General features: G+C 45.3%; 1 protein-coding gene and 1 pseudogene across 1 annotated transcript; both read right to left on the minus strand.

The window, feature by feature from the left end:
* Positions 1-499: 499 nt before the first annotated feature.
* LOC121838455 lies at positions 500-4065 on the minus strand (annotated as a pseudogene).
* Positions 4066-18477: 14412 nt separating this feature from the next.
* LOC120837779 lies at positions 18478-57023 on the minus strand. Its single transcript, XM_040207364.2, has 3 exons — positions 56902-57023; positions 45117-45364; positions 18478-18976 (listed from the first exon to the last, which is right to left on the minus strand). The coding sequence occupies exons 1-3, from the start codon at positions 56945-56947 to the stop codon at positions 18671-18673; spliced, it is 600 nt and encodes a 199-aa protein (XP_040063298.1). The 5' UTR covers positions 56948-57023; the 3' UTR covers positions 18478-18670.
* Between the last annotated feature and the right edge of the window lie 15066 nt (positions 57024-72089).

The raw sequence follows: 72089 nt of genomic DNA on the forward strand, positions 1-72089 counted from the left end.
GATACGCATAATTGACAATAAAGAGGACTGATTGGTTTTGGGAAAAGAAATATTTTATTTATATTAACAAAAGGCAGGTAATAATATAGAAAGTTGTGTTAGAGCTCAGATAGTCTTTATTATATTTCTCCCAAATTCCTGTTTAGGTGAGTTTTCAGCGAGATCCAATTTTGAGGAAACCTGTTTAGGGAGCACCACATCAGGCTTTACCCAAAAACGAAGAACCCTATATGTCCTCCGCTTCTTCGATGTCAGTATGTGAACAAGTCACATGGAAGCAAGTGACGAAACATATGCTAATATTTTCTTCTTTCTTTTTTTTATCTAAATGTGTGATAGTTGGTGTAACAGGTATGACCTGTGTCCCCATAGCGAATAGGTTTGTAAAGCTGCGTGTAGCATATTAAAATCTGGCGAAGGCAGAGAAGCAGGTTACTGGTATAAAACATAGTACAGTTAATGTTTACCTTCGAATGGAGCGCTCTTGTCCACCTTCGTTCTACAAAAACCCATCCACGGATAGCCGCTCCATCTCCTCAGCAAAAGCTTGCAAAGCAGTGTCATGTTCGGGTGTTTTGCATCGTACCAAAGAAGCGACACCATGACCTTGTCCCAACGAAGGTATGCGGGCAGTTCGTTGAGGACAAGGTGTTCTGGCCCATATCGAGTAGCTCGACGACTTAAACGCAGGTAGGGCTGCCATCTTTGCTCATGGTCACCGTTAGGTCCAGTTCTCCACAGCCAAGGCTTTGTCGCTGCTGCTCATAGAATAGTCCTTCAGTAATGCCCGACATCTCGTTGCGAGGCTCTGCTCTTTGCTTAAGTGTTTCAAGAAGATGGTCACTCACAGCGCGCTCCGCAATGATCGAAGAGAACTGCTTCTCCAAAGGTAAGCTGACAAAAAAGTTGCCATTGGGCGTGAGTTTCTGTCCGCTATACTGCTTTTCGCAGACTGTACACATTGTAGACACTCGATTGCGTGTCCAAGTTCCCTGTTGTCTTCGCTAATAGCTGTTCGCAGGTCCCCTAGTAAAAAAGTAATTTGTATGAGGAATTTCTTTTGTCCAATAAATACATATGAATCATACAAGATATATAAAAACATATAGAACCTTTCAGGCAACATTTCATGGGCGCCGCCATCTTGACGTCACGTGACCCTGCCGCCATAGCCAACCTTCAGTTTCTCGCCGTTCCTCCGGGTTGTGTGCTGCACAGGCCACTACCGGAGCTTTGTTTTCGTGTTCTTTTACGTTCCGCGTTGAAATTGTTTGTTTTCTTTAGGTCTGTTCGATATTTCGAGCTTTCATTTAATCATTTGATATCTATATTCCAACACAGCTCTTGTATTTTCGTATTTATGGAATGGAATCAGACAGCTAATGGATCGACGATACAAGATTATGGCTTCAGAGACCATATAAATTCATCCCATTCTAACTTTTTTTCTCGCTAATAAAGGGCAGTCTACACCATTGCGACATGGGCAAATTTCAACTGACGCAGTAAGGCTATCCAGTCGTGCTTCTCGCTGCATGTGCGCGCTCGTTTCCGTAAAGCCGACCCGCATGGAAGCGATTTAGCGTGTGACGAGACGAGCGGTAGCGACCACGACGAGAGTCAGCGACGGGCGACAAGATTTCTTACTGTCAACTGTCGCGTCGCTCGGTTTTTGGGTTTCTAGAAAACGTCGCTCACCGTCTTGATCGCTTGGTCCCGTCGCTACCATGCAGTTTGCCTCGTCGCACGACTGACCGAGCGACAGCGAAGCGGGTCACCATCGCTTGTCTCGTTGCTCGCCATATCGCTTGCATGCAGTTTATACTAAATATCGAGGCGCCAATGGTTCAATGTTGTGTGCTTGTAAATTAATTGAGTGTAAACCGCATGTAAGCGATTTGGCGAGCGACGAGATAAGCGACGGCGACCCGCTTCGCTGTCGCTCGGTCAGTCGCGCGACGAGGCAAACCGCATGGAAGCGACGGAGCAAGCGACCAAGACGGTGAGCGACGTTTTCTACAAATCTCAAAACCGAGCGATGCGACGGGCGACAGTGAGAAATCTCCGTCACTCGTCTCGTCGCACGCTAAATCGCTTACTTGCGGGTTGGCTTCACGGAAACGAGCGCGCACATGCAGTGCGAAGCACGACTACGATAGCCTTACTGCGTCAATTGAAATTTACATATGTCGCAATAGTGTTGACTGCCCTTTATTAGCGAGAAAAACGTAAGAATGGGATCAACTACATGATCATTGAAGCCTCATAATCTTGTATTGTCGATCCATTCGCTGTCCGATTCCATTCCACAAAAAAAGAAAATACAAGAGCTATGTCGAAATATAGATATCAAATGAATAAATGAAAATCCTAAATATCGAAAAGACCTAAAGAAAATACAAGATTTCAACGCGGAACGTAAAAGAAGACGAAAACGAAGCTCTGGCAGTGGCCTGCGCAGCACACAACGCTTAGCAACGGCGAGAAACTGAAGGTCGGCTATGGCGGCCCGGAAGGTGCGCGAAGGGCGCGGCGACTGGTGGCAGCTCGAGTTACTTACTCGCTGAAAGCGTCTATAAGGAACATATAAGAACCTTATAAGAACAATATAAGTTATAAAAGAACCATATAAGAAACTTCTGAGAAACTTCTCACAAGTCTGTTATATGACGCTTGTATGTTCTTATATATGTCATAAACTTCTGATATAGTTCTTATATGGTTCTTATGTGTTCTTATATATCTTGTATTATTCATATGTGTTTATTGAACACAAAAATTACTCATACAAATGAGAATTTTCAATAGGGTCGGGCAGTAAAAGTGAAAACGCATGTCCTCTGGCAGGGATGGGCAAAATACATGCAAATATGTATCGAAATACAAATACAAAATACATCGTCAAAAATGTATTTAATTACAAATCTAATTACATTTCCGAAAAAAGCATTTAAGTACAAGATAGAAATACAACCAAATGTATTTGGTCTGCTCCAAATACTTTTCCAAATACATTTCTCAAAATTTGCGTCAGCAACTTCAGGGCACCTGCAATGGGTTTCTGGGCATCTCATTTTAATTTTGCATCGCACACTCGGGAGTTAGTGTGCGAGGCTCTAGTGACGTAATATAAATATAATCACAAAAAATGTAATAAGCTAGGACGTAATAGGTGAAAAAAGTACAGAGCTTCAAGCAGCTTTTTTTGTCGATTGCATTTTGGTGTAGACCAACAAAGAACCGAGACGACCAAGACGCCCAGCACTAGCTAGAGAATTTTTTATTATTGCAACTCGAACCAGTTACGAAAATCTGGACGACCCGCGCATTTAGAATGTTCCAGGCAAAAATATGGATGGAAATCAGGCTGGAAAGCATCACAAGTTGTCACAGGCACTCATTTAGCCAGTCTGCCTGTTAACGTCGATTTCGTCACTATTCTTGCCCTGGACTAGCACCGTAATCACAAAGTCACTAAACGCTTGTGCTTGATTGAGGGGCACTGCATTCGGTGCAGAACGTAGTTTTCTTCCTGCTCTGGACACGTGTCAGGATGAGCAAAATGAGTCGTGACAATGAATTTGAGGGATGTATTTTCGCCCACAAAATTGTATTTAATTACAATTGTATTTGAAATACACCCTTTTTAGTATTTAAACACACGTCAAATACATTACCTAATTTGTAATTGAATACAACTGCAAAATACACAAAGTATTTAAAATACGTATTTCAAATACTTGTATTTGAAATACTGCCCATCCCTGTCCTGTGGTGATGCTCCGGCGAACTTCCGGAACAAATATTTGCTTTCTGGAAAGGCATCTCTTCCTAAGAAAAAGTTAGCGAACTTCAGAGATCCTCAATTGGTGTCCACGAAAAAACGTGTTTTATCGCAACGTTCCTGAGAAGAACAAGCGCATCTCCTACCATTACCGAGCTTCCGTCCCCAAGTAGAGTTGCAAACTTCAAGAGGAGCGCAAAATTATTTCGATCCGAGTTGTGGGCAGGCTCGTCCGGGGTTGGAGGCCGGTCTTCTTCAGCTGCCGGATGCAGGGCAGTCATCACAACTTGGAATTCCCACCAAGATCATCGTCAGGGCTGTCATTCCGCGCATCATTAGCAGATGTATCTAAGTGGACGCAGTAGGACCAGTAAGACCATTCGCATTGGCGCAGGCAGGATTCGCAGACACGAGCGCTGGTTTACGCAGGGCGTGTGCAGTTGAACGTGGCAAAGGTTCGTTCCAAGCGTCCGGTTTTAGGTACAGCTTTCGCGCTTTACTCTTGTTTGGGTACATAACTCTAGCACAGTACGACACGGTGCATGAAGTGAATAGCAAACACCTCATTTCACAGAAAAAACAAACGACCAGCAACAAACAGCAACAAAATGGCGGAGGGAAAAACAGACAAAAAAGCACGCCAACATAATGGTTATGACGATTGGCTAGCGAAGTGCATGTGTATGTTCCTTGTCTCCCACTATCTTGTATATGTCTTCCTTCGTTCAGCTGTCAAATCTCACAAGCATGAAAAACTAACCAGGTCAGCTCCAGGCAATCATAAAGTAGAAAGTTGAGCTAGCTGGTACTTAGAAGACATGTATCTAAAACAGCGCACAAGCACAGGAGGAAGAACATAGAACAAACAAAATAAAACAAATTAGTCGTTAGTTGTTTATACAGCAGGAGGTTAGTCTGCCAGAACATGGCGACATTGTTACCTATTGTAGATAAGCAATTTAGCCAGTGCAGTACGACTGCAAGACTGGGGTCTCTAACATGCACCACGCAGTAGTGATACACGACCGCACGCCGGTACGATACTCATCCAGGTTGAAACGGGCAGAATTGGGGATTAAACCCAGGATCCCTGGGTTCTGCAGCGCGATCCTTCGCTCCAGGTGCTCCGAGCTAGCGTGCGCTAGCCCACTCGGTCACCGTGTCTCCAAAATAAAACACAGGAAAGAGTACTGACTCCCAACTTATGCATTTTGAAAGTAAGATAAAATGGAAGCTTCAGACATGAAGCCCACGCGCACCTACAAGGTAAAAAGATGAAAAACAGATGCATTAATAAGTTGCGGTAAAAAAGGAGAAAACAAAGACATTTTAAGGTCCCGAGGAAGAAGAGACCAAAAAAGAAAGAAAAAATTTTGCATATAGTACCGGCGGGCCAAGTACAAGCCTGGCACATTCAAAAATCAGGCCAGCCGTGTGTGAGTCACCCTTCACTAACTTTGAGTGACAAGGAGGTATACTTCCCAGCCAGCGCATTTATTTATTTATTTATTTATTTATTTATTCCCTCAGGGCAGTGTTGTACACGTTCCTCAAAAAAAGGAACGAAAGCTCGTTCCTCGTTCCTTCTGATTTCTGGAACGCGTTCCCGTTACAAGTTCCATATGTGAAAAAGGAACTCGTTCCCATTACAGTTCGAAAAATGGAACGTATCGTTACATATACGTTACACTTTGCTTATTACTATATTTAAACGTGAAAACAGCGCAAAAAATTGAACAAAGGACAAGTGAAAGAAGTGCACGGACAAACCACTGTTTTCCGTGCCCTTCTTTCACTTGTCCTTTGTTCAATTTTTTGCGCTGTTTTCACGTTTGACGATGTTCAACCAACTAGCCCAACTTACCGCCTTGTTACTATATTTAGTTACATAGAACAAAGATTTTTTTTTTTTTTTTTTAAATCTATCCCATCAAATGGCAACATACGAATTTGAATGCCGTGATGGAAGGGCACCAGGAGAAGAAAGCAAGCAACGCAGGGTTTCATTTGTTAACGTATTCATATTAAAAAAAGTACTTAGCTTTCAACCGTATTCATGTTTGTGGTGGGCAGAATCAAACGAGCAAAATATACTGTTACCCTACATTGCGCTGCGAACTTTAAAACAGTTGCTTCTCGATGTTGATGTCCGCAAAACGATGAATGGAAGAAAAGGTTACGACTTCGGAAGGTCAGTCTTGAAAACTACCTCTCCTTCTTCATGAAGGTTGAATTAGTCGTTCAGTTTGAAGGTGTGGGACTAGGGGAACACGAATGAAAGTTATTTTTTTGTATCTTATAAATAAGTGATCATTGTTCGGGATTCAAGGGTGCGTTCGATGTCTGGTAACATGTTATTTTGTTGAAACTCTAGGTCTCTGTGAAACTTCCATGATGAATATAGTCTGCTTTATATTTCTAGGTATATGAGGAACCGTGGAAGCAAAGAAATTAGCCCAGTTTGAAACGTCTTTTTTTTGTCTTTTCTTTTGACTAAAAGTTTTGCTCTTTTGTACTGCAGTCTTTGGCATTGAAAAAAGAAGCATTATTCACTATAGTCGGATGCAACCTAAGAACAATCTTTTAGCTCCACCCACAAGCGCATTGCGCCCATCTGAAGTGCCTCCGCCGTCGAGAAAGTAGTTCGCTAGCAACCTTGCTTTTTCTTCCTCCAGGAAACCTGTCTTAAACTACTACAATACTTATTTAATTCATTCAGGACATTCAAATAAGTTAGAATACGTTTTTGTCAACGAAATAGCTGTTTAGTAAAGAAAGAAAGAAATTCATGTCCAATGTACCGTCTTCCCAACTCATTTTCTGTCCAAGATACTGTCTAACATACCGTCTAACATACCTCTCAGCAGTGCTAAGCCTCGCGCCCGCTTCGAAATTTTCGTTGGCGATAGCGTCGCTGGATTCTCACGTTGTCGCGCAAAAACTGCTGCAAACGCAAGCCGATACCATCAAGATTTCGTGGCGTAACCTCGGGCACGTAAAACACGGTGCAAAAAAGCAGAATAATTGTAACGAGAAACTATAGCATCGCGTTGCTAAGGCCAGCAGCCATGTTGAGCTTTTTTTTTTTCAAAAGGATCGCGATTGGTCCACAGAATCGTGACGTCATGAAAACAATTGGCTGGCGTTTCTCGGCGTAGGATTACACTTTCCTCTGAGAGGCATTTCCGGTTTTTTTTTTAGCTTGCAACCGACTATAGCTTCCCTGCACCCGACTGTTACTGAACGAGGATGACACAAAATAAACCCTAAGATAATTAACCAAGAAGTTGGCGAGATTCTGCTCTTGGTAAAGATATTGTTTTTATACTTTTGAAGCTTCCCTCGTAGAAATTAAAAAAAAAAAAAAAAAACACTGCACGAAAAAAAGGAACGCCGTTCCTTTTTCCGTTCCAGTAAAAATGTAACGCGTTCCCGTTCCAGTTCCAGTGATGCAAATTGGAACGGTGGCGTTCCTTCGTTCCTCCTAAAAGGAACGCGTTCTAGGAACGCCGTTCCTTGGAACGCCGTTCCGTACAACACTGCCTCAGGGCCCGAAGGCATTATAGAGGGGAGTGGACACACACACATCTAATTGCACACAAAGACAAACAGTAATTAGGCAGGTAAGCATAAAAAACAAAAACAAAACATTGTTAAAATAAAACACTGTCAACCAAAATTCAAAAAATAATCGCAGAGGGCAGCTTTGAATCCGACTTTTTCGGCTATGTTGGCAACAGGTGCGGTAAGGCGATTCCAGTCCAGTGATGTCATGGGTATGAAAGACTGATGAAAGCTTGAGGTGCGACACTGAGGGATGCCAACTTTATTTTGATGGTTGAGACGTGATGAGACGTATGATGCTTGTGTTAACAGATGCTGACGAAGATTTTCGATCATTATGGTGGTAAATTTTATGAAATAAACATAGACGAGATATTTTTCTACGTAGGGAGAGGTCAGGCAACCTTAGGGTATTTTTCATTGCTGTTACGCTAGATGTGCGATGATAGTTATGTGATGTAGTATGAATCGAACAGAACGGTTTTGAGCAGCTTCTAATGATAATGCAAGCGTTACACCGGGGTCCCAGATAGTGGAAGAAAACCCAAGTTTACTGCGGACGAATGATTTGTAAAGTAGTTTTAGGGACAGCGGGGCAAGAGAGAAGTTCCTTTTTAGAAAGCCCAGCATGCGGTTAGCGTTTTTAATTATATATTCAATATGAATTTCCATGAAAGGTTGCTAGTCATATGAACACCAAGATATTTATATGAGGACACGGATTCCAGCTCAACAGTTCTTATATGGCACGAGGGACAGGTATTATTTTGACGTGATACTCTCATGGATTTGCACTTGTTAATATTGAGTTCCATTTGCCATTCATCACACCAACGAGAAATACTGTCTAGGTCAGACTGGAGTGCGAGAACGTCAAAGTCGTTAGTTACTTCAGAATATATGACACAGTCGTCTGCGAAGAGATCAACTGAGGAGGAGATATGCGAAGGAAGGTCATTAATATATATTAAAAACAATATAGGGCCGAGTACTGAACCCTGGGGGACACCAGAAGTCACAAGAGAGGGGTGCGAGTTAATGCCATTAACATGAACAAATTGAAAACGGTTAGTTAAAAAAGCGTTGATCCAAGTCAGAACATCAGAGTTAATGTTCAGTTTACTGAGTTTATACAAAAGGAGCCTATGCGAAACCTTGTCAAATGCTTTAGAGAGATATAAAAAGATGCAGTCAACTTGAGAGGAACGATCGAGGGAAGCCTGAAGGTTATGCGTAAGTGTTAATAGGCCGAGTTTCGCACGAGAACAGTTTTCTAAAGCCGTGTTGAGCAGGAGAAAAGAATGTATGAGAGTTAAGAAAATTAACGAGATGCGAATAGATTATGTGCTCTAAAATTTTGCAAGGGACACTTGTTAAGGAAATAGGGCGATAATTACTTGGGCTGGATTTGTCACCACCTTTATGGATAGGAATCACCTTCCCTACCCATCAGTCCTCGGGAAGGCTTTCGAGTTCGAGTGATTGTCGAAATAGCTTTGTTAAGATAATAGAGGAATACATAGTAGCGTTTTTGAGAAACTTCGAGTTAATATTATCAATTTCACACGATGACGATAGCATAAGGTTGGCGATGACTTTCACTATACCGGCACGTTCTATATTAATGGAATTCATAGCACAAATATTGTATTCATAAACATCCGGATAAGAATAATTGGTTAAAATCGAAAATGATTTTGTGAATAATTCGTTTAGCACAGCTGCACTCTCATTCGTCGCTATCGTCTCTTCATCCTCGTTTAGCACTACGTCAAGCCCCTCAGAACGGTTTGCGACGTTCCAAAATTGTTGAGGGTTGTTGCGCAACATAGTGGGTAGGGTACATTCGAAAAAACTGAGCTTGGCTTCGGCAGAAGAACTTCTTATACACTGCTGCAGCAGAATAATGTGCTGCCCCACGATGCCCTGCGTTGGGAAACACGGATAACTTTGCAGCACGCAATATCCTTTTTTTTTCCCCTACAAGTGATATTGGCCGGCCTGTAAATGTTTCTTTTTTCTCTTCTTTTTTCTCCTCTTTTTCGTAGTTAGCTTATATTGTCGTTGTTTTCTCCTTTTCTACCGCAGCTTAGTAACGTATCCGTTTTTCTTCTTTTTATCTTGTGGGTGTGCGTGGGCTCCATGTTTGAAGCTTCATCTATCTTTCTTTCACAATACATTAGTTTGGAGTCAGCGCTCTTTCCTGTCCTCTATTTTCTTCCTCCTGTGTTTGTTCGCTGTTTTAGGTATGTCTGCTTGAGCCGCTTGATTTGTTTCGTAACCGTTCACTGTAAAAACTAACTGTGTAAAAAAACAGAAAAAGCTTGGCACGTTTCTTGCCACGAATTTTTTTGTTTTCATCTGTTTCCTTGTTTTCATACTTTCCGTTAAAACAATAGCATTTCCTATTGGATTTTTTGTAAAAAAATAGACTTTCTGTTGTCAAATTTTGCGAAAAAACGGTTTTTGTTAAAACAAAGAGTGTCTCTTCTGGAACTTTGTAAAAAGATCGGCTTTCTGTAGTCGAATATTTGGATACCACCGGCTTTTGTTAAAAGAGGGATTGTCTGTTTTGGAAGTTTGTAAAAAAATCGACTCTCTGTTGGGCCAATTGTATGGAAAAATTATTTCTGTTAAAAGAGTGGTTGTCTGTTCTGGGAGTCTGTAAAAAGATAGACTTTCTATTCTTGAATTTTGTTAAAACATTTTTCTTAAAAAAGGAACAGAGTTTCTGTTCTACAGCTTTGTAAAAAGACAACTTATAAAAATTTGTAACAAGAAAATTAGTTTCCATTAGAAATATGTAACAGAGTTTACATTATAAAAAATAACTGTCCCAGAGCATAAAAAAAATCTGTTAAGCCCGAGTCCTACTAAAGCGACATAAGCAACAGCCGACACAGTGAAAACTCGAGTGCGTGCAGGATTAATGCAAAGCGAAGTTTGATAGACTTGCAATCAGTCATGCTTCGTTCACGGAGCACACTGAGCTCGGGAACGAACCTCGAATGATTTAAGCCTGCCAAAGATAACATCCTGTGAATGCTGAAGGATTGTAAGAGTCGGCTGTTGCTGTCTGTCGCCTTTGCGGGACTAAAACACAAAGAAACATGTACAACAGAAAGTTAGAGGGTGATGTCAAATTTTCTCGCAAGGTAGGGCATATATTTATTCATTACCATCAGGTTATCGCATATACTTATTCATTACCATACGATTATCGCCACATTCTTAATAAAAATTACACTTGTTTTAACAAGGCCTCCATTATTATCCACTCTTTCTCTGTTGCTGAGTGACGCTGAATTCCAGTCCACTAAAAGTCCTTGCTTCGACTAGGCAGATTGGCATGCAGTTCCACATCAACGTCCAGAAAGTGGCATCTTCCGAGTGTATAGGTCAACTACCTTTTGTTTCGCCTACAGGCTCAGACTACGTTTCTTGGAAGACAAGCCGACATTGCTCATGAGTCTCCAAAGTAGGAGTACCTTTACAGAGGCGGAATTGAGTCTTACTTTGCAATGTGAATGTGAAGACAGTTTGAATTAAGTTTGAATAATTTTTGAAAAATTACTAAGTGCCTGCGAGGAACATGGCAATATTTTGTTTAATTAATAAATACGCTATACTTTGCGACAAAGCATTTCGGGGCGTTATAGTTTCCTACCTGCCTTTATACACTGTTGCCGCACCCCGTTTACAGGATACAGAATACAGTTGCCGTATTCTGTAAACCTGTGAAAGAATCGTGTTTTCAAAATTGGCTTATCAACCAACGTTTTTCAAGCTTCAAAAACTCGCAGGCTAGCAGCTTTTTAGAGGGTCTCTTAATAACCCAAATTCTTATTAAGTGTATTGTTTTTCAAATCAACTGGGAAACTTCTTTTTTTCTTGTGGGACAGAAATGTCAGTGAGATCAAATATTCAACATCAACTAAAATAAGCCAATGATCATTTTGTGAACACGCCATATTTACACCTTCGCCACCTTCCTCGACTTATTAATGCCGGGATGTTTGCTATAAAGAAGTCGTCAAACTTGTTAAAGAAAGAAAATATGAAATATTGTAATATTCGGAAATAAACACTTTATTTATTGCGTTTGCCACGCTTGGGCTTTTACCAGATGGCATCTCTTCAACATACTATTAGAGACCTGCAGTTTTATTTCTTAACTTTGCCACGCTTGGGGCTGACCAAATGGAATTTATTGAACAAAGCTACTTCGACTCTTAACTCTCCCCTTTTGGGCTCTTAACAATGACATTTCCTGAATATACACCTGGTATTTTTTTCTATGGAGAAAAATATTAAAGGGAACTTGCACTAGTGCACTCTTGAGAGTGCCATTAGCTTACTTGACTTGGCGGCCACTAGAAAGAAGAGATGTTTTAATTAACCTTTTCGTTAGAAAAATAAGCATATATATAGTTGCAATTAGAAACTTGATGAGTATCGTCAAAATCACTAAATCTTTCAAATATAGAGACTAGGAGCACATGTATTGTTTCTCTGGTTCCTGGCGATGTGTCGCGACCTCCATGTTTTTCCGTCTCATCATCCACATTTTCGCTCTGCCAGCCTTGCGCCTGCATTAAAGGTGGTAACTTAAGTGAAATACCACTCCAAACGTGCTCCCAATCTTTCTAAAATTAACTGATTTAGTGATTTGTGATTATGCCCAGCAAGTCTCCAACTAGAACTAATTATTAATATTGTATGCAAAACTATTTAAAAACTTAATTATCCTAAGCACTGCTGCCTCATGAAATGGTTCCATTTACTATGACCAATGTGGTTCCAACCCTTTTTTTGTGAGATGCATAGTTTTTACACTAAATGACTATCAAAACAATGCACGTGCCCCCCACATTTATGAACAGATTAAGTGGCTTTCGAACATGGCCAGCAAGTTTCTAATTTAAAGAATATAGCTCCGTTTACTAATTAGAGGTTAATTAAAAGTATCTGTTGATTAGTTGCCTACTTGCACAAGCAGCCTTGTTTCTTGTGCCCGCCAAGTCGAGTAAGCTAATTGCAAAATGAAGTTACCCAATGAAACTTCTTGTTTCGAAAATTTGGTGCAGCTAAAAGCGAACATCCAATGTAGGGTCGCCTAAATAGTGGTCGGCTGTAAATTGGTCACTAAAAGTTAGCTTTTGCACACAGCTAGATAAAATTTTAACCAAACATGTATTTTAATGGCACAAGCTGTAAACTTGCAATGTATAGCTCCATTTCTGTGAGAAACAACACTATTCCTCTAAATCTCCATGGCGGTCAACGACACAGACAAGCAAGTCACATCGACTCTGTTAGGGCCAGATGTGATCGCTCGATTCGACCCGCTCCGGTTGCGAAATGAGTCCTCCATTCTATGTGTAACCTGAGTACTCATTTCGCATCGGGCTCCAACCGGTCACTGCGACTTGGTCGCCTGCATGAGTGCCCACCGTAGAGGCTACAAGGATTCTTGTCCTTATTTCTCACAGAAATGGATCTACGCTTTTGAAGTTCACAAGGTAATGTGGACCATTAGAGTGCACTTGTGGTGTACTCTAGTGGTGCATATTTTTAGCTAGCTACACCCAGAAGCCAATTTTTCCGGTGCAATTGACATCCACCGCGCTATTTATGCCACACTCTATACCATTAAATACATATAATTCCTTCTCTTTGCATTGCTTGTGCTTTAAGATGACATTTCCGAAACATAAATTTTTATTTAAATCGCACTTTAAATTTAAATTTGAAGTGCTTGGAGCAAGCGGCCATGTTTTTTTTTTGTAAATGCCTTTAGCGCGTAAAACGCGATCCCATTCCCGATGCTCGACACACCGCTGGGCGAGCAGTTCTCTCATGCTTCCGTGAAAGAATAGTATACTTTTGGTAGAATGTACGCAAGTGCGCTTTGCACGACTAGCGGGAGCATTTGCCTTCACATTAAGCACAAAATGAGCTGGCGACCACAGCATTCAAAATCCGAAGCGTATGCGAAAAGTCCCCAATGAAATGAGACATCCCGTTTCGTTCCTGCAACGCTGTTACCAAGCAGAACACAATCCCGTTAAAACTCTATGGCGCACGAACACCCTGACCAGAAACATATGGTATGCAGCAGCTCCACGGCCGAGACAACTTGCCATTGTCTCCACCGTCGCGCCGGTCCTCCGGTTCTTTGCTCGTCCGCGAGAGGGCGAGCAGGGGTCTAGAGTTACGAATAGGGGGCTAGTCGTCACGAGAAGTCAGATAATAACTAAAATCTGTTCGTCAACTTTTTTAATCGGTTTAAATAACCATACGATTCCTATTAGAAACTTATTGAGCATTATCGAAAATCACAGTAAATTTTAGCTCTATATTTGAAGCGCGTGAGAAGGGCTGTGGTGCGCTAAAGTAAAGGCCCTTTCACACACTTCTGACCGCAATTCCGACCGGAGAGGCTAAAATACGGTTAGCCTTCCGTGACGGACCGACTCTGCAGCAGCGCAGCCGGTTGTAAGCCGTAACAAGAGGCTTAAGAAACGTTCGTATCGAAGTCGGTCTTCGCGCCGCCAGCCTTCATCTTGTTGCACTAGTGATAACTCAGTGTACCACTGCGCTTTCTACGCGCTCTGAATGTTTCTAAAATTTTCTGATTTCGTGGTTTTTGATGACTCTCAGCAAGACCACAACTGGAATAATGTATTTCACTATACAAAAGGTTAATTAACAGACTTTAGTTAACTGGGCGACTTATGATGAGTATTAGCCCCCTATATTCCCATTGGCCATTTAACTCACCTGCTCAAACATTCTCAGTGTAGCTTTCCGTTGTTCTTTTAACAAATGTGTAAAGCCCAAAAAAGAAACGCTATGTTTTTTTTGTGTGATCGTACAGTGAAGAGAGTAGGTTAGAGCTAAGTTAGCAGTGGCAGAAGATGGATACTTAGGAATAACCTTAATGAATTTTACTCCACTGTTTTAAGAAGGCATATATCTATCGCTTTTAAGCCGATTATTGTTATCATAAAGTGCAATGTATGAAATGCCTTCCCATTATCAAAAGTCAATTACGCTTAGTTTCTATCTAAATTACGAATTAGGGTTTCATTGCAACCTTTAGCATAAATTCGAAAGCTCAATATATATTTCCATTCTAACCGTATTTCTATGGAATAAACTATTTGGTTTTCATTTGGCTCCATACCTAAAATAACCATTCACAGCAGCTAATATTGTCCTTCATCACTCGGTCCCTTGTTCTCGTGACTGGTGCTATAGCACCAGTCACGACAACAGGACTAGCTGCTTAAAAGCACGCACTATCGTGCGCGCTTTTAAGCAGCCAGTCCTGTATTTGAAGGAATCGAACTTGCCGTGCAGTTGATGCTAACAAAAAAATGCACAGAAGTGGCAAGGCGAAGGAAACAATGTATATTGCCGGGCGTGCAGGGCCGAACAAGCAGCACTCGGTCGCGGAATCCTAGAAGATTCGCGTTTATTCTTATTCGGAAGTAACTTGTATGATGTCGTCACGCCAAACGCTCGATGCTCGAACCTTCTGGGGCGAATTTTCGCGATGCCGACGCACACTAGATAAGGAGCTGCCCGTGACCTTGTCGAGTCAGCCTCGCTCTTGCTTGCTGTTACGCTGCCAGATCGCCACCCGCTTTCTGCTTTTTAGTTCGCTGTTTATCCTGTCGTCGCCTTCATTCGTGACAATATTATACTTCGTTTCAGTTTAGGTCCGAGCGCGGCCGATGTTATGAGCCGAAGGGCCAATCAAACAGCGAAAGAGGCACATCGTCATGGCGTGCTATCTGCAGTTAATAGGACCCGCCGGTATTCGCCGTCTCTCTGTGCGTGCTCCTCCGCCGGCTGGCCCTATGAAGCGCAGAGAGGACGCCATGACGTTGCGCTTTTTGCGCTGTTTGATTGGCTCCTCGGTTTATAAGATCGGCCGCGCTCGGACCTGAGGTGAAACAAAGTATAGTTGGACAGGCCAACACACGAATCTTAGCATATGATATCCGCAGTTTGAGGGGGGGGGGGGGGGGGGGGGGAGGGAGGGGGATGAAGGTGAAGTGTGTGCTTTCGCTCCAAGTTTTTATTTTACTCCAAAATGTATTTTCATCTGCTCCAAAAGGTGCTCAAAATGAGTGAGACCAATAGCCAACCGGCAACGGCCAGGCGGCGCCAGCAGAGTGAGAGCCCACGGTTATACCCTGTCTCGTTGTAACTTGGCAAAGGGTGAACGATAAGCCACACATTGCGTGCCGAAGGCTTTGAAATGCGCGACGTACACTAGCGCAATACACACACATATTGTAGCATGACGCAGCGAAAAGCCTGATACTTCTCCGGAGTTGAGGCGCGCTCCGGAGATAGGCAGTCACGTTCCCATTGGCCCGCCAGGGCCGTAGCTTCCGCTCTACTGGCACGTTACGCGATCACGGCTTCTTGGGATACCCAGTATTTATTGCTTCAGACACTAGGCTAAGCGGCGCCACCAGAGTAAAAGCTCACGTTTGAACAATGCAGCCGCCACTCCCAGGGGTACCCAATATTTCTTGTTTCAGTCGCTAGATGGCGCCAAAACAAACAGCATTGCAGGTTGCCTATAACATCAATGGATGTGAGGCACCTTCCTTGCCCCAGGTTGCACAACAGGTGGGGCCCATGTGGGGCCCACTTGGACAATGGGGACAGCCCGTACAAGAGCTATGTTGGTTCAAAACGGGTGCAGTATGGGCATGCCCAATGTGGGCTGCCCACGCAGTGCCGTGGTGGAGTCCTACTTCGGATATGCGAAGGCAAAGTGTGGCATACGGTGAATATGCCAAACTTGGGCATCCCATGCAATACCTTCGTGGCTCCCACCTCCGCTACGCGAACGCACGCCCGATTTGGCCTACACTTGCAATACCTTAATGAGTCCTGATTCGGCCATGCGGAGGCAGAGCGAAGATACGGGCAAATCTTGGGCACGCACGGATTGGGCTGCCAATGTAAAAGCCTCGTAAGTCCCACCTAAGCCGTGCGAGGGCCAAGTGGCGATTATGTGGGCTCCACCGCGGCGAAGCGTGGGTATGTCCTACTTGGGGTGCCTATGCGAAACCCCCATGGGACCCACCTCGGCTCTATGGTGGCCAAATGCGATGATGTGGACTCCTTAGCGGCTAAGCGTGGGCGTGCCTGAGTGAGGTTGCCCTCGTAAAACCCCCGTGGGTCCCACCTCAGCTCTGCAGGGGCTAAGTTTACGAAGATGGGGTCCTCGTGGCGGCAAAGCGTGCGTATGGCCAACTTCGGCTGTGCATGTAAAACCTCCGTGTGTCACACATTTGCGGTGCAGGAGCTAAGTTAGCAATTATGTTGGCTCCACGACAGCAAAGCATGGGAATGACCGACTTGGGTTGCCCATGTACAACCCCCGTGGGTTCCACCTGGGCTTTGCGGGGGGCCAAGTTAGCAACGGTGTGGGCTCCTTGGTGGCAAAGGGTGGGCATGCCCGACTTGGGCTGCCTACGTGACATTCCTGTAGGTCCCACCTAGGCCGTGCGTGGGCCACATAAGCAATGGTGCGGGCTCCACGGTGGCAAAACGTGGGCGTGCCCAACTTGTGCTGCTTAAGTAAAACCACTGCGGGTCCCGCTTCGCCTGCGCAGGGGACAAGTTAACAATGTTGTTTGCTCCACGGTGGCAAAACGTGGGCATGCCCAACTTTGGCCGCCCATGCAATGCCCCCGTGGGTTTCATCTCGGCTAAACTGTGACAGAGTTAGCACAAAGGTTCACTCCATGGGGGCACCGCGTGGGCATGCCTAACTTGGGCTGCACGTGCGCAATGCCCCATGGGACCAACCTCGGTTATATGGGGACAAGGTTAACACAGATGCGTGCTCCACGGGGGCAAAACGTGGGCATGCCCACCTTGGACTATCTGGGAAAAATCTAAAACGACAGTTTCCGTTAGTATTGAAAAAATTCACTGCACGTTTTAGAAATTCAACATAGAAGATCGGCTTAATTTGATACCAAATCACCGAGGATTGTAATTTCAAGCGTGTGAAATTTTTGGCATGCTAACGTTTATTACCAATTAACTTACCACACAGTGTGTATGTTGAGAAGGCCGTTTTACGTGGGGTGAAATTTTTTACGCACAGTATTGAATTTGAAGGTGAACTTAAAACATGCTCGTCACAATGTCGTAAATAGTGGTGTCTGTAGACGGCTGAAAATCGCTATACGTATCACGATTGCCTGTCCAACAGGATTTTATACTCAAATGTGCAGTTTTATTTTGTTCCATTTCGTACGCTTGAAATTCTCAATCGTTTATGGGTTCGGTCAAGACGTTTTATTGGTCTATCAATATGGTAATATTTCCAGTACGCGCACGAGAAAAGTGAGGCACGCTCAAGTCGGTGTGCATTGCGAAACCCACACAGTAGGGAAATTATGAAATGACCCGGAACAAAATAACCTTCCCGGGGCGACCACATCAGGGCTGCCCTCGGAATTGCGAGTTCAGCCCTCCCCCCATCTGAGGCCACATGGGCCTCACAATTGGGGGAAGGGGGCCCTCTGGGCTGCCCATCTAGGCCTAGTACGCAAAATTAGCGCAAGAAACGAACACAGGAAGAAGGAGTAGACAGGACAGAGCGCTAGGCCCCCTGTATGCCCTACGAGGAGGGCACTTGTAGGCTGCCAAAGGAGACCCACTGTGGGTCCCACGAGGGCAGCCCCGGGTCGTGGGCAGCCCACGGCCCGGGGCCCAATTCGGGCCAGAGTTGCAAAACCGACGTGGGAAACACGTAGGCTGCCCACGTGGGACCCTCGTTGGCCTTCCTTCTGGAGCGTGGATTTTGTGCTACTTGGTGCCCTCTACGAGTACGATGGCTGTGAAATTTGCTTAGGCGTGTGTCAGTAGTCGTCACCCTTGTACTGTCTTGACTCTTCTGAAGCGCCAGCTGACAGAAGATAAGGAGGCAGACGTCAAATGTATTTTCGCCTGGTGTTGACTCTACAAAATGAAGCTCCAGCCTGTCAAAATGATAAGAAAAGCAGTTGCAATGAATCTAAAATTTTACAATTACTGAGGTCGAAAGGTGCAACCACAATTACTTTCCATAAAAAGCTAATAATCACAAATACAAATGACCCCCAAAAGTAACTATAAGTAACAGAAATTTAACTACCAGAACTAAATTACTACCCAAACGGGTGATGCCATGCCATCACGTAACATCGTAATGTCACGTGTCACTGTAAATTCGGTGAAAGCCATGTACAGGCACAGGGCTGTAAAGTGAACACACTCGCGCATTGTCTTCACAATTTATTCGCTGGCCTGCACCGCCTTCTTAAAAGCTGGGGACACAACGTTCGTGGTGGTCTTCCTGACGGCCTTGTTAAAGACGTTGTTGCCCAGCGATATGATCTTGGAGCCCGGCACCGAGAAACTGGACACGCCGTCCAGCTGAATCGAGACGGCGCTGAAGTGGCTGAAGGCTAGAGACGCGCTGCGCAAGTTGCCCCTGACGTAGCGGAGCCGCCCGGTGAAGGCGCCATTCCGTCCTTCGACGATCAGGTCTCCGGACAGCGGGCTGTTGCCACGCGAACGCCAGTTGTAGTGGCCCTTGACCTGCGCAGTGTGGGGCAAGGAAGGCCAAGTTGGAAGCAAGTCTTCTGGATGACGTTAAGCGATTCGTGACTCCAGAGTCCCATAGGGTTCACCACTCTCGACAAACATGGCGGTCGAAAACAGGCCGTGCAATGCCACATGTCATTTAAGCGCCAGGTTAGGCAATAAACATAATAATGATTGAAGTCGTGATTTAAATTGTGATTTAAATAAAACCAGTATTACTACTATGATTTAAATCGAACTCTTACAGAAAAAAATAATTCCAAATTTATTTTTATTTATGGTTCGTCTATCATTCGTCTATGTATTTGTTTCGTAGCTAAATCAAAAGAAGCAAAAGAAAAGGTATAAGGTTTAAAAGCGCAAACAGACAGGGACAATAGAAAATAACACAAACGACAGGGACAAGGCGCTACTCTCACTGATTTTATTGCAAGACCGTTCATCGCTTTTATTGACAACTCATCCACCGTCTACATTTCAAACAACGCCAACAGCCAATAAACGGTGTTTTATTGGCTGTTGGCGTTGTTTGAAACGTAGACGGTGGATGAGTTGTCAACAAAAGCGATGAACGGTCTTACAATAAAATCAGTTGGGAGTAGCGCCTTATCCCTGTCGTTTGTGTTATTTTCTATTGTCCCTGTCTGTTTGCGCTTTTAAACCTTATACCTATCATGGACCAACTAGCCGAAACCAAAGTTTTAATGAGACAAAAGAAAAGGTTCATTTTAGGCTCAATATGAGCAAAGAGCAATGATCTTCTCAGTATATCGAATAATTGTGCTTTTTTCCTACCTTCTACTTCGTGTATCAGTTAAGCAACGTTCTATTTCAAGCAAATCATAACGTGAGAAAAAAAAGAAGAAAAGTAATGTTTTATGCATGCAAATCAGTACGCGAATAAAAGCAAATAAAGCTTTGTAGCTAACTAAAAAAAATGTAGTACGGATGAGGTTACATCAATAAAATGAGTTAATAAAAATACTTTGAGGTTTGAATAATTCTTTCTTTCCCATTATTATCAGTGATCGGACGGATTGGGCAGCCAAATCTGACATGTTTAAACGTGCATGTAGTGATAGAGTCACTATTTTCTAGGCACAGTGATGTAAATCATATTTATATATTTAAATAAAAAAAATGTGATTTAAATAGCCTAAGTTTGATTTATATCAAATAAATATTGTTTATTTGAATTTCTAAATTATAATCTTTTTTTCGAATTTGTTCAAAACACTACGCTTGGGGTTATTCACACGGGTATTCACACTGGGGAAAATATCTCCGTTTACACCCCAGGACGCGTATCACGTGGTAACAACGCCAATTGCTTTTGCGCAGTACCGCACCGACGTAGACATCCCCGAAGGGATGGGGGAAATTTCGCTCGGGCTGCACAAACGCCTCGGCGTGGGATTTTTTTTAAAATTGACGGTGTTTTCATCGCGTGCCTGCCAACTTTACAGATTTTGCTCAGCGAGATACCGGAGGTGACATCGGGGTTGCCTAACTGGTTGTGGCTTGCGCTGTTGCGCACGCCGTCCGAGGCGCCCGAAGCAGTCTTCGATGATCACCAATGCTGTCATCAAGCCGCTCTTCGTACAACTGGGTTTTGATTCCACGTCCTTTGAGTTGCATCCAGCCATTCAAGAAGAAGCGTCTTTCATAGGATGACCAGACGTCCCGTTTTGGCCGGGACAGTGCCGTTTTTGAGGTCCGCTTCTGCCGTCCCGTCTTTTTGTCCCAATAATGGATCATGTCCCGTTTTCGCAGCAGTAAGTAGTTTCGAAATTGGCAATAAGCGAGTTGAAGCAAGCCGAAAATATTCCTATCGTTACAAGTATATTTTACAAAAAAAACAACAACAACAAAAAAAACGTAGGTATTTTAAAATATGTACCCAGAGAATAAAATTTGGAACTGCCCTTGCCCACAAACACCTTTTCTTTCGCAAAGACACGTGTGTGGAATTTTTTTTTGTTACTGGATATAGCACGCATGTAGGATCACGGTTGACAACACTACACAATTTTTCGAAAATGGCGAAGAAACGCACGTGTGTGTTCACCGGTGAACCCTAGAGCCACTCGATATGGCAGCGTAGCTGCCAGAGTAGCGCCACGCTTTTCCCTGTGCCGCCTCTCACCGTGATTGGTCACACGCGGTACCATAGCAACGAGCTGAGCTGGCTCGGTTTCCTTAGCAACCGAGTGACTACTCGTCACGTGACCTCGCAAGTGCTGTGATGTCACCGGTAAAATGGCAGCGCCCAGAGCTGGTGTATACGAGTTTGTTCGGTGCGCGGTAGTCGTGATGTGCTGCTGCTTGCCGACGATTTCGGACTTCTTCGTGCTCTCTGACGCAGGTATAACGTGAAGACCTGAAAGAATGTGACTTTATACCTTTCTGTGCAAGATCGCTCTGGATATTAGCACCTGTGCGACAGCATCAGTCATATCGCCGTAACGCTGCTCGTATTCCTGGATGTGTTCGAGGATAAATAAGACATTTTGCATGCAATTTTCGCATACTCCTAGCCTTGTTTGAACGTTGGAATGTCTGAGAATCAATACGAATTGTATGCGTCGCATGTTGGACCTTGGGGAAGTTGTTTCACCCCCAAGCAACCGCGTAATCACAAACTTTTAGCGATTAAGCTCCTGCGATTTTTACGTTTTGTACTAATCAACGATCTTACGATATAGCTTTTGGGATAACATTTTCGCATTTTCTAGCCTCCTTTGAATGTTGGAATTTCTGAGAATCGAAACGAAAGGTATACGTCGTGTGTAGGGCCTAGGGGAAGTTGTTTCAGCCCTGGGTCACCGAATAATCACAGTAACTTTAAGCGAGGAAGCGCCTGCGACCTTTAACCTTTTGTACTAATCGACGATTTTACGAATTGACAGTTTTGAAGGCTTTGATAAACGTCCTTTCGTTGCAATAGCTTGCATTTGATCGCAGTGTTTTTTTTTGTTTGTTTTTTCAAGTTACAAGCTGGCGTTTGCTCAAATGACGTATATGAAATGACCTGGTCTATAAGAATGTATCAACACACGCTATTAAATTTATATGTTCAGAGGTGTGTTCGTCTTTGTAATTTATAAGTTACAGACAATTATTTTTTACTAGTGTAATATTTATTTTCTGTAGCTGGGCCCGTTTTGTATTCATTAATGTCCGTGTGCTATGATGCTATCGTCATGTGTGTATAGTTCTAAATATCTTTTTTTGTGATGCCTACAAAAGCCAAAATGACGTCAGCCGACCCCAGCTCACGCACTTGGCACGAAAACTGCGTCACTCGAACGTATACGCTCGTCAACAATCAATTCGTCGATGAATATTTGAATTCGCGTTCGTGGCCAATGAGTGCACATGAGTGCACTTGCGAATCACAAGTTCTATGGTGTGCTTAAAAAGCACGGTGGAAGCTTAGGATCATCGCACCGGTGTCCTAGCATGTCACGACCGCGTGATTCCACTGTTCTCGTTTGAGTTGAGGATTAAAGCTAAGGGAGAAGTTAAAGAATCATTTTATGGCCCCATTAACACGGATATGCGTGCTACACCAGATAAAAATATTGACATTTTGCATGCCGATAAACTTCCGGACGACCACTTGGCCTGTCGGCAAGAACACCTCATATCCGGCGTCCGCCTCTTTTGATGGCGTTAGCAATCCTCTGTAGACCACCGTGCTGTCCTTCTTGGTTTAACCCCGTCGACTGTTCATCGTAATCGTAATCGTAATCGTAATCTTTATTGGCTCAGAAGAGCCGTGGCACCGCGGAAAGGCGACAGCCCGTACCATGGAGGCCCGCGGTGCCACGTCTAGTGATTATGATTATGAGATGATATATACAAGGGGGGGGGGGGGGGGAGGGGCGACGCGGCCTTCTCAACATCGCAAGCAGCGTTGCTTCGGGGTTCGCCAAGACACTTCTACCAGCTGTAAGAAGTGCCTGGGCAAAGGGTGGTGTCCGGAGGCTTCTCTGTGCGTTGCGGCTGGAAAAGCCTTGGCAGTTTGATGGTGTTGAGGACGACGTGCTCTTCTGATCCGCCGCACGAGTCTTGGAGGTTCGGCGGCGGTACAGGCCAGTAGGCAAGCGAGCCAAGGTGACCTTCGGTAGGCTGTTCAGTGGACCATCTGGATGGTAAAGCCCTGGAGGTTGATGGTGCGCTCGCTCACTTCGTTGAAGGCAGCGGCTACAGGCGGCGGCCCAGTCAAAGTAGACGGCTGCCACCCCCAATGCATTGACGTCCAGGGCTAGAACGCAGCGCCCCGGTCAACCGGTATAGCTTCCTGGCATCGTCGTCGTCGTCTACCTGGCATCGCCCAAAACGAGGGTGATACCGTCATCGACGTCGCTCCCCGCCAGTCGGTGAGATAATCCCATCTTGAATGAATGATTGGGTCTTGAAGAAGTATGGTGCTATGCATACATTCTCTTACTATGGGGCAGTCGAGCAGCAGTCATGTCCCAAGGCAATCGTCCTGTCGTGGCCGGCGTAATCAGATTTTGTTCCATAGGAGCGAAGTCCGAAGTACAAGGACGGTACGTCCGTCCCACGAAGCCGCAGCCATCCCGGCGGCGTGGAAAACCACTCGCCTTGTCCGTGCACGCTGCAAATCGTCTTTTTTCACAGAAGAAACAGGCACCGCTCCTCCAGAGGCCCGTGCCGTACCGCCATGCAAAGCGTCTTTTAGGTCTTTTACCACTTTTCAATTAACGAATGGAGGTATCAACTAGATAAAGGTTGCCGCCCGGCGTCGCTAGTAGTACGGTGACCACAGGTGACCATAGAAACCTCCCAGGCCCAAAATGGAGATCAGTATAGGCGCTTCTGATGTTCTGCATCTAGATAATTTTGCGTTGTGTCGCTACTCTGGCAGCTACGCTGCCATATAGAGTGGCTCTAGTGAACCCTTGTCAATAAAAGCATTCAAAAGAAACTAGAAGATGGGAAATCTTCAGGTATTACAGTCTGTGAGAGACAGGTGCAAGTCTTTAATGCGGTGAAAACAGAGAATGTACGCTGCACCGAGATTTCCCGGGTCGTGGAACTGGCTCTGTGCTTCCTTGGAACCACGGCTCCAGTGGAGCGCGTCTTTTCAATTATGAACTCCATGTGCACTGTTAGAAAATTCCATCAATGTACGTGGAAAAACCGAATAGAACATGTCTCGTTTTCTAGAAATGCATACAATGTGCTGTTTGCTTTTAAAAACGGGAACTGTACCATATGCATTGAAATGTGATATTTAGGCAATAAGTATGAGCTTATCCGTATAAATGAAAAAAGCCTAACAAGACTACAGTTTATAGTCGGTTCAACTGGTATAAGCGAATTGAACGCGCCCAAAAGTGCCGGATATCCAGCAATTTTTATGGAACTCTATCAGACCGCGGAAGTACAGTGCCCGTGAGCCGTGCTACGCCGCGCGCAGGAAGACATCTCTCACCCGCGCATGCGCAAACCGCTGCCGGCCGGCGTGGGTCCGCGAGCTACGGAGTGCTGCTGCCCGTTCGGAAGGCGAGTTCGACGTTGTTATCGCGTCGTCAGAGGCGTTCAGCGGTGCGTAGACAGCTTTGTTTTCCAAGGTACGTATACGTTAAGTTGTTCCTAACGCAGTGTTACTTTACTATCTCTAAGGGTGTCGTATATTCCAAGTTCGGGATGCCCAGCGTGTAGCGTCTCGTCTTCCCAGTTGCATAAAGCTAGGCCTTTTATAGTTCCTGATTCGGGGTGGCAAACTGCCCGACCCTACTTAGTATTGATGGTATGCTGCGCTGCGTAGTTACGCGGAAAAAAACTGGAAAAATGAAGTTAATGCAGAAGGACAGACAAAAGCATGCATGAATTGGCGCAGACTAAAAACTGTTTAATTTCTTTCTCTTTTTTCTCCCCCGACCCGTATTTCCAAAATTGCGGCTAAGAAAACGAATGGTTGATGTCTTGAATTTATTGGCTTCTGAACTTGATGGTGTTTGCTGTAGCTGCCTCTTTGATATACGAACTGGATGGTGTGTTTTTGTAGCGTTTACCTGGGGCCTGATGTTTGCTCCGACAAGTTTGGTATCTTATTGAGTAGATCTATTTCTTCTTGTCGCAAAGCTAGTGATGGCTCACTGACGCACGCTCTGTGTCTACCCGAAGCCATGTGAAAAGCCTCGATTATTTCACACTTTGTTCTGTCCTTTGATCTGGCCAAGATGGAAGTAGTGTCAAGGAGAGCTTTGCAGTTGCATTTTGAACAATGCGCTGCAAGGTTGCCAGGTGCTTGCAGTTGTCCGCATGCATGGTTGTGCTCCCTTAGTCTCTCGTTAAGGCATCTCCCAGTCTGCCCGACGTAGGATCTTCCACACGACAGTGGTATTTTGTAGGGTGCCTTTATGTCCGCTTTGCTTACGGTGAAGACATCTGGCCATTTTGTCCCACACTTTTATTTTTATTTTTTGTTCAGAAGCGCGTGAAAGAGCGTGACCCTGCACGCGTTTGTAGCGCTAACTGTGATATGGCGGCATTTTGTTTTCGTCGATTTCTTTGTATTTTACCCGTGAGCGCGTGCTGTCGGCATCGGGTACTACAAAGAGTGGCATCACCCTAAACAGAAGGACATTGAGGCACCCTAGTATTTTGTATACCACACCTTCGACACATTCTACAAATTTGCTCCTGTGTTTCACTTGACACAGTGCCTTGCTGTTAGTCTCGTCCACTTCATTGTTGACCTTCCTGCAGAATCCCTTGAGCCTGAAAGGGGCAGATAGTGACACTCTGACTTCGTACCTTGCGGCGATGTTTTTTATCCTGTGTGAAAAATTGTGTATATATGGCACGTTCAACAGCAACCTGGAACATGTTGTACCTTGTTTTTGTTGAAACTTCGAACTAAGAAAGGCAAAGGCCTGATGTTAACGTGCTGCTTTCTAGACACCCTTATTCACAATTCGCTTGAAAATATTCGTTGCTCACATTAATTGGATGTGCTGCAGTAACTGCGTGACCTGCTTGGGAGGACCGTTTCTCTGTAAGTCATATTATTATCTTGCAATATAATGAAGGAATCAGTATGAATCTGGTGTTCAGATACATTGTCATATAGAACCAATACTAGAACTTGTGCATCCTACGGAGCATGCAACTTATATTTTAATCCGCCTTAGTATCGGTCGGCTTTAGATACATGAGCCCTTGTTCTGCAGGGGCACACGAATATACCTGTGACCGGGCTATGCTTATCAGTTAGAATAAGTAATATGAACCAAAAGACATGAATGTTCAGCATTCTAATAATGGGTGTATCTCAAAACGTCCCATTCGCATTTGAACCTTGCACATTTCGTCCTATTCTCATTTGGTCCTTCTCGTTTGAACCTTCTCATAAGATCCGAATCGTGGTTTTCGCAACTGGGCCCATTCTTATTTTGCTCGTTCGCCCTACGACCGAATGGCATTTCTTCGGCATGCTTCTAACATTGTTATGCCTTCGCGGCTTTGTTAATGAGCCTTACCTTGCTTGGGCCCCCAACATAGCATTAGGTATATGTTATGTGTAGAGGTGCGTACTGAGAATCGTACAATGACGCGTCCTTCCCTTCCTCTAAGCAAACGAAAAAAAAAAGCGATGAACATTTAATTTGGAAACTTTGTTTGAACAGAAATAGCATACATATTAGCAGTGGTTCTCAACCATTGATGTTTCGCGGACGCCTTGTAGAAAGGCGGAGATGATGGAAGACCCCGCTCGGGGTGAGGGGAATAGAAATGTATATCCTATCATGATAATGATTTAATAAATGGATATAACTAATTGCTAGTGTGAAGTAGACTTATCTCATTGACACACGCACGAGAGTACTCACCCAAAAATTGGAACGTTTCTTAACGACGTGAAGAAAGACAACTAATATTGTCGTGCTTGACTGATAAGACATGGCTTCGCGGACCCCTATAGATGCCTTCGCGACCCCCATTTGAGAAACACTGCAATATAGAAGTGGTGGCATTGTCTCAGGTCGAGAGACCCCAAAAAACGTGACATTTCGGAATATGATCTGGCTGCGATAAATAGTTGGTCTGCTTTATTGTCAGCTAATAGCTTTTCACGACCATCTCGACGGACTGCTAAAATCTTTGGCAGAGAGAGTATGCCTGTAGCGTGGCACACACACACACGCACGCACAAAATATATCAATGCACTTATTAATATAACCCCCTAAAAAAAAAACTATTTTCGTATAGAACGAGTCCAGTGCGACGGGTCAAAGCGAGATATTTTTGAGAATGGCTGTTTTGAAAAGGGCCAGGTGAAAAGGGCGAAACGTGAACGGACTCAAATGAGGAGGGTTGAAATGCGAAGGACGAAACGGGAAAGGACCAAATACGCCAGGTCCAAGAGAGAAGATCTTTTTGAGAATGGTTGTTTTGAGAAGGGCCAAGTGAGAAGGGCGAAACGAGAACGGGCTCAAATGATAACCTCCCCTAATAATAACCAGAATAATCTGCTTAAGCATTTCAGGCAAGTTTTTTTGTAATATTGCATTTACTGGTACTGTGAATTCCTTTTTTTAACCGAAGTATTGTTGGGTACAACTTTACTAGACAGGCGAGCTGGTTACTATGACATTCTACAAACCGAGATGGAGGCTTCGAAGACATACGTTTCAATTGAGACGGATGTGTTCGTCCTTCTTCGTAGCCTCCGTCTCGGATTGTAGAATGTTTTAGCGTTGTGTGCTGACACAAGATCTGAAATGTGTCCAGTTATTACTGAGAACTGATGCCAGTAAGCTGAATCGTTTTTTTTTTTCGTGTGTGTACAATCACAATTCGTCTTGATGCAAGGATCAGACTTGGAGGCTCATGGTGTGTGCACGGACCGTTCAAAGTAAGGGCGGTCTCGGCTTGGAAGTATACTATAGACGAAGTTTAGAATTTGTCCAGATTGGATTACTAACCGATAGAGAAGTTAAAGAAGGAGCCAGGAACTCCTTAGCTTGTGTTATACATCCTCCTCTAAGAAATCCAACCCATTATTTATGTTATATTTTTTTTCAGGCGACTTGTGGCAATGAACCCGCAAAAGGGGTCCCGGCAGTCGTCAAGAAAAGTTGCTCTGGTGCATCTGAAGGCACAGGGAGCCCTCGAAGAGTTCTCGAAGTTCCAAAAGAAGTGGAAAGAAACTTCGGTGCTTGTTTAGATTAATCTTTCTTTTCTATTGTTAATATTACAATTTGTTGTATAGGCCAAGATGGTTCTTTTCGAGATGTAGCATGTCAGCATAATGTTTGGTCACATTTTTTAGGAGACTATTCACTTTGATATTTGTTTTATGGCTGAGCTGCCCCCCAAAATATTTGCGGCATGAACTGTGTTTTTTATTTATTGTGTATCTGCTCTAGTCATTGAAAAGAAAAATAAATGTAAATATTTTTGAAGCAGCAAACTGTTCAGTCTTCTTTGCAATGGGTCCGTTGCTATGGGTTGGAACCAAAAGGACCAAGCGTGAACTTAGTTTGATAACGATTGTTTTATAAATGTTTATCTGCTTTTATCCCCGTCACTACATGTACAATGCTCTCTAAACTTGACGTACCATGTGAACACTTTCTCATGGCATTCCTGGCTGTTCTATTGAGTATACATGTCACAGATTCATTGTTCTGTTTTCAGGATAGTGCTCGCATTAGATACGACAGTTCAAATTTTCCATACATACAAGTTTGGGAAACATTTGCGCATTGCAGGTAATTTTATGTTGCAAAGACGTGCATCAAGTTGCGCCTGCAAACTGCCAGGACATCCCTGTTTTGCATGTCGCATATCAACTTTTTCAAGGAGGAGCTTGGCATGTGACATACAAAGCCCGGATGTACTCATGAATAGCGGCAGTAACATAAAATGGGGCGAGTACTATCACAAACAAGACTGAACTTTTTCCGTACGTACAAGAAATGTAACCTGTGTCGTTTTGGACGCATTGGAACATGTAATGTACTTCGTAAAAATGGTACATGGTCTGGCATGGCTTGCAACAGAACATGTGCTGCTGTGTGCCACGATGGTACATTTCCTCTAGCATACAGTACTTGTTCCGTGACGATGGTGTATGGAACTTGTTGTGGCTGCCCATACAGCAACAACATGTCCCGTACTAAAGAAGTATGGAACATGTTCTGTAGTCCGGCAATACAGTACATGTTGTGGCAACAAGGTTTGCATGTATGTGTCCCATATTTTGACAGAAGTTTTTACTAACAGTGTGGACAAGCGAGAAGTCTTGTCTTCTTGTATCAACCTTGCGAGCAGTGCTACTTGTGCATTTGAAATTCTCATATAAATGCGCAGACTTTATAACCGAGTCTTGCAGGTTAAAGTCCTGCTTAGGAAACCTTAGTCGTCGGCAAAATATGCCCACACCATCGAAGGACACGAAGCAGGACGTTCCAAATGAGTGCATGCAACTGCACTCTGAGTGTGACTGTTTCCTAGGGCGGATATCCCGTTTTCTACCTTGAGGAATATGGTCACCCTAGTCTTTCATATAGCAGGAAGCTATTTGTCGTCTTCTGCATATAACAGCGCTGCTGTCATAATCACAGATCGAGATTTTAGGTACGCCTCCATTTTCCTACACTCGTCAGCCAGCACCGAGCACTGTTGTCGAGAGTGGGACCGCTTAATGCGCCTGATAACACGACATCGCTCTCGGCTAGTTGGTGAAAGCTACGGCCCATTACAAAGGGTATAGCCATCAACATCAGAGTCGTGTATAAAGAGAGTTTGGTCAATGGGAGGCGCGAGCAGAGCCAGGGCGTGCACCAGACTCGGAACGAGGGCTTGGCATGCTCTCTTAAAGGGGCCCTGCAATCGTATCTAAGCGCCTACCTTCTTTGCGGTTTCCACGTCTTCTGGGGTTCGGGCAAGCCAGCGGGCACAGAGAGTAACTACGCATCAGTGAGTCATATTTTACCAGAAGACGCGGAAACCTCCTCCACCGAGCTTTCGGCGACCCGCGTTGCCGAAAGCTCGCAATATGTGACATCTTTGGTCCTGGGCTTGCAACTGGTCAGAGCCGTTAAAAGCTTTTTTTTTTTTAGTCGAGATACAAAATGTAAGTGTCGTGAGCCGTTTCAATTATGCATGAAAGTAGTTTTTGTTCAGTATTTTAGATCAGAAAAGAAACAAATGCAGTTTATAAAGTACGGAAACAAGAAATGACCCGTCGACATACCTGCTACCAAGCGGCGCAAAAAACGGCGCATACTAGAAAGGGCTAGTGGGATGAGGCGTCGACGAACAGCGAGCGTAGGAAGGTCCCGGATGTACGCGGCGGCGCTGCGGTCGTATACCAGCTCGAGGATCCGACCGGTTCCGTGCGTTCCGAAGGCTTTCGGCGCGGGCTTGGCTGGCGATCTTGCCATTTGGCGGTGTGGCAGTGCGAAGTGTCTCCCGTTCTGAACTGATATTTACCCCGTGTTTGCCGTCGTTTGTGGCCAATGAAGTGTTATGCCGAATTAGTCTTTAATCGTGCAGCGGATGCTATGCGAGCCGCCCTGGCCGCCCGCTTCATACAGCCTATCCAACACGTGCTATAGTGGCGCCCTCCCGAGCCGTTGACACAGAGTGCGGCAGCCGTGAGCGCTCGATAAGCTCACTACCCCTCCTCTAGTTCACGACCGCTCAAACCAGTACCTACAACGTCATGAAGGAAGTTATTTTTTGCTTGTTTTTGTAATTCTAATTTGCCTATAACTTTTAAAATAAAGCGAATTTCGAGAAAAGAAATGTTTCATGAAGTTACTACGTTCAATGCGCTCAGGATCGGTGCAAATTAGAAAACAGCCAAAAGTTGTTGCAGGGCCCCTTTAACTAACCAGAAGCCGAAAAGAATTCCCTAGCGATGGTAGCGTGAAACAGTTCTCATCAAAAGTATATGTTCGTATACGGTTTCAATAAGAGCGTAAGAGTGAAGTTTAGTAACTCTTTGTGGTTGAAAATAGGGTGCACGTGATGTTTCGATCATGATCATGCAGAAAGATGTAAGAAACGAATGCTCCGCTCAACTCTGTTTTGCTCGGGCAGAGTGTGACCGCCCGGACGGCGGATTCCCGGCCCTCAGCTCTTGGCGTAAGGATTATGTCGATCGTTCAGCTAGTCGCACTTTTCCACCATCATTTTGGATGAGCTTGATTGAAACGTCACGCGTACCATATTTTCAGTCACCGAGAGTTACTCCGATGCACTTATCAGGTTTGTTTCTCGCGACCACCGCCAGGACATTATTTCTGGCTTCTGGTTGGCCAGATTAAAATTTGTGAAGACGCCCTGGAACACGCCCAGCCCACTCTCAGCCAATGGCACCTCCTGATTTGTCTCCTACACTTCCCAACGAATGGGCAAACTCTCTACATATACGGCTCTGATTAACATCCATCTATCCATCCATCCTCGCCGTTCGTGTGATTACTTCAGTTTGGGAGGGAACCCCGCTGGTTCCGCCGATCATTGACGTCACGCACATCTCTTCCCCAAAAGCATCCCCCGTGTAAAGGAACACTGACAGGGTATTTATGCTCGCCGAGATTTTTATTGGAACATTACCTACAAGAGCCCAAATACCCAGAACACAATTTGCGGCTCGAAATTCATTTGCTTTCCTCCGGAAAACGGCCGATCGAGAATTGACCTGTTTCAGTCGCGCTCACTCTCTTTTCCATGATCACATGCAGTTCAAACTATGGGTACCAAATATATTCAAAGTCGTGGCTTATGCAAGGCACACATTCGATATTAAATATAGAAAATAACATAAAACTCCCTTTTGTGGCCTCCAAAAAGCTGTAAATACGTTGATCCAAAAAGAAAAAAAAATGTTGCATATTTCACAGGGAGTACACATCGCGACACTGTTAGCGTGAACACGACATCTGCGCCTTTTCGCATTTTATTAGGAAAGAGCATTAGTGGGCTCACAATTTTACCCCTTATATTATAGCCCTATATGAGCTCTTCCTATAACAATGCTATCTTCGAAGACAACCTTTCGGTTCTAAGAGAAAAATACAAAAAACTGGCGATCGCTTGTTCGCGCTAACAATGTCGCGCGCTCTATACACGTACACGTCATTCTCAACATGACGGCGTACCGTGGGCTGTGCGACTCGACAGGGGCGGTCGACGGACCAACGTTGGGACGGACGTGGGGCCGCTAGTTAGGAACTGTCGTTAGGTGTACTGGCCAATCGATCTTCATGCGCAGAACATCGAGTGGAAGGAATATAAGTGCAGTGTTGTAGAAGGGCGGGGTTGGCTACTCCGCCTGCTTGATTACCGGCGTGTGTTAAATCCTCCTACAAAAAATCAAAAGTAAAGGCAGGAGAGGGGACGGTTAGCGGGAAAAAGTAAAAAAAAAATCAAGAGTTCAAGTGATACCTTACTTACACAAGGTGCCGCATAACCTTAAGATAATAGCAATTAAGTACGATGTCAATGTTGTTTTCGCCGCTCGGTGCAAGCTGGTAAAAGTGTGTCCTGTGGTGACTAGGCAGAAACGTGTTCAATGCTCGAAAAAGCACGTCACTCAGTACGCTTGTGCCTCTAATGTTGTTTACGAGATTCGACGAACGTGCGGGGGTGTGTATATTGGAGAGACTGGGCGGTGTTTTAATGAAAGGGCGCTTGACCATCGTCTAGCGGTACGTAACGAATTGGGGGGACACCTTTCAGTACAGACGCATGCCGTGCGGGTGTGATCCCCTGTCAGAACTGTCAAAATACATTAAAAGAGCGAACAACAAGACTGATATCACAAGGAAGTTTCTTTTCTAGATGGTTTTGTGTAAGACACGTTGAAGTAATACGAATGTTTACATCATTGTCATCTGTTGTTAGTGTTTATGGGTTGCTTTTACCGTAGGGGGTTGACAAGAGAAAAAAAGTGTTCGCGCATGTGTGTTGGGTGGTTTCCCTTGAATACTTGACGGTGACAGCGCAGGAAAAATCAATCTCACACCAGACACTCAGGAAGACAAGCACACGCGCTGTGTGCTTGTCTTCTAGACTGAGCTCATGAGTGATTTCTAGATCCACTAGAAATCACTCATGAGCTCCCCACATAAGGTTCCTTGCGGTTCTTGGACCTCAGATTAATTTTTTCGGAGCATCATTTATGTTGGTCATACGAACCGAGAGGGAAGAAACCTCTTCTTAATTTTCAGTCAGCACACTCCAAGCTTGTTAAGCGAGGCATTGTTAAATTATGTCTCACCAATGCGCTTAATAAGTCTCGTATTCATTCACTTAAGGTTAGCTTTGATGCTCAAATTGCCAGGTTAAAGTCAACAGGATATCCAAGTGCATTACTTACAGCCGTGGCAGAGGATTTATTAAAGAGAATAAGATGTGGTGAACGACCTAAACGCAGTACAGAAAAGAAAAGGACGGCCGTTGTTCCATATATACATAAAGTTTCGCACGGTCTAAAAAAGATAGGTAACCGCATTAACATTAATGTTGCTTTTTCAGCACCAAATAAGCTTCTAAGCCTGTGCAGGAAGGTAAACGGATCGGCACACCGGGAAGTTGGTTGTTCGAAAAAGCACCAAAAGAGCTTTGTAAATTGTACTGAAGGAGTCGTATATTCTGTCCCACTCTCATGTGGTAGAGAGTATATAGGCCAGACTGGAAGGTGTCTGAACGATCGTTTAAGAGAGCATTTTTATAACACCCACCGAGTCGTAGCTGGACACTTGGGAATCCATTGTCGCGATTGTGGCTGTGTAGCACATTTTGAAAATTGTTCTGTAATAGGTAGGAGTAGAAACGCATTGACTAGATAAATAATGGAAGCGGAAAGGATAGCACAGCTGAAGGACAAGTGTGTAAGTAGTCCTTCTATAGCGCTGTCGACCAAAGAGCTCCAATTTCTATCTAAATGATAGCGATGAGGGAGGGGACAATTTGTAAAAGTGTTTCGTTTAGATATGTTTTCCGTTTCTTCATTTTTCTTCTCTTTTACTGTTCTTTTGCCTTCTCTTTAGAATTTTCCTTTGTATTTCGTGCTACTTCTTCTACTTATCACGTTCTGAAAAGTCAACCCAGACGTTGAAGAGAAAAGTGAACTAATCGAATACACAAGAGTTGTAAGCTCAGCGCGTGTGCTTGTCTTCCTGAGTGTCTGGTGTGAGATTGATTTTTCCTGCGCTGTCACCGTCAAGTATGGTTCACCAACTCGCCCAAGCTTCCATCCTATCAAATTCCCTTGAATAAATCAGTTGAAAGTTAGCGCCAGTCCGTGTGGTATGTGTCCCGTCTTCATCCGTGTTTTTTGCGCTTTTAACTACTCTAAATCACAATGAATCAACTAGCCCAATCAAAAGTTTTTATTTAGAATACATGGTAGTGTCTGGAGCGGCACGACTCGATAATGAGAACTTGTGAGGCTGCGCGTGTAGACAGCAATTGCGGTGCTGCAGTGAACAGGGCACTACATAGCCGTGGATAGAGAGAGCTTGCTCAATAGGAGGTGCGGGCAGAGTCAGGGCGTTTGCCAGACTCAGAAAAAGGGCTTGACATATTCTCTTGACCAACCAGAAGCCTAAAAGTATCACCTAGAGTTGGTAGCGAGAAACACTTTCAATCATAGGTATACGTTGGTATATGGTAAGAATTACATGTAGTCACTCCTACTGGTTGAAAATAGGATGCATGTGATGTTTTAATCATGATCATGCAGAAATATGTAAGTAACGAATGTGCCGCTTGAACTCTGTTTTGCTCGGACAATGTGTGACCGCTCGGACGGCAGATTACCGGCCCTCGTAGCCGGGCGTACGGATTATGTCGATCGTTCCGCTAGTCGCGCTCTTCCACCATGATTTTGGATGACCGCGATTGAAACGTCACGTGCACCAAATTTCCAAGCACTGAGAGTTACTCCGACGCACTTATTAAGCTTGTTTCTCGCGACTACCACCAGGGCAATATTTCCGGCTTCTGAATGGCCACATTCGAATTTGTGAAGACTCTCTGGAACACACCCAGCCCGCTTGCGGCCTATGGTGCCTCCTCATTTTTCTCAGACTTCCCAATTAATGGCCAAATTCTCTCTATGTGCGGCTCTGGGGCAGTACAAAGTCGCTGTTGTCCACACGCGCACGGCCACCATCATACTGACCCTACTGCCAATACGCCGGTGCCGACACCTATCGCGATCTACACCGCACGCCTCACGCGAGCCACTCCGGTCCCAACACTTGACTTCTGGCCATGAGCTTCCGTGCTCGTGTTCTAGCATACTGCAGTATAAGTACACGACGAACGGTACACGCAGCATTGCCGTCGTCTGCTTTACACGCCGGAGAAGCGGAAACAAACACGCTGGCAGGTGTGGTCACATGACTTCCGGTCATGAGCTTCCGTGCTCGTGTCTCGGTTTCGGTTTCGAGCAGTTGAGTTTTTTTGGCTTTACTAAAATATGCGTGACTGTAGCAAAATATTGATTCGGTGGTTTCTTGACATCATATTAAATCACCTGGCCAAACATAATTGCAAAAACGCCGCGACACATCCGCCCACACAATGACGCAAGCCCGTCTGTTGATTCACTTGCTCCTGGGACTGGTGTGCTCGTCAACTACCGGGACAAGCTTGTTCGTCGTCAACAGCTACGGGAGTGGGACCAGTTTTCCGAAGAATGACTCGGCACCCGTGCCGACACCGTCACCTCTGCCGGAACTGAACGCATCCGCCTACTTGACCTGGCAACCTGGAATGCGCCTCGAGGGGTGTCTACAAAAGCGCCGTCCGTCGTCCGCCTACTTGACCTGGCGCCGTCCGTCGTCGAGCCAGTTGGGGCGCGACACCGCCGTTCACGCAATAACGCAAGCCCGTCGGTTTATTCAGGTTCGTTACTTCACCAATGTTCGGTGCTTTCGCAGTAGCGATCTTTGTTTGTTAACGATGTCGTGCCCCAACGACGAAGTGCGCTCTTGCTTGAGGTGGCCGTGCCAACGGGGTTTTATAATTTACGTCGTTGCATGCCTCTCACAACTGCTTTTTAAGATTCGGGGGACGTTGAATCAAACCTGGGACCCCTCACCGACAGCCAACAGATAGCCAACATTCTAGCCGTTGTTCAACGGATCGAAATATCGCCAAGTATCATGCTGGCCAAAATAAGTGCAGTTGAAAGTGAACAAAAATCACGAATGCATTAGTGGGCCAACTCTCCGCAAGACTAACAGCCGTCCAGACAGAGTTGACTACCTCACACGTCGTATCTAGTCCCATCTCTTCAAACAGTATGTCTTTTCAGCTGGCTGATGTTCGTAAACAATGTGAAGACCAGCAAAATAGACTTCGACGGTCTAACCTGTTTGTTCTTTAGCTGTCCCGATTCCCCCTCCGAAAGCTGGAGTCAACCAGAAGGGAAAGTCGTTGCCTTCTGTTTCGAAAATTGGAATTTTCCTTGAAGATGGCTAATCTGGAACGGTCGCATTGACGCGGTAGATTTCAAGAGGGTAAAAACAGACTTATTTTTGTCTAATTTTCTCGTTTCAAGGACAAGGAAAGCGTATTGGCCCGCGGAGTTAAGTTGAAAGGTACTGTTTTTGCTATCCGAGAGCACTTCTCCGCTTCGGTACGGCTGGCTCGAGGAAGACTCTTTGAGTGTGGGGAGCTCTAAACGTTGCTTTTAAAATACGCTTCGACAAATTGCTTGTTCGTAACAAACGCTACTTTTAATGAAATATATCAATCTGGGAGGGGGGGGGGGGGTTAACGAGCTTTATTTTCTCGAACCAAATTCGCTGCAAACAAAGCGAAACGGGCCTTTTACTTCTTGTCGATTCGAACATCACGATAAAAACAAGATCCATTCAGTCCGCTTCACTAACATACGATGTGCCATCCTGAAACGCGACGAACTTCCTGGTATCGTGTAGGACAGCTCATCAGATATCGTTATCTCAGCAGAAACATGGCTCAATCCCGGTATTGGCGATGGCGAGATTTTTACCTGTCACGCTCAAAGGAATATGTTTCGACATGATAGAAATGCGCAAAGAGGGGGTTATCGCCATAAGAAAGAACATTCTCTGCTTTGATGTCGAAATCATAGATAGTAGCACTGAAATTTCCGCAGTATGTGTATCTACCCCTTCAAACAAGATTACTCTTGCTGCTTGCTACGACTACCTGACTGTGATGACCTATTTTCTGCTAAGCTCTCCTCCATTTTGGTTGACATTAAAACTCGCTGCCCAAAGCAGATTTTTTACTATTTGGTGATTTCAATTTCCCCCAGATTGACTGGGAAATGTCATGGATGAAGAAAGAATAAACAATTAAACCAGGGACAACACAACCACATCTTTCATGAAAGATCTGGTTGTGTTGTCCCTGTTTTAATTGTTTATTCTTTCTTCATCCATGACTTAAACCAACACGCTCTTCTGCCAAGCATGACTGGGAAAGTTTATCACCCGAAGGGTCTCGCGCATCTGCAGATTTTCTTGATATGTGCCTCTCGCTTAACCTGACGCAGGTTGTAAACGAGCCCAGACGCTCGTCTAACATTCGCCATCTCATATTAACTCCATCTTCTGACTTCGTAAAGTCAGTCCAACTCTCTGAAGGTTTGAGTGACCACAAAATACTACACGTTATTCTTTAATTACCTGTTTTTGTGAAGAGCCTATTTTCAAAACTGTTCACGACTAGAATAAAGCCAACTATGAAGCAATAAATAACGAATTAGCAATTTATTATGACACTTTCCAATCCGAGTTTTTCGCTAAGAACTATCGAAGGCAATTGGAATCTTTTTAAAAAATAATGTTCTTAACTTGGTGCAGAAATATGTGCCCACTATAAAAATTTGCACCGACTCATCTAATCAATGATATAATAAAACATTAAGGCCATTATGTAAGAAGAAAAAAAAGAACGACTCTTCAGAAAAGCTAAGCGAAATAACCTATCATGTGCTTGGGACTCTTTCAACGCTGCTCTCAGAAACTACACAAAAAGCCTTAGAGCACCGAAAACAAAATTTTTCTCAACGTTTACCGACAATTTTGCGCAATAATCCGACAAAATTTTGGAAGCTTATGTCAATAAAAAGTAGTTCCAGGAGCATAAATCTCACCGACCTCCACGAAGAACAAGTCAGAGAAAGTGACTGCCCCGAAGTCTTCAATGACTACTTTTTTCAATATTTACAAATGAATAACCATTAAATATTCCAACATTACCTGAAGATTGTCATGATCTTATGTCACCGTTCACTGTTAACAGTGAACTCATTGAAAAACTTAAACTTTTGTCGTCAGTAGGCCCTGAAAAAATCAATGCAAAATTCCTTAAAATACAGCCTGCTATATCCAGCAAATTTCTTAATCTCACATTCCACCAGTCACTCTCCAAAAGCTGCCTACCCCTTGATTGGAAGATTGGTAAGATTGCCCCAATCTTTAAACAGGGAATTCGTTCTTTAGCCTCCAAATATCGTTCTACCTCTTTAACCTGCATATCGCCTAAACTTCTAGAGCACACATTGTATTCACATTTCATGACCCACTTGTCCTCAAAACAATTTTCTCTTCAGACATCAGCATGGCTTCCACAGTTTTTTTTTTGCGAGACTCAACTGTGCGAATTTGTTCACGAATTGCACATAAACTTGTAAGTTATGTAAATACCGACGCCATTTTTCTCGACTTTTCAAAAGCGTTCGATCGTGTTCCTCACCAACGTTTTCTCTCCTAGCTATCATCACTGCTAGTAGACCTCTTAGTTCTTTACTGGATTAATCATTTTCTCGCATCTCGTGTTCAATACACAGTCACTAACGACTATGAATTAGGACTAACAAGCGTTACATGAGGGGTTCTAGACGTTTCCGTTCTTGACCCCGTTTTTTTTTAATCTTCATTAACAATCTTCCGTGTATTATCTTCTCAGAAATATGATATTTTGCAGATGATTGTGTCATATATCACAAGATTTCATCAGTAACAGACGACTACCAACTTCCAAAATGATCTAGAAAAAATTAGTCACTGATACAGAAAATGGTTGAAGTCGCTCAATAATTCTAAATGCAAATTAATCCAATTCACCAGAAAGCAGTCCCTGTTAGCAAATCAGTATACCATAGACAACGAGGTTATCGAACCCGTTTTCATGTACAAATATCTTGACATCAGATTAACTGCTAACCTTTCTTGAAAAACTCACATTGAAACAATTTCTGCAGAAGCATCGAAGACTCTTGGATTCATCAGATGAAACTTACGAGAGGCCCCTCCACACGTGCGACAAATGGCTTATGAAACGTACCTTAGAACTAAACTAGAGTATGCAGCATGGATTTGGAACCCCCATCAATCATGCCTCGTCGACACCTTAAAACAGTGCAAAACCGGGCGACTCACTTCATCTTATCATCATTGATCGTTTCACCAGTGTTTCTACGTTAAAAAAATAAACTCGGTCTAACCCCTTTGCACTGCCAAAGGAAACTCTACCGACTCTGCCTTCTTCACAACATTTATTATCACTGCCCAGAGGACTCACTGCTGTCTCCCCAGAAAGAATATCATCTCGCCTTAATAACTCCTGTGCTATCGAACGACTTTTCGGTAAGACCAATGCTTTTAATGAATCCTTTCTTCCTCTTGTCATTTCCGAATGGAACCAGTCGCCATCATCTATAGTTACCATTAACGACTCTACAGCGTTCCTAAGGGCTCTTCAAACCCATCTTATGTGAGTGCTATTTTGCTGTTTCATATTTTGTATAACGTTTACTACGATTCTTCTTTCTTTCTTTGTATTATTCTTCATTAGTGCGTTTTTCTGTTATTTATATTAATAAACTGCCTCCCTCCTTTGTGTTATGTCCTAACTAGGCCTTTAAAATGAAATAAATGAAATGAATGAATGCAACAAAAATTGGTGCCACTAGTCCTTTAATGGGGCCGTGAAACGATAATCAGTAGGATTATTTATCACCTTACACATGCTTACTTGCACTAGTGGGACCCAAGAATACTCGAACACAATGCCACTGACCAAAGGCGTCTTCGTCGCGGTGAAATTCCAGGGATAAAAGCGGACCTTTACTTACAGTCTCTCCTTCGCAAAACATGACGACGAAGCTACGGGGATAATGCCAAATATGCGATCCCTGGGAGAGCGTCATCAAGCTTTGCCGATCCCTGCTGTGACAATATTTAAATGCGGCTCATACAGGGAACACGAGCACTGTGTAGGCATTCGATTTTGGCTCGTGACAATCAATGCCTCGACATGCATTTGAGTAGTGACTCGTGCTCACGGTGGAAGAAACACATTTATGTGATGACCTTGGCCGCTTTTCCTGCGGGGAGAGAACGACCAGCTGGTGTTCGGAGCACCGTGGTTCGGAGCACCGTGGTTCGGAGCTAGCCTCAAACTAGGAGTAGTTCGTTCCGCGCCGCCACGGAGGGCGCTGAGGTAGGACGTCCCGACGTCCCTCCTCGGTGGCGACGGTGTCGGCGGAGTAGCGTGCTCGCCTTTTTCCCGGTGTTTATCAATTCCTGTTTTGTTGTGAAAAACAGGCTGGAAGAATTTTATTCTTTGTTTTTTCTTCTACCTTCGAGTGTTTCCCATCCCAGCATAGCTTTTATATCTGTAACATTAGCATAAGGGCCATAGTTGTTCAGTACAATGCGCACTGCTTGATTTTGAATTTTTCTAGCTTATTGGTGACGAAGTCGCGATGAGGATCCCACACAACGCACGCGTAATCAAGGATCGTTCTTGGCAAAGAAAAAAAAAGCGTTTCTTCAACGCATCGTGACGCGGATCTAAAATTTCGGCGGATAAAATAAAACATTTTACTAGCTCCTCCGATCGTGCGTTCTATATGGCTGTTCCATTTTAGAGAATTTGCAGATAGCACTCCTTGGTAAACACACGCGAAAACAGTACATAAAATGGTACCGTTAATTAGGTAGCTTTGAAAATCGTGCAGCTTGCTTTTTGAGAAATAAAAATGTTTGCATTTACTTAGATTCAGGCTCATTTTCCATTGATTGCACCAAGAAGATAAAAGGCTTATGTCGGTTTGCAATATTGCAAGTTCGTCTGATATGTTTGTTTTGCTGTATAATACGCAGTCATTGACAAACAGTTTAATATGAGACTGTATATTTTCGGTGATGTTATTTATGTATATGAGAAAAAGTAAAGGTCCTACGACACTCCCTTGTGGCACACCCGACATAACCCTAGTTGATGTGGATATGGTACCGTTTAGGACAATACCCTGCTTTCGACCTTCTAAATAATCTCGTTTCTCGTTCAGGACGTTTGGATCTAGGTTTAGTAAAGCCAAATTATACAAAAATAACTTATGTGAAACATTATCAAATGCCTTGGGAAAGTCTGAGAACACGCAGTCGACATATTGCTTGCTGTCTAGTGATCTGGATATCAGATGACAAAATTCTACCAGTTGTGTGTTGACAGAGTAACCGCTTCGAAAACCATGCTGTGAGGGAGAAAACAGGTTTTGTCAAATCCAGGAACGAGTATATGGTTACTATAAATAATATCTTCAAACAACTTACGCGAGACCAATGTTAACGAAATAGGGCGATAATTTTCAACACTGGATTTAGACACGGATTTAGAAACAGGCGTGACGTTTCCCATCCTTCATCTTTCATGTTTTTTAAAGATTCGCTGAATATAACAAAAAGAGAACGCACTACAGATTGACTGCACTTAAGAAAAATAACAGGGGCATTGCCGGCAGGTAACAACGGCCTTGGTTGTATCAGTTCCGCGCAGCAACTTCACGATATCGTTCGTGTCAATTGTAATGCTTGGCATTACGCTTTACTGTGTTTGGTAAGCCACTGGAGATACTAGATGGGGAGGCTCTTCCCAAAATACTGGCTTAAAACAAGAGTTAAAACATTGTACCATCCCGTTATCGGATACCACTGTACCACCATCAACTGTCAACGCAGGAACAGAAGTGTCTTTCTTTTTGTTCGCATTAACAAACTTCCAGAATGCTTTAGGGTTTCTTTTTAGATTTTCGTTAAACTTGTCAAAGAACACTTTTTTTTTTTGCATTTTAAGAAGCTTATTGATTTTTTGTACTTGTGCTCAGTTTGGACTGACCAACTTTTGGAAATCTTTTTGTAAGCACGTCTTGCGTTACCTATAAGCATGCGAATTAAACCATGGTGTATATTTTTACGCCTCCTTATTAGTTTCGATGGAATATACACCTCCGCTATCTCTAGCACTTGGTTTTTAAAAGCATGCCATATGGTTTCAACGTCACTATTATTTTACAGACGACTGAATGCATAAAAATAGGATTCTGAGTTCTGCATTGATCGCGTCGTAATTGCCTTTGTCGTACAGAAACATTTTCCGTGAACATACCGCTTGGTTTCGCGATCTGGGCTTCGAGAGCTTGGCAACAACCGCGCAATGATCACTTATGCTGGGAAGTATAGTGACCTCGACTACAACACCAGGAAAATTTCACAGATCCAAGACAGCATTCCCTCGCGTTGGTTTTTTAACCTTATTGTTCGATCCCAAATACACCAATCATGTCAGCATACATTGTGTAAGCGCGGTGCCCATCTGTAGCAAGGACTTCATCAGACCAATCGAATCCTGGCAAATTGGAGTCTCCTCCCAAGAATAGGCTATCTGGAATTGTCGTCAACAAGTTACGTAGTTTGTCTACCGAGTTCGCATCTATCTGGGGGGCGATAAAATGTACCAAAAACTAAAGTGTTCCGTTTAGGTAAAAATACACGACACCATACAGACTCAGTGTTGTTTTCGGAGAAAACGATTTTACTGCTACTCCAGTGCAATGAAATTAGCAAGCACACACCACCTCCGTGTCCATTTCAGTCTTTGCGGTATACAGTAAAATCAGGGGGAAAAACTTCGGAATTAGAAACCGAGTCCTGTAGCCATGTCTGCTCCCCTAATAACTTTGGGTTTGATTGTCTAGAGCTAGGAAATCGTCCACTTTATCTTTTATGCTACGGAAGTTCACGAGTAATACCGAGGCGTCTACATCTGATAAAGCGGCATTCTGACAGAAATTTCTCGCACTGCGTCAATCCTGCTGAATTGTTGCAGCCTTTCTACGAACGAGGACAGTCGTGCTTTGTTCAAAATACCAGGCGTACGTGTCCCCGTTGATAACCAGCTTGTCGTAGGTAAGATATACTTTGTTGTTCTTATCTTGTCTTTTTTCTTTTGAGTAGTCCCATAGCTTGCGCCTTTTTTCTCTGACGAGTGCACTGAAATCGTCGGAAAAGCTGTAAGCAGAGTTTTTGAATTTAAAGGCGTTGCGCATGATGTTAAAAACATTGGCGCACATAATCGGCTCCAAATCACGTGGCCGCTTTTTCCAGCTGCGACTTTAGGGGGTAAAGGGTGTTCTTCTAGAGTGCAGTTATTAGGTGCCCGTTTTCGGCTTGAGCGACTTTGCCGTCGCCGTCACCGCCGGGGCAACCGCGCGTTGCATTATAGGAAACCTCCCATAATGACGTAACACGTGACGCCACGTGTGACGTCACAAGGGTCACGAGTGACGTCATAAGGGTACCGCGCGTTGCATTATGGGAAACGTCCCATGATGCAACGCGCGGGACGAAGGTCACTTTTGAATATCACGACGAAGGTCACGACCTTCACTGTGAAGGCCACGATCCTCACGAGTGAAGTCATGAGGGTCACAAGTGACGTCACGAGGAGGGAGAGAAGGAGAGGGAACTGGAGGGGGAGGAGAGGAGGAGGAGAAGGAGATAAGGAGGAATGAAGAGGGGAGGAGGTGAGGGGCATACCCTCCTTTCCGTACCCTCCCCTCCTCCTCCTCAAAAGCTGCGCTCTAATTCGGTATTACAGGAAGTTGTAAACGTCTTTCACTTTTTTTTCAGTATTTTCTACGACTGATTTTGCGTAAACAAAACAATAGCAAGAAAAAGAAAGTGTTTTATGGGTTATTAGCGGCGAGATGTTTTGGTGGCGCCCTCCTACGGTTCCCCCTTGTGACGTCATTGCCTCGCGAACAACAAGTTCGATGGTGTTTGTAAATAGCATGGTGGAAGCCTGAAATCATTGCGCTCTCAAAGCAACACTGACAATACCGTCGAAATTAAAGTTCTTTCATTCCTCTTATTTCCGTCGATGGCATACCCTTTCCGACGTCATAGTCAGCTTTTGGGCCAATCGTGGAAGGCCGACCACAGCGACGCTTTCGGTCGCGCACGTCGACAATAAATGTCAAAAACAATTCTAAACTGTATTTATCGAAGGCACACAAATTGTTTCATCGCTCCAAATTTAGGCTCACGACCTTTTCCGAAAATAAGTCTGGCCAGCTCAATAACTAGCATCACCTAAGTGTATAGCATCTGTACATGCTATGGCTGCCTTGTGATGGCAGAGGAATTAAGAATTTGAAGACAGGCACCGACACGGAGCCTGAACCTTCCATACGTATAGTCCGCTTTACTATTGTTCGATGTCAGCGTGACTAGACTTACGAGCTTCTGTGCGCCTCGCATTTTAGGGTGTCATAGGAACCTTTGGAATACTCAGCTTTGGCACGGATTAAGCCTAGTTCACATGCAGCGGTTTTGGCCCTAGAGCGGCGCGATTTCTGCCGTCGCGGCGCTCTGGCCAGCGCCAAGAATTCTGCGGCACGAGCGCCGCGACGGCACAAATCGCGCCGCTTTAGGGCCAAAATCGCTGCATGTGAAACACGCTTTAGAACACTCACGACAATAATTTGTAGCGAATGTTATCGAGAGATTTACTCAAGTTAAACTGAAGTAAGCTTCTCGTACAGAGTGATAGTGCCTTGACACCATTACAACTAAAATGATTGGAACAAAGAAAGAATCGTACAGCGAAAAGCACCATGACTTTCGTATATCTGGCATTGAAGAATAGATACTAGATTTTAAACGCCATTGGAATACAAAAAACTAGACTGGTATTTGAGCCGCTAGATGACACAGCATTTCTGAAAGGGTCTATTGTCCCACTGGGATGGTCATTGAAAAAGAAAAGAGGCATCCTCACCTGTGGGGCAACCGCGACAAATTCGGCGATGCTTTCGTTGGCGCTACAGGTGGCATTGATGTCTCCGCTGATGTTAAGAAACCTCAGGCCAAAGAGGGTTCCGGCGGACAAGCTGAAGGCTGGATCGTTGGCGTCACGCAGGGGCAGCTCTTCCTTTACGTCGAGTGCGGCAAAGCCCACGAGAAGTAGTCTCCGTACGTTGTTGACGTACTCATCGCTGCACGTTCCGGTCGGGACACTTGCATGAGCTGGAACGCGAGGAAGACAGAGGGCACGTCGTCAATTGCGGAGTGCTCATCTCCGTTTCAGGTTAGCTAGGAGAAGGGCGAAAACCAAGGCGTGCTAAGCCAACCTGAACAAACAAACAAACAAACAAACAAACAAACAGGACTGACGCAGGTGACAGTTCTGCACGGGAGAAGTGGATTCAAACAGTGCGTTTCTACGTGCTTCGATTCAATGTCCTGATCGGCTTGTGAGGACTTATCCACCAATTATTACGTTATCGAATAAAGGCGGCAGGGCCTTAGGTTGGTCTAGTTGGTGCATGCCTTATCAAAGGCTAAACAGCGGTGATAAAGACGAAGGACACAATCAACATATCTGTGCATAAAAGGAGCTCTACATAGACGCTGCGTTCACTTCTTTTATTCGATTGGCTTCGCATCATCAGTATGGCAACAGGACAGGTAGATGCCACAGTGTATCCTCGTGTATAACGCCTGCTTCTTTGTAGGCTTGTCAATGCATGCTTCAGAGGCCTGACATCTCGGCAAGACAAAAAATAAACTCGTTAGCAATGACCGCTCCTAGAGTCACTGAATGTTCCTCAATGTCACTGAATGTCACTAAATGAACATTCAGTTACTTTAGAAGTTCCATTGACCGATCTCACTAAGCGTTCCCGTATGCGTGACGCCGCCATATTTGCAGTCTATACAATTGGCAGGCGCGCCAGTTCACGAGACAGTTCCTGCCGCTTCGTGCTCTGCTCGCGTGGACCCCTAGCTGGGTTATCGTTCGTGCAGCGTATTTATTCTGTACTCTCGTTCTTTTTTCATCTATGGACGATTCTAGAGCCACTAAAGGAGCCACTCTTAAGGCCGGTTCAGACACTTGCGTTTGAGTGCGTTTGACTAAGGTGCGCTTAGAACCGAAAGCGAATCACCGGCACATCTGTGCATCGTATGAAGCGCGGAATCTAATTCAAGAAATCATATTGGCACGCGATATATGCTGCAGGGATGTCCTGGTTTCTCGCAGACGCAACGCAGTCAAACACAGTCAAACGCAACTGTCTGAACCAGGCTTTAGACTATCGGCACTTTGTTCCCCGATGTTGCTGGTGCCACACCGGCCCTCCCCTCAACTTACTAATGAGAATCACTGACAATCATACCTGTAAATCATCAAATGTGATATACATTATTTTCTGCACACTCTGTCCAACCTTTCGTTCATGGAGTCGGCGGTCAGTTTCGCGGATAGATAGATAAATCGGCAAAACTGAGCGCCGACTCTATGAACGCTTCCAAGAACACCGCAAAAATACTTGTTACACTAGAAAGAGCGGGTCAACTTAAACATGGCCTCCACGGACACTTATGTAAACACTTCTTCACGAATCATTCTGAACTCCACTTGCGAGAATGCGTCATCAAACCAGGCTTCCACACCCCCATCTCACGCAAAAAGGAATAGGTTAATTTTTAACTAAAGACGAAATTCCCTTCCGGCCTAACAAAAAACCTTTTTTTTCGGCTATTTGCCCTTTCGCCCGCTCTTCTTGACGGAGGCTTATTGCAGAAAAGGCGCCGTGCAACCGAGCTTTCGGTTGCACGTGAAAAGATTCCCAGGTGGTCAAGATTAGTCCTCAGTCCTCCGCTGGGGCGTTCCAGATGCCCGTCGTCGGTTTGGCACGTAAAACTCCCAAATTTGACTTTTTTCGTCCGCTCCTTTCTCTCTCTCTCCCTTTTTAATTTTTTTTGGTAATTTGGGTGGTCACGCGGGGGGCGCTAAGCTTTCTTCTTGTCCACATTCCTTCACCTATTGACTAGAGATCTCTTGCATCGTACTTGACATCTTTTCCCCCTCCCTCTCTGACTTCATGACGCCACACCTGTCAAACGTGTTTTCTCCGCCTACTTCGATCTGCCATTTCCCATTTTAGTATACCTGAAGAAGACCGTATGGTCGAAACGTTGTTCCCCTCCTTTCCTCTGGCAGTTCTCTATGCCTTCACATCCCTTTTGATATACTAACAGTGCCCGCCAGAATAATAATAATTGGTGAGAACTTCAGCTTGGGCGAGTCGGTAATTCATGATAATGCTTCACAGCGCACAAGATCAGACACACTTAAAAAGGAAAATCACGCATACACAGGAAGAACACTCACGCAGCGCTGACTGACAACTCAAATGTATTATGCCTCATCTTCATCTTCACTCACTCCGATGCAAATGACAGTGAAACAAAAAATCAAGGATCATATGAAAAAGAGAAAAGGCAAGAACAGAAAAAGGATTAAAAACAAAATATAGAAGGAAGAAAAATATAGAATGAAAAAAGTAATGAATTCCCTGTACAGCGGACGTTGCTACTGTGCTTTTTCTATATAGTTCAACTCTTTCTCCGTTAAGGCTAGCGAAGGAGTGCTAACACATATCTTATCTAGCCTTACAATGTTAGCGGTTTCTACTATTTCCCGCGTCGTTTTGTCCCTGCTCTGTCCCAGTATGGTGCATTTCTCTAGGAGGGGAGAACATCCACACGCTCTGCAGTGGAGGCCTAAATGACCTGAGTTGGCATTTATGGCATTGTTGTGGTGCTCACGAAGTCGGTCATTTAGACAGCGACCCGTCTGTCCGATGTAACACTTGCCACATGTGAGGGGGAAGGAATAGATGACTCCCTCAATGCAGGACACGAACTTGTTCAGGTGGTTTTTGATACATCCAACTGGTCGACTAGATGTCCCATTGACCTTCTTGCACAAGCTAGAAAGTCTATTTGGCGCGGAGAAGACAACGTCTACGTTGACTCTATTGGCCATTTTCTTAAGCTTGTGGGATAAGTTGTGGATGTAGGGAACTATGACAGGCCTTGTGGTGCGGTCTCTGGTTCTGCGTGTTATAGCTCCTTCCTGCTTGACCTCCCTGAGTAGGACTTCGGCAACGGAAGTTAATAAAGACGGGGGGTAGCCCGCTAAAACCAACCGAGAAATTTGCATGTTGAAACTCGTAGGGACTGTGTGTTTGCAAGATTTTTCCAGAGAGTTTTTTAGGCACAGTTTTACAATGCCTCTTTTTACAAGCTTAGAGTGGGCGGAGCTATGGTTCAGGAGAGGCTTCTTTGCTCGAGGTTCGTACGACCAGCAGGTGTGATTGCTTTCAAAAAATAGTCGTAGGTCCAAGAATCTTATAGATCGCTCAACCGGAAGCTCATGGGTGAGTTTTAACGGGTGAAGGCAGTCCTTGAAGGTGGACAGAACACTGGCCACTAAGTCGGGGAAGGTTCCATTGTTACTGTCAAGTAAAATCAGGTAGTCATCCACGTACCGAAACACACGCACTACTTTGGACTGGTCAAGGTTATGCTGCAATAATCTGTTATGAAATGCCAGATAAAGGTCACTGAGTACGGGAGCTATACAAGAACCAATACATACTCCCGTTTTCTGCAGGTATGTTAAGCCTTCCCAGGTGGCAAAAGTAGAATTCAAGTAGGTGGTTATTAAATCTAGGAAACCCTTGACTGAGACGCCTGACGCGTTTTGAAAGGCTATGACACCAAAGGAGTCAACACTTTCTTCTATGCACCTAAGAAGACGGTCTTGAGGGAGGGCATAATAAAGGTCTTTGACGTCGATGGAAAAGGCGTTGAGACTTCTATCTGTGACATCATGGAGGAATTGCCAGACCTCATCTGAGCTCCTAATCAGGTAGGGATCATTGATGTCAAGAAGGTTTAGTTTGTCTTGGAGGAACACTGCGATGGACTTTTGCCAAGTGCCTCGTTCAGACACAATGACCCTGAGGGGGCAATCAGTCTTGTGCGTTTTTGCACTGAAGAAAATCTCAAGGCTGGATAATTTGCTTTTGTCGATGGATGAACAAAGTTGCTTGAGGTCAAGAGAGCTACATAGCTTCTTGGCTTGGCTTTTGACCTTACTTAAGGTGATATCTTGATGGCAATGGAAGACTGACTCAATGGCCGTTAAGGCCTTATTGCCAAACAAGGCCTTGTGCATGAGCACAAAACCGCCTTCTTTGTCTGCCGGCAGGAGAGATAAGCTATGCCCTCTTAAGTAGGTTTCAACCCTTTTAATGGACAGTGGGCTGATCGGGGTTGTATGGCGCGAGAGAATGTCCACTCCTTCTGAAATACATCGATCATTTTCCGTATTGGAGGCTCGCTGTGAAACTTGCCTGACCAAGGAAAGTAACTCAGGTGCCGACTTGCGGGGTTCAACCGCGAACTTAGGACCGAGGCTGAGTACCTGCTCAACGCTTGGTGGAAGAGGGATGTCGCCTATTACATGCAAAGGTTGGCTTTGGTGTCGTGTCTTTTGAGGAGTAAGGGATCTGAGATGCTTCAAAGTGAGTCGCCACAGATATTCGGTTGTGCGGTCCATTAAAAGGGTTGAAACCTACTTAAGAGGGCATAGCTTATCTCTCCTGCCGGCAGACAAAGAAGGCGGTTTTGTGCTCATGCACAAGGCCTTGTTTGGCAATAAGGCCTTAACGGCCATTGAGTCAGTCTTCCATTGCCATCAAGATATCACCTTAAGTAAGGTCAAAAGCCAAGCCAAGAAGCTATGTAGCTCTCTTGACCTCAAGCAACTTTGTTCATCCATCGACAAAAGCAAATTATCCAGCCTTGAGATTTTCTTCAGTGCAAAAACGCACAAGACTGATTGCCCCCTCAGGGTCATTGTGTCTGAACGAGGCACTTGGCAAAAGTCCATCGCAGTGTTCCTCCAAGACAAACTAAACCTTCTTGACATCAATGATCCCTACCTGATTAGGAGCTCAGATGAGGTCTGGCAATTCCTCCATGATGTCACAGATAGAAGTCTCAACGCCTTTTCCATCGACGTCAAAGACCTTTATTATGCCCTCCCTCAAGACCGTCTTCTTAGGTGCATAGAAGAAAGTGTTGACTCCTTTGGTGTCATAGCCTTTCAAAACGCGTCAGGCGTCTCAGTCAAGGGTTTCCTAGATTTAATAACCACCTACTTGAATTCTACTTTTGCCACCTGGGAAGGCTTAACATACCTGCAGAAAACGGGAGTATGTATTGGTTCTTGTATAGCTCCCGTACTCAGTGACCTTTATCTGGCATTTCATAACAGATTATTGCAGCATAACCTTGACCAGTCCAAAGTAGTGCGTGTGTTTCGGTACGTGGATGACTACCTGATTTTACTTGACAGTAACAATGGAACCTTCCCCGACTTAGTGGCCAGTGTTCTGTCCACCTTCAAGGACTGCCTTCACCCGTTAAAACTCACCCATGAGCTTCCGGTTGAGCGATCTATAAGATTCTTGGACCTACGACTATTTTTTGAAAGCAATCACACCTGCTGGTCGTACGAACCTCGAGCAAAGAAGCCTCTCCTGAACCATAGCTCCGCCCACTCTAAGCTTGTAAAAAGAGGCATTGTAAAACTATGCCTAAAAAACTCTCTGGAAAAATCTTGCAAACACACAGTCCCTACGAGTTTCAACATGCAAATTTCTCGGTTGGTTTTAGCGGGCTACCCCCCGTCTTTATTAACTTCCGTTGCCGAAGTCCTACTCAGGGAGGTCAAGCAGGAAGGAGCTATAACACGCAGAACCAGAGACCGCACCACAAGGCCTGTCATAGTTCCCTACATCCACAACTTATCCCACAAGCTTAAGAAAATGGCCAATAGAGTCAACGTAGACGTTGTCTTCTCCGCGCCAAATAGACTTTCTAGCTTGTGCAAGAAGGTCAATGGGACATCTAGTCGACCAGTTGGATGTATCAAAAACCACCTGAACAAGTTCGTGTCCTGCATTTAGGGAGTCATCTATTCCTTCCCCCTCACATGTGGCAAGTGTTACATCGGACAGACGGGTCGCTGTCTAAATGACCGACTTCGTGAGCACCACAACAATGCCATAAATGCCAACTCAGGTCATTTAGGCCTCCACTGCAGAGCGTGTGGATGTTCTCCCCTCCTAGAGAAATGCACCATACTGGGACAGAGCAGGGACAAAACGACGCGGGAAATAGTAGAAACCGCTAACATTGTAAGGCTAGATAAGATATGTGTTAGCACTCCTTCGCTAGCCTTAACGGAGAAAGAGTTGAACTATATAGAAAAAGCACAGTAGCAACGTCCGCTGTACAGGGAATTCATTACTTTTTTCCTTCTATATTTTTCTTCCTTCCATATTTTGTTTTTAATCCTTTTTCTGTTCTTGCCTTTTCTCTTTTTCATATGATCCTTGATTTTTTGTTTCACTGCCATTTGCATCGGAGTGAGTGAAGATGAAGATGAGGCATAATACATTTGAGTTGTCAGTCAGCGCTGCGTGAGTGTTCTTCCTGTGTATGCGTGATTTTCCTTTTTAAGTGTGTCTGATCTTGTGCGCTGTGAAGCATTATCATGAATAATTGGTGGTTGTGTGGATATTTACACAGCGTGTAGTTGGTCAGCCAATTCAAAGTTGTGACGAGTCACTCGCGGTAAATGAGCAATTTAGCCACTGCAGTACAACCGCTAACCCGGGGTCTTTAACGTGCAGCACGCAGTACACGACCGCACGCCGGTACGATGCTCATTCTGATCGAAACGGGCAGGGGGGGGGGGGGGATCGAGCCCAGGATATCTGAGTTCTGCAGCGCAAGCTTTCGCTCTACGTGCTCCTAGCTGGTGTGCGCTAGCCCACTCGGCCACCGATACCCTCGGCAGAATCCCATATCTTCAGTGAAATAAGAACCAGGGTGTTTGAAGAAGAGGACTTTTGGCGAGACGAGCCGAGCGCTTTCCGCGTGTTGGAGCCAGTTGGCCACGCTATTTCCGAATCTTGAGTCAGACACTGCTGTTCTCTCAGATGTTCATGAGAGCTTCAAAGTAACAAGTCATGTCGAACAGGCCCTTCCGGATTCTGCCTTGACCACCAACGAAAAAAAAGCAAAAAACAGCAGAAATCCCGCGTGAGCGACGCAACTTTATATGTCGTCCAGCGAATGTGGCCACAAATTTGCTTGGCCCGAACTACAGAGGAATGTTCTTGAGTGAAAAGGATGTATACCATATGAATTGCATCGCAGAAGTGGCAGAGACATTTGGTCTTGATGCCGGAAAAGTGCTTTTCAATCTGGCTGAATATAGAACCCTGTCAAGTGCGTGGTCAAGGAAGGAACTGGACGATTCGGCCCCTGACACCGATTGCCTGTCGCCTGCTTCAAGTTCCACCATCTTAAGCTGCGCGAGAACAAAACTGGCATAAGGTCGCCACTGTCCACACCAAAAGTAGAAACAGGCTTAAGGGACACGGAGTGCAAAAGCTGGTGTTTGTGCGCTCCAACGTCAGTCTGAAGGGTCTTGATGGAACACACGACGGCGGAAATGGCTCAAGCATGGAGTCAGAGTAGCCGCAATCTACCTACTGCTTTGAGCGTGCTTCTTGTTCAGCAAATGTGTACTTGTTGAATCGTAGATTGTTTCAAGATCGGTTATGTTCTGTTCGTAATAGTAACAGCTCTACTCTTGGAAGAGAGTAAGAAATGATACAATAAATCAACGTCCAACTTGCACTATCTCCAATAGAATTCATGTATTGCTTTTACTTAAATAGTTACCATAAATCAATGGTCCATCAATCATGATGTTATCTTAGTATTTATGTACACACGTATACAGGGTGTTTTTTTTTTATTCTTATGCACTTGTTTAAAAAAAAACGTGAAAGCTACAGTAATGCGGTTTGTGCAGGTGGGTTTATACGGCCAGGCGAACATTATCTGGGTGGCTAATCTTTGCGATAAGTCAAAGTTAAAAGTCAAATTTGGGGGTTTTACGTGCCAAACCAACGACGGGCATCTGGCACGCCCCAGTGGAGGACTGAGGATTAATTTGGACCACCTGGGGATCTTTTAACGTGCGACCGAAAGCTCGATTACACGGCGCCTTCTCCGCAATAAGCCTCCGACAGATTGCGGGCACCTCGGCCGGGATTTGAACCCGCCACATGGGGATCCGTAGGCCAGCGCTCTCGCCTCAGAGCCACCGAGGCGGCTTGCGATAAGTCTGCTAATTAATTAGAATTCGTTAATTAACTTTTTAATTACTGAAAATAAACATATGGTTTCAATTAGAAACTTGCTGAGCATCATCGAAAACCCACAAATCAACTATTTTTTTGCAGGATATAACGCCGGGGCAGCATTTTACGGCGTTCTGTAAAAACGCTCCATTTGGACGCGTTTCTAGATTTCGGTTTGTTATCGGAGCGGATCTACGCGCCCGCGATCCTGCTCCCCGGCGGTCGCGGCGCGAAGCCATCTCCTCGCCTCCCTCGTAGAATGGAGGGAAGTACGGCGCACGTGTGTTGCGCGTCTCAGCCACTGGGGAGCAGGACCGCGGGCGCGGTGATGTGCTCCGATAAGAAACCGAAATCTAGAAACGCGTCCTAATGGAACGCTTTTACAGAACGCCGTAAAATGCTTCCCCGGCGTTATATCCTTCCGAAAATAGTTGATTTAGTGGTTTTCGATGATGCTCTACAAGTTTCTAATTGAAACCATATGTTTATTTCCACAAATTAAAAAGTTAATTAACGAATTGTATTTTATTTTAATTTTTATTTTTTCGTCAGGAAGGCTGACAAAGGCCGGACTCCGCCCGAAATGCCGAAGAATAAATCGTCCGGACGGTTTATTCTTTGACGTTTTGGCCGGAGTCCGGCCTTCGTCGCCATGCCCGCCACCATGCCCGTTATTATATATAGATATAGGTATGCACTTGCAGGTGAAGCAGTGGATGCTTAATCGTGTATTACGGGAGCAATGGTCTCGTTGACTAACATCGTGTTCTACTGCTGACAGAGCAGTCGAAGCCTCATTGTTTGAGAAACATGTCATAGATTGAAATAAAAAATTGTGTTTTTAGATGCTATCACACATTACAGCAACAAACTTGAAACAGCGCTAGAAGTCATATCTCCTCTATTTTATACGTTTTCCAAACATATTTCGATATAACGTTTTTTGAAACGTTTTCCTATATTGCCACGCGAGGCCTGCTTGACAAAGAAAAGAATGGTTAATATTTTTTTGTTCAATGAACGCAATAGACCATTTGCTATATTACCCAAGCATCAAGGAGAATGCAGGGATCGGTGTTACACGCGCCCACACGCGCACGCCTTCCCCGTATAAAAGATTCGACCTAAGTACCGAAGATAAAGCGCTGACGAACGCGCGTGCAGGATGCCATTTGTTTTAGGTACTTGCTTTAGAAAAGTTACTACTGCTGAGGCCAGCACGTGTGCCGCGTGGAACACAAATGCCTGCATTCTCCTTGATGCTTGGGTAATATAGCAAATAGGTCTATAGGCCTCCTGCGCTGAAGCTTTGAAAAAACTGTAGCGCCCTCATTTTGGGTAGTACAAGCTCACCTGATTGAGTATAGCACTACTTATGGCACGCTGGTCGAGATCTTTCAATTTTATGTGGTGCTAAAGAACAAAAAAATACCTATGGACGCCAGAAATCGGCCAAACTGAACGTTACAAGAAAATCGAAAGTGCCAAATTCATGACACCACTGCTAGGGCACGCGTCTCTTATCTCTGGGTGGTGACGTCACAACACCTGTGTCGCGACGCTTTAATTTTTTTTTCTTTTTGATGTCTACTTTGGAACGCGTGAAACGGCATCTCTTGGCTCACGCGCATCTTAGCGCATCACACGCATCTTAGCTTTGACAGCGTTCGGATTTTTTGTTTTGTCTTTGTATTTTCATCGTGATCTCGCGCTCCGCACCAGAGCAGGCACGCTTCTGCATGCGTGACAGTTTGAGACGCTAAAATGTGTACTACCCAAAACAAGTCCTAACAAGTCCCATTTGCAGCACCCTCTGGGCAGCGCAGAAGGCCCATACCACCTCCGAACGAGAGCACACTACCACAAGCGCTTGAGCTCCCTACCTAGCTGTACCACTGTCGTACTGGGGGGCTATGTTGCGCTTTTTGCACTCGCACGAGACTAGGGAGAAGGAAGTGACGTCAACAACGCAGCAAATGCAGATTGGATGTTGATTTTGTTTTCTTCTGTTAACATTCAATCTGCGTTTGCTCTAGTCGTTGACGTCACTTCCTTCTTCCAAGTCTCCTGGGAGTGCAAAAAGCGCAACATAGCACCCCTGCATATCTTTCTTATGGGCTGAGAAACTGATATACCGGCTTCTTGCAAGAAAACGAAACCCAATTTAGTGGTGCGCATAAATAACGCATAGAAAACTCGAACTCCACGAGAACGTGGCGCTAGCGATGGGGATAGAATAGGACAGTTTGAGAACATGACGTTACCTGGATTGAAATGTAAAACTGGAAAACAGACATTTTCTGTGAGCCCACGTCCACGTAAATCTAAGAATCGTCACACCGAAAAATGAAATTCTGGGTGCCTGCAGCATTTATATTAATGCAAAAATCTGCCAGCAAGCAAGAAAGCTATACTGCCTGTTTTCCTGACCTAATGTCTTTTAAAAAAAATAAATGAAACAGGATATTTTCCACGGTATCATTTTCTGGTTTGAGGAACACTGGCGTAGGTGGACGTCGGCTCAGAAAATGTTGGAACCTCTGTTATATCTTTTGATACAGATAACGTAATGTTCGCAAAAACTTTCGCAGTCTATCACCACTACTAGTGCCACATTCTCAATATTATTAAGAGTTTTGTGATGTGCAGTTCGTTTATGCGAGCCGGAACACTGTTTTTTTTTTTTCTCTCACGAACCCGGAATTTAGTAGACCGCGATTATTATTCCTACACCTGCTTTCTCAACGAAACGAGAGGAAAACGTGCATGTCATGTCTATTTTCAGTTTTGACGCAATCATTACTTTCCAAATCGACGTTCGCTCGAAAGATTAGTTTAACAGGTTTTTTAATTTCTGAGTATCGTCTACTTTTTCCAATTTTAATCTAAATAAATAAATAAATAAATAAATAAATAAATATATATATATATATATATATATATATATATATATATATATATATATATATATATATATATATATATATATATATATATATATATATATATATATATATATATATATATATGATTTTTTTCTCGAGCTTTCGCATTCCTACATATAACTCTCCTCCAGAGGTGGGGTCGCTCCTCTTTGCTCTGTTTCGAATGCTTTTGTTTCTTTTTTGTTCCGGAGCGCATGAAAGAGCGCATCCCGGCACAAGCTTTCGGCATTCAAAGTGCTGCGATGGAATTTTGTTAGAGTTTTTTGTTATTAATTTTTTTTTAAAGAGCGCGTGCAGTGGGCATTGGGTGCTACAAAATTCCTAAACTCTGTGGCGTATTTCAGTGCTAACGTCTCCGCTTCGCACGCGGAGGACACGGGTTCGATCCCTGCGGGCGACGTCAAGCAATCTTTTAAAATAATTTCGCAACATCGACGATAGACGCCCTACACCGCCAACTACTACAACACCAACAATGGACGTCGTTTCCAGTGATGGGAAGATTCCGTATCACTAATGCCATAAGACAGACACTCACCAGCAATCGCGAAGACCGCCAGCAGCACAAACGAAGCACGAATCATGGCAACACCGTGAGACAAATTGTGGAAAAAAAGACAATGGATCCCCGAGACTTCGGGTGCGTTTATAAAGACCCAGGCGCGTATTTCCCCGATAAATGTGCTTCGCCGACTCGACCTCTTATCGACAACAAACATCGTGGCTACCGGGCATGATTAGATAGTGCGGATTTTTTCCGACCTGTTACTGTGTTCGTGATAGATTCTCACATTATAGTAATTTGCGCCGTTATAAGCGTCCGCTTAACAATGAATGTCCCCTGATAGCGAGCTTGCTCGCTGGATCTAAAGTCACTGTATCTGGAAAATCAGCGCCATTGCCTTCCCACCTGCTAGCGGGACACAAACAGATACCACCATAGAGACGACAAAACCTCTAAAAGTGATTGGCTCATCGCTATCGGTTACCATGGTGATCGCCGTTTCGGACCCTTTCAAAACTTCGAAGCTTGGAAAAGGGTCACTATAGACCGTTTTATCGTGGGTAGCGCCATTTTTAGAGCGAGAGAGAAAAGGGGAAAGGGCTACCGGCGCTTTCCCCCTTTCTGATTGTGTAGAAAGAGTAAAAGTCCCGGATGAGAGGCTTGGCCGGTGTTGGGTGTCTGCTATGCCCCAACTTCTTTCGCTCTTTCTTTTCTGTTTTGAACTCGCAAACTTCATTAGAGCCACGGGCTTTGATGGCAACAGTCCCCCGGTCATCGGGACACCATTGCTCGGTCATAGGGTGCAGGAATAACGACAGAAAGCGTCGAATACCGCCCAAGGACCTCGTAGCTTGCATGGATTTCGGCAAGGCACGTGCGGCTGCAATGTTTTGAAGCTCCACCGCTTTCCGCGTGACCGGAAATGATGAACCATTCATAAATTTTTGCTTGCAATAGGCACATTTCAACGCAGCCGTTTTTAGTAATGAAGAAGCGATACACGAAACGGGAACCTCAATTAACTTTTGTAAACACCCGGAGCTGCTACATATCGTTTTGCTGCGCTGCTTTTATCTTGCGTGTCCGTGTTCTCATGTTTCATTGTGGATGAACGACGAAGATGTTCTAGATGTGCTTATATCGAACCGCAGAAAGCGTCAAAGCAGCCACAAATTATTTTACTATTTGATGCAATATTTTGAGTACTAATCTCCAAATTCTATCACTGACACGTTCGCTGCCGCTGTTCCCGGATGCCATGACTCGAACAAAGAAAGGTACACACCGGACTCGAAGACGCAGATCGCAACACACGAGTCGTACCCTGGAGCGACTATCCAGCGCTTCAAAGCGCCCAATCAACGGAAACAACCCAAACAACCCACCAGCGGCACTCCAAGGGGCGCTTTTGTCGGCTCTCTGGTATCGCACAGGGGATCGCTATTCAGGAAAACCGATAGAACTACCTTTTCAACAATTTCTAGCCTCACCCGGCGGCGGAAATAAGTTTTCAACTAAGTGTTGTAAATGATGAAATCAAGTCAGTCACCACTGCAAATTATCACTATTAAGATAAATTCAGTTACAAAATTTTACAAGCTCAAACAGCAATTGTCACGAGAAAACTGGCACGCACCTTGCGAGCGTACCCCATGTTCACCGGCGGTACAGCGTTCGGTGCGCGCTCCATTCACAAGCTGTTCCGAGCACAGTCGAGAAGATGGTGTTGAGGAAATGTCTTTTCGGTATACGAACGCAATACACTGCCGTCAAGACCGGGGTAATCTAGAAAGCGATGGAGCTTAAAGACATTGCAGCCGCTCTCGCCTTGCCGGATTCCTTGCAAGCTACATAGGTCCTCGGACAGTATTCGACGCTTTTTGTCGTTATTCGTGCACCCTATGACCGAGCAATGGTGTCCCGATGACCGGGGAACTGTTGCCATCGAAGCCCGTTACTCTAATTAAGTTTGCGAGTTCAAAACAGAAAAGAAAGCGCGAACGAAGTTCGTGCATAGCAGACACCCAACACCGGCCAAGCCTCTCATCCGGGACTTTCACTCTTTCTACACAATCAGAAAGGGGGAAAGCGCCGGTAGCCCTCTCCCCTTTTCTCTCTCGCCCTCTTTCAGTAAAACGGTCTATAGACCAGTGTCCGCGCCAATTCCAGGGCGCCGCCATGTTTATCTACGCTCGCGCCACCACGCGGGGTGAACTGGCAGGCAGGAGGGGGGGCTGCGTAGGCGGCGTTGCTTTGGGGAGCTGGATGCGGCAGGCTGTCCGAATGCACCGGCACATCGTGAAAGATGTCTTCACCAGAAGCCTCCGCGACCCGTTCTTCATCAGATAAGATGTCGTGAACATTCGAGAACCCATCTCGATCAAGAAAACAAGAGAAAACCTTTCTTGTCTTAAATGTTCTCGGTGTCTGCTGACCCTTGACATCCGCGTTTCAGTCCGGGTTCATTGCGTAGTAAATATTTCGCTACCGCTTTCTTGTAGCTTTCAAATGCTTGATTGTTGGCTTCTTGTGTATGACATTACATTGGTGGCACGTTTGAGACCGATTTTCGCGATCTGCTTGCCTTTCTGCGGCAGCGCGGCTCTGCCGAGCCGAAATAAGTGGGAGGCGTTCACTTGATCGAACGCCGTTTTAGCGAATGAAAACGAGACCACGACGTTTCATCGAATGACTAGCGAATGGGTCTAATTACATAGACAGCTCGGATTAGCTTTTTTTTGTACTGTGGCGCCTTGTCTGCCGCTGCGAAGTGGCGTAAACGAGGGCTCCGAGTATGTTAGCACGCGTCCCCCCCCCCCCCCCCCCCCCACACACACACAGACACACACAAACACACACTGCGAGCGTCTGGGTTCGAAACTATTAATTGCCAGTTCTAAAGGATGGTACTTACTTGAATTGGGAACTGGAATTCTACGAGGTACCAGGAGACACTTACTATCGGGCAACGAAGCACGGTGGCTGTGGGGGACGCCCACAGCCACCGTGCTAGGAACGCTACTGACTAATATTGTGACAGGCGATCAGTTATGATAGCAGACGAAACTTCGACTCGTTTGTTCAGAAGTTCGCGGTGATATTTTATTAGCCCTCGTTACAGCACACCAAGGATCTTAGGCAGTGAAATTCACATCACGCAGGCTCGTCCGTCGTAGTCAAATGAGCGCAGTCGACGATGAGGTGTGATGAGCTACTAAGCTTCACAAGGAAAATGCGCGCGAGAAAGAGTTTTGAGGGAGTCCAAAACACCGATTCAGCAGACGCACGCACGTACGTTTACTCCGGACTTCATGAACCCGACGGCGCAAGATTAAAGAGCACCGCCGCCATCGCCACCCGGTTTTCTCTGCACTTTGCGCGACGACGGCACTGCAACGGAGGGCACTCGCCTCGGCGTTAACAATCCGCGAAATAGATTAATTTCCCACTCTTGAAGCCATTCCAAATGATAAATGAAAATACCTCGGCGTTGTTGAACATCTGACGACACAACCAACAACTGTGCCGCTGGCTGCGTGAGCCGTACACAACTGTGCCGAGCGCCTGCTGGGCACCGTTGTTGCTCGTGAAGGCCTGCTTATTTGTAGTTGAGACGATGATTCCACATCTTTCGTGGTGCTTGCAATAACTTCGAAGGGCAGGGGAACCTTCTCACGAGGTCGTTGAAGACACTCAACACCGGAGCCACCAAAGCAATCGCACAAACCGTCGCCATGTTTGCTTCTTCTTCGTCACTCGCGGCGCGGTCAACTCGTTGCGAGCGTTGCGAGATGTTTTCTGGCTCGGCTAGATGGAAACCAACAGCGGCAAAGTGGCGTATGGACACGCGGCTCTCACATTACGGGCACTATACTCACATACCGCGGTAAGCAGGACCGATGCCGGCGAAACGGCAGTCGGCACACCAGCGAAGAAGCCCTCAACGGGAAGCGGCGGCGCAGGCCGACGCAGCCCCCCCTCCCCGTGAGCGTCTGGGTTCGAGATTGTTGTTCGCTTTTGCTCCTTGCAGTCGAGGCTAAAAAGAGCACTTCCGGACAAAGGTCTATAACCAGTCGCGCCAAGATCGCTATGGAGCATCATCGTACTGAAAGCGTTTACCTTGGCCAATACGAACGTCTTTGGCACTGTGCATGCAATAAACTTATCACACACTCATGATTATTTCCACAGATCTCTTACAGTTATGTTTCTCTTGTTGCGTGTTTCAAGACAGTAATATAATTTTTAAATTTCCGCAAGCACTGACGGCGCGTGTGATACCGCGCATCTTCGCACTGCCATCATACCCAGTGTCGGTGCTTTGGGACATTGAAAACTAATTTTACTGTCTTGAAACACACAAGAAGAGCAACATAATTGTAAGGGAGCTAAGAAAATAAGAACGAGTGATACGTTTATAGCATGCACAGTGCCGAAGTCGCTCGGATGGGCTCGGCAACCATCGTGGGGCGATGACCGCTAAACTGTTACTCTTCGTTATACAGATACTCTGCTTCCCGGAACATGGCCCCTCCCAAGCCGTTCAACCGCCCGAGCCAGCTCCTGCCACTATCTTCAGGACGGATAGGCCCTTTCGTGACAATGAAAGATTCTGACTCATCACGCAAAGCTGATTTCCGGGGTCTCACACTGGTGGATCCTCGGCACTCCAGCACGGTGGCGCTTCCGTCGACAACTGCCACTCGGCAATCACTAAAAAAGACTGCACGTTCCGGCAGTTCGCCCATGGCGATTCTTTTGTTTCGGCGTCCGAAGTGGACGGCTGCTACTGAGCTGCGTCCGCTGTAGTGTCGAAGCACGTTGGGTTGTTCCTGCTGTCGTACCTAGCGCCGAAAACCTCGCCGTCATGAGCGACGACCTTCAGCTTTTCTTCTGGGGCCTCCTGGGCGACGCCCAACCTTGCCGGCTCTACCGCAAGCAATTACCGCGGGGGGCTCGTGCAGGGCCGCTCCAATCCCCCTTGCCGAGGACGAGATGTCTGACGGCCAATCTTTGTCCAAATGTGACAGGCCCACCTACCACCTGGAGCCGGAGCGCGTGCCGTCGGTGGCCCATCCGCCTTCCCGACAAGCCCATGAGGTAGCCGAATCTTCGGAGGACGACTCTACCTTCAAGGATGGCATCTTCGATATGGACGACTCTGAAGGGTCCCACGACTGGACCGAATCGCGACGCAAGAAGCGCCGACGTAAAAGCGGCGGCTCGGGCACTTCCGGGACTACTACCCACAGGCAGCTAGAAGAGAGTTTCACAGTCTTGTTCGCGTCCACCAACTCCGATTCGGTTGCGTCGCTCAGCTCATCCAAGCTAACGGAATACGTCGAATGTGCTACGCCAGGTGCCGTCAAAGAAGTCCGCGTCAACAAGGCAAGGAACTTAATTGCGGTGGAAGCACGGACACCAAAGCTCAAGGGAGTTCTCCTGGACCTCAAGGTACTCTGCAACACTCCTGTCCGAGACTCCTCCCCAATCCCCCGAACACCTACCTGCATCGGGCTGCTCAGGGACGTGGAACTCGGCCTTTCTGTCGCCGACATCCGGAACCAGACACGGGCTCCAGTCAAGATCTGGGAAGCGCTGCGACGTGGGGAAAGTCTGAAATCATGAAAATTGTCTCTCTCGGGAAGACTTGGCCCGACTCCCTCCTCTACGGGCTAGCTCGAACTCCGGTCCTGCCTTTCAAGGTAAAAGCCCTGCGGTGTCGCCGGTGCCTCCGTTACGGCCATATATCCGCCGTCTCCAATCGTCCCCAAGCATGCGCACGATGCGGCGCCTCAGACGACAGCGAGTGCAAATCATCCGAGCCAAAGTGCATCAACTTTCGTCAGAGTCACGAAACCACGCGTCCGTCCTGCCCAACCCGACGTCGAGAGGTCGCCATCTCGCATTACTGCTGAGAAAACTACGCAACTTCCAGGGTTGCTCGCGAAGCACTCCACAACTCCTCGTCAGCCAAGCCAGACAACAAGTTAGGCATGACGAAAATAATCCCTAAAGAAGGGGAACAAGAGGGGCAAAGGACAAACACAAAGCTCCAAACACAGCTGGGTGACTGGTGCGCGACCGAAAAAATCCGCCTGGATTTTTTCATTATAATTATAATTATTCAGTCAAGTCACGCAGTGCGCAGGGCAACACCCCCTCAGACAAAAATGTACCCCCAGCCGCGCGTCCTTCCCCAATCGACACTCATGCACCGGCGGTGCCACGCCCTACCTGCCAAGAAAACAACGCCACACCCGGTACCAGCCACTCAGCCCCCGGCACCTCGGTAAAACAGACCTGGGCAGAAACTGTCAAAAGCTCGAAGCCATCAAATGGCTGCGTCACCCAAGCTTCTCGGCAAGGCGCTGCAGTCTCGCCATCTACAGGCCACATATGGAAACGAAAAGGGGGCGGCGGCTTTCATATGGAAGCCGCCGCCCCCTTTCCGTTGCATCCTGTCAAGTCCATTGTAACCATAATCTTCGCCGCCGTGCGCGATCTAATCCACATCCTGCCAACATCCTCGTTCCCTCCCTATTGGAAAAACGTACAAGAAACAAACCTGCCGCTTTTACAATTCTGGTATGACACCACCATAATTTCTTGGTATTATGTATGCAGCTAGTTTGGTTTGGCGTTCTGCATAACTGGAGATACCGGCACCGCTATGGCTCCGGGTCTGTCTATACTGGCAGCCAGTTTGCTTGCCGATATGATTCCGTGTGGCTGGTATGATTTTGCGTCCGATGACGTAGGCGACCGCCTTCTTTCCAAAAAAACGCTTACACCACAGGACCACCGGTATAACTAAATCATACATGCAGAAAGACGACCGCCATCTTCCACCAAAAACGTCCATCGTTCACCACCGGTATCGTACATACACCATGTATGTCGAAAACGAACATAAGCCGCGTTTACATGAATGCGACTTAGTCGCATTGAATCCAGTTGCCGCATTCAATATATGATCATGTAAACGGCATAATGCGCAAAGCGCATCGCATTTTGGAACGGGAAGGATAATCGCAAGGCGCTCGCTGCAGGAGCGAGTGAACAGCTGAGAACATGGCGGCGGCCAACCTCGTCAGCGGCGCGGAGAGCGGTCCCGCAATTTTTTTTCCCGAGAACAAACGCAAGCTTTTGTTGCGATCATAAGTAAGCGGAATATAGCGGAGCTGCTCGGTGAGGGCGGCCCCGTCCAAACCTTTGCGAAGTACGACTTCCGCGTCCGAAGGGGTCACAATGGCTTCAGTGCAAGCACGAATGACACCCGAGAGCTCCGAGCACTGTAGAGCACTGCATGGTAGCGCAGAACGAGCAGCTCCTACTTCGGTGCCGTTCCTGGCTGCGCAAGAGCCTCTCGGACTCGGGGTCCGGTTGGTCCTGTCGCGATCGGCGAGGTCTGGCGCGGCGAAACGCGGAGGCTTCCTCAAAGCGTGGGCACACACGTCGCCTCTCGTTCAGAGTGAACCGGCGGCCCGGCCTGGACTCCTAAACGCCTTGGTTTTGATGCTTCTTCCGTCTCGCAACTTCTTCCACAGCACCGAAGACAGCGGACACGATCTTTACTTTCACTGAATGCGTCGAAAGGACTCCACGTGCGATGCACCGGAAAACGTGGTGCGGCTGGTGCCGGAACGGAACTGCGGAACTTCGAGCTTTGAGTTAACGTGCACGGCAAGAAACCGATCGTAACACCAAGCCGCGGATACCGCATCGTCGGTCGACAGCGGCAAACGGCCCGTTGCTTGTACTCGGCAAACTCGGCGTCTTTTCGTGGCCCCTCGCGTCCTCGCAACCAGCCACAAACTTACCAGCCCGCAACCGTAGCGACCGTAGCCGGCGTTGGATAAAACCGAAACCGAAACCGAAACTTAAGGCTTCCGCCCAGTGGCTTCGGTGCTTCCGCTGCCTCGGCTTTTCTAAGTTCGCGGCTTCCACTTCCGGTCGTCGCGGAGATGGCGAACAATAGGGAGGCTAGCGAACAATGGCGAAGATAGCGCGATGTGGTTCGTTGGCTCGTTTACGGTTACGGGACAGATGTTTTGCGGTCCGTTTCTACTGCGTCTCTGGTTCTAAACTCGACGGCGCCTCTCATAGTTCAACCAGGTGTGGTCGGCCTGGGTCAGCGCGGTCGGCTCGCCTCGTCCGATCTCCGGACCGCCGGCGACTTCCGAGTTCTTTAGGCCTGGGATCCGAAGGCGTCTGTCTCCGTGAAACGGTAAGCGAATCTCGTCCCGTTTTCGTTCTACTTTTAAATTACGTTTGGTGCGCTACTGTGTAAGCATGCGTGCCAAGTGTTCGTGACAATTTTGAACTAGAATAATTGTGCTTCATTGCGGTTTGTCATTTACCGCAAATGTAAATCGAGCAATGAACGAGGAGTAAATCGAGCAATGAACGAGGAGCCATGCTTGAAAACGATGTATGTACGATGTTAACTTCTACCTGTGCGGCTTTAAAGAAAGTCAAGACTGGTTACGGTTGGATGCGAGGCTGGTCCCAATGCAATGTTAAGCACTTAGAGCGCCTTTCTGAACGGCATGTAAGCAATATAGCGATCAACGAGACGAGCGACGGCGAGAAGCTACGAGTGCCGGCGCCGAGCGACGAAGATTTCTCACTCCCGCTGCTTGCGCCGCTCGGTTCTTGGGCTTCTAGAAAACGTCGCTCATCGCCTTGGTCGCTCGCACCAATCGCTTTCATAATGTGTGTGTCGTCGCGCGGCCGTGTTTATTCGAATATAAGTCGACCTTTTTTTTTTCTTTTTTTTTTTTTCGGAAATTGTGACTAAAGAATTTCGACACCTGTATTCGCGACCAAATTTTGCGACCCTACCGGAGGCATGAAGCTATCGAGTCACCGAGCCGGCGTTGCCGTAGAGCCGCGCCGCTTCTTGTTTCAAAAAGCTTTTGGTAACGGAAATGGCTCGCCGCCCGCGGTGGCCCGTGCCGCTCCTCGGGCGTCGGATGTCGACATCGCGCCTCTAGCGTTCCCCTTGCTGGGCAACGGGGAAGGAGAGGAACGCGATGCGCCACGCACTTTACCCTCCATCCTTGCAAACGCGCACACAAAAAAAAAAAAAAAAAAAAAAGTTACTTTTGTTAGTTGTTTGAGGCGGCTCGGCTCGCGTGTTGCTCATGGCGACACGGCGGCTTTGCTTGCGTCTTTGTAGTTTGTCTTCCGTCGCTTCGCACCTTCTTTCGTTTCCTGTCGTCATTTTACAACGGTGTCAGTGAAGTATTGCTGCGAATACGCGAGGATGTCTACCCAGCTGACGAAGCTTGGGACGACGATGACATGTCCAGAAGTTCTGACGGTGATGAAGTTTTTGGCATCGCCCCGTGATTTAGCTGAGAGTGATGTAAATAAAGGTTTGTTTCTTTCTTTTGCCCAAAATTTCCCCTGTTCTTAAAAATAAAAAAAAAAGTCGACCTATATTTGAATTACTTTTTTTTTATTCTCTATGGACCCAGTAAATAGGGTTCGACCTATTTTCGAGTAAATACGGTAACTTTAATTTTTATTTTGGTTTACGTCGGACGCAACTCGAATGCTTGACAGTTACGTTGGGCGTAACTTTAATTTTTATTTCGGGTTCCGTCGGACGTAACGTTAGACACTCCGTTACACTTAAGGAAAATAGGGGCTGCTGGTTCATCAGATAAACCAACCATTTGTGTTTAATTAAAATGCATCACTGACCTAAAAAAAAAAAAAAAAAACATACTGCTATCCTAGAGTTTATGCTATAGGAATGTAGCGCTTCAGATAAATTTGTTAATTTTTACTTTTAGTCCCTGCCCCACCAGATACCACATCTGGCCTAAAGCAGTGTTCCGGATCTCCTTCCAAGACCTCAGGCGGGTCGTCATTCAATCCAGGAGTCGGCGGCGTCTCATGGGCGTGTTGCTGGTGCTTACTGGATGGTGCTACCGAGGGAAAAGTGGTCATGCTTGGGAAAGGCAAGTATGGCCGCCGTAAGTATACATATTGTCTTTACCTTTGCTGGAATCCACTTTTAAGAAATGCACAGTTCGCATGTGTGCATCTCTCAATGTTTCCACAGTCAGCTGTGTGTTTTTTTTTTTTTTTTGAGTGCTCCAACTCTGCTAGTGCTAGTTTCTCTAGATCATGCAAATGGGATGCAACACTAAACCACATATGCTCTCGCAACAAGCAGTGCTGTGCAGAAGCACAGTGGAATTTACTCTAGCTTTATAATGCAGCACAAAATAGTTGACTCCAAGTATAGCTACTTTTGTGACTCCGTTTAACCAAAAGCTCTGCCGAAACAAACTTGCCGCCTTATAGGTAGTGCAAAAGAACCTCGCGTGCCTAACCTGGAGAAGGGCATTTTTTTTCATAGGTCAATTTTTCCTTAAACCAATACCTTCAGCCTCCTTGAAATGTTAACATCATGTGACACACGGAAGAACAGTAAACTCTTTAATGTTGGCGAACCTTTAATTTTCGCGGCCTTTAATTTTGCAGAATTCAGTGGCTGCGATTATGTGCTCTGTGACCGATTCGAGAAGAAATAGGGGCCACGAAGATAAGGGGGTTTTACTGTACATCGGAGGAAAGAGGAAGTCACTTTTGTTTGTATGCAAGAGTAAAACCAACAACAACAATCATGGTGTCGACACTTTGTGAGCCTATCTGTGTCTATTGAATGATATCAATTTTGTTTTAGTTCGTTAAACATTGTTGCCTGTACACTGTGGGATGTCGTCTTCAACACGAGCAGTGGTTTTCCCTGAAGTAGGCAGCATGGACGCGTGCCGCAGCGCAACATAGTTCATTTGCAGGTGGTACCGCAGGTTGAAGGATGGTTGGCACAATATGGGGGAATCGCAATTCAATGTTCTACCTCGGGCGTAGACAAGATTTGCTCATTCTAAATCATTTTGTCTAAAAATCGGGGATTTGCGATGAATGTACCCGCATGGTTGGAAGGGCCAGACAAGCCTTGTGAGCGCTTCGTTTTCTAGCGTCTCAGTCCTGAACCCACTCACGCACCGCATGTGTAGATGTTCCAATACATGGGACTACTTATTTGGAAAATGGTGAGTGGCAACTGTTATCTTTATCAGACTTCTGTATTATGGTCAAAGTTGGACTGCATATTTGCAATACTTTTTCTCACTTAAAAATATGTCATACTAAAATATGTAGAATAGCCGATGACAAAAAGAGAATGGCTGGGCGTCCTCCAGCACGTGCTTGTGCTTTTTACCCCACTTTGGACAGATGTGCTCGCTCCAGGCTCATGAGGCGCTGAAACGTCATCGAAGGTAGCAGACGGGCTGGTGGTGGAACAACGGAGACTTCTCCCTGCCTTCCTCATGCTGTCAGTGAGCGTGTACCTCTATACTCTAACTTAGCTTAACCTGCACAGAGCTGAGGAGAATAGGCTTGGCGAGTGCCCTTACTGCATATGCATTTGTACAGCTGAGGCACTTTCTGAATCAAGAACATTGTGTATCTTACCTTCAAAAACACATCATTTTGGGGGTGCAAGAGGAATTGTAAGGCATATCTTTGTTTGTATTGTCCTATTACGTATCGCAGGCACGTAGCCAGGGGGAGGCTTATGAGGCCCGGCCCCCCCCCCCCCCCGATATCTTCCATTTTGCATGGGTCCTCCTCTCCCCCCTCCCCCTCATACAGCATTTTGTTATGAGTGGGCCCCCCCTGAAACAAAATCCTGGCTACGTGCCTGACGCATCGACTCCAACTTAATGCGGAGTCGACCCACCTTGTTGATAAATTTAATGCCTGCCAGGTAATTTGTTTTGCATTCAGTTAATATATCAGTATTCAGTTAGGTATCCCAAGTCATTAGTCGTTGAGATGCAGTCTCTCTGTAAGTCAGTCATGTTTAACATTCATAAAACTGCTTGTCAAATAATGGCACTGTCGAGGACATGTACTCGGCTCGAGCAATCGCTGTCCACAAGCTGGTTGTGTGGATACAGGCAGCAAACATCCCGGTTGAAACGTCCTTCCTCGCAATGTAGCTCAAGACTAGGTCAGGGCCCCACTCACAAACGTCTATACTTTGCATCTCTTTAAGCTGGACCACTTTTTACACTACAAGCCATTGCAGCAAAAACAGTGTGACATATGATTATAAGCTCGACGTACCATGGCGTCCAACTTGAAGGTCACATGGCTTGCAGCTTCTGCCGTGGTTAACTTTAAACTGAGATAGTTTGGAATAATGCTCTCGGTTTTTAGTGTTGCCCGGCACGGTTAACAATTTGGTGATATAGTGCTGCATTGAAAAATCTGCATTCGTGACTGTATCACCTTATGAATGCATACTAGCTATTAAACTCTCCATTCTGCAGAGAAATGAAATGCACTTTGCTTCCAATTGCAGCTACTTCTGGAACTTCATGGTATGAAGCACCTTATGGCTGCAAGCTCTGACCGATCTTGTTCTCTGGTCTGCGCAGGCCCATTGCAGGGAGTCACTCCGAGAGCCTCACCAGAGGTTCCTGCCCGTGGTCGTTCTAAATTTTTTTCTTGTAGGTATGCATCCTTTCTGTCTTTCCCTAATGTACTCGGGCGTTTTCTTTTCATTGTCGGAGATTTGCCTCAAAATTGGTTCAGCACAGAAATGGATGCTGTACAACCGTATCCCGCATATTTTGTTCAAGATAACTTTTCTTTGCGAAAGCTAGATTTTTTTTATAAAGGTTAGTTTTTTTTGTTTTTATTTACAAATTTATTTGAGTTTCCATGGGCAACACTAAGACGTTATGCCAAGGGCAAGGACAAGTTCGCTGCTCTAACTTATTCTCAACTGATTGCAAGAAATTTTGTTAATGTCGTGAAACCTCTTTCCAGCACTTGCTTTGCAGCATGGAAACAAATTATACATGGGACATACTCTTTTTTAGACTGCTTGCTCATTCTGCAGGTCTGCCTTCTATAGATGTCGTGCTACTGGAGAGCAGGCGAATTCGATTGTTGGTTTTGCCATTGCTTTTTTTTAGCTGTTGTCTTAATAGTTCTTGTAAATTTAAAAATTTTCCTAAAAAGCAAGTCGGCAAGAATATCTAGTTTGACTAGTTAGCTGGAAATAATGATCTAGTACCCTTTAGTCAGTAAAATAGATAGTGTATGCCGCTGTTAGTGTCAAGTTGAGATGCACGCTTTTTAGGCATTTTGCGCAGAGTGGTACCCATTTTTATTGGTTAGCCTCTTGGTGCGCCAACTAAACTCTTTCTATCCAGACACCTGCCCTTTGCTTTTATTTGGCAGGCTCTGGCAATAAAATAATATAGTGTTATTCCTCGGTGGCTTAAAAACCTAAAGAAAGAAGTTTCTCCTTGTTTAAACGCAAAGTTTTATAAAGGCAAAAATGAATTAAGCCAGTAGCAGACGACACATAGCCTCAACAGTGCTCCGCGCCAACAGCGTTGCGTCAAAATAGTGGTCGTCTCCTTTTTGCTGCCTTCTCTCTCCCTCTTTCGGCGCTCTCCTCCCTTTCCTCCTTTCCGCCACCTTTGTCACCACACCCACTGGCTAAACTCTCCCACTATACGGCTCTGCATTGCAATAGTAGTTTTTTTTTATAGTCTTTAGAGTTAAATGTGAATATTTGACAGAAATCTCCCAGGTTGGGGTGAAAGAGGGTTAAATGAATGCATTTGATCATTCGCCTTAATTCAGTACCCATCATTTCAAGGCCTGTGTGGCCTTGTCCTGGGGTGTGTCTGACTGTGGCTGTGAAGGAGCAGTTTTTTAATAGGTACAAGTACAAAGTATAAAAGCAAAAGGATCTATGTGCTGATCACGAAAGAATATGCTAGCCATTCTAATGTAGCTCTGCCAAGTACTTGATTGTGATTTGTTTTTATTTCCAGCTACTTGGTTGCCTCAAGATCTGGGGATCCTAGTGGCCACAAGCTTGGACTCAATCTTCTTCTGTGGTCCGGCCAGGACCATGGGGGAGGTAATCCCAGCAACAAGAGCATCACAGTATCTCCCTGCCTGTGACTTTCGATTAGCATCACGACAAGGGCGTGCTCATGCCACCAAGTGTTAGGTATGCTACTCGAAATAAGCATTCTTACCTATTCTTGAAGTGAAACAGCAAAAGCACTGCTAAGCCTAAAATGCAAAAAACATTCAAATCTCGGGTTGGATGGAGTTCCAATTACAAAAAGGCGTCTGCAGACATGATTCACATGTGAACTTAAAGCCCACGGATGTAGGTTCGACGGAGTCACAGAAATAACTTCCCGCAGATGGCTTCGCTAGTGCTATACCCAAACAAATTCTTAAAATAATCATTGTGTTACGTTGGTGTCATCAATCTTATGTACCTACCCCACCCAGCAGTCGGGAGATTTGAAATATAAAAAAATGGGAACTTGCACATTGTCAGCTCTGCAAAGATAATATATTGAACCGAGCATAGCACGTTCAACTTAAGAAAGCAATTCAGTGCAGGCCTAGTTTTAAGGTTCACATATTTGTTACTGCCCTTCATAATGAAGTAAAAACTGCTGAAGTTGTGGCCCACTACAGGCTTTCTATTAGTGTTAAAAAGTGTTATGGCAGTTTAAACAGCTCGCTCCAAATATTTTCTAGAAATGCATAGGTTTATGGAAATTATTATGTGGATGTTTGCAGACAGTCATGGTGAGACCAATCTTTGTGCCAAGTGTTCCACTTATTCAGAGTTGGTTGAGTCTGTAAATATTGTAGGTCGCAAATTAAATTTTTAGGGTATGCAATGGGCACAATCATACGTAATGACTAGCTCTACCTAGGGGAACTTTATACGTTTACTACGGCAAGATGGTTTCGCAAAACTAAGTATTTAGTTTATTCAACTCCTGCACTAAACTTATCTCTAGAAACTTTTTATATTCTTTACGATGCTGAGTTAGGATTCTGGAAGTAGTTTTTCTAGAACTACGCTAGACATTTCCAGTTGATAATTTTTCTCGCAAAGCATTCGAGAGAGCCAAACCCTATAATATACGGATGGAGTTCCAGAATGATGCGACTGGCAGTTTGAAACATTCGGCACTGTAACAGTAATAATGCCATGTCACTTGCCTATGTAATGCTCATTTTCGCAGATCAAACTGCTTTTTCCGTCTGCACTCATTTTCAGTGGACTCATTCAGCGAACTCGCACCCGAGACTGCAGCGCTGGGTTCTGCGAAGTAATTTGAATGAATATA

The sequence above is a fragment of the Ixodes scapularis genome, unplaced genomic scaffold (assembly GCF_016920785.2).
Source record: "Ixodes scapularis isolate PalLabHiFi unplaced genomic scaffold, ASM1692078v2 PGA_scaffold6__148_contigs__length_123643588, whole genome shotgun sequence".
Lineage (NCBI taxonomy): Eukaryota > Metazoa > Arthropoda > Arachnida > Ixodida > Ixodidae > Ixodes > Ixodes scapularis.

What these genes read in the sequence shown, in the direction of transcription:
- LOC120837779 (XM_040207364.2), bottom strand. Translation starts at nt 56,947, where the DNA reads ATGATTCGTGCTTCGTTTGTGCTGCTGGCGGTCTTCGCGATTGCTG. An exon ending in GGCGGTCTTCGCGATTGCTG is followed by an intron (nt 45,365 to 56,901) that starts GTGAGTGTCTGT and finishes CTCGCGTTCCAG; the next exon opens with CTCATGCAAGTGTCCCGACC. An exon ending in TTGTCGCGGTTGCCCCACAG is followed by an intron (nt 18,977 to 45,116) that starts GTGAGGATGCCT and finishes CACACTGCGCAG; the next exon opens with GTCAAGGGCCACTACAACTG.